This window comes from Carassius auratus, chromosome 29 (assembly GCF_003368295.1).
Source record: "Carassius auratus strain Wakin chromosome 29, ASM336829v1, whole genome shotgun sequence".
NCBI lineage: Eukaryota > Metazoa > Chordata > Actinopteri > Cypriniformes > Cyprinidae > Carassius > Carassius auratus.
In genome coordinates, this window is record NC_039271.1 from 6,914,277 (window position 1) to 6,986,365 (window position 72,089).

General features: G+C 35.0%; 1 long non-coding RNA gene across 1 annotated transcript; it reads right to left on the bottom strand.

The window, feature by feature from the left end:
- Positions 1-24,408: 24,408 nt before the first annotated feature.
- On the bottom strand, positions 24,409-58,062 carry LOC113048600 (uncharacterized). Its single transcript, XR_003276510.1, has 4 exons — positions 58,032-58,062; positions 46,075-46,143; positions 44,917-45,079; positions 24,409-24,672 (listed from the first exon to the last, which is right to left on the bottom strand). It is a non-coding gene; the product is annotated as an uncharacterized LOC113048600 (long non-coding RNA).
- Positions 58,063-72,089: the final 14,027 nt, after the last annotated feature.

Sequence of the window (72,089 nt, forward strand, 5' to 3'; positions counted from 1 at the left end):
ACACACACACACACACACACACACACACATATGTTAGGGCTGTCAAATCGACTAATCACAATCAATCACATCAATCACGTGTATATTTAAATACACATACATATGTATACATTTAAGAGTATAATATATAAATATGAATATAATATATTAATATACATAAATATACACAGTACACGTACATATATTATTTAAACAAAAAACATTCTGGATGTGATTAATCGTGATTAATTGATTTGACAGTCCTAATATATATATTAGGACTGTCAAATCAATTAATCACGATTAATCACATCCAGAATGTTTTTATATCATGTCAATATATATAATATATATTTCAATCCAGACTGCATTAAATCTGATTCTGATGTGGCAAGTAAAAAAAAAAATAATTAAAATAAAATAAACCAAATATGATGCCTAATCAGATTTGAATCATAATTACACAAATGTAACCACAAAAATATATTTTTTTATGTATTTGTTGTGTTTTTATTTCACTTAAAACTATGATAGATTATCTATGTTCAAATCCTAACCTAATCACTTATAAAACCACAAATAAAATAGAATAAAATAAAATACAAATAATAAAACAAATCAAACGCATGCATGTTGCATTTTTCACTACATTAAATTATTTTTAAATACAATTTTAATTCAAATTAAATAAACATACAAATGTCTTTATATTTTATTTTTTACATTTGTTTTTCCACTTAAAACAATGTTAAATGATTGTCTATGCCCAAACCTTAACCTTACACCTCCAACCACAAATAAAATAATAACATATATTTTTTAATGTTTATTGTATTTTTCATCACTAAAAACAATGAAAAATGTATAGGCATGTGGGAAATACACATAAACACATATACACTGAAAAATACACAAGTAAACATACACCCACACACTGAAGTGACAGGTAAGATGTGCAGCTGTATGCTCTGTTTTCTTCTGCTATGACAATGAGAAGGAGGTTGAAGGCCGAGCTGTCACACTGTTTGATGACAGTGACAGGTTCATCCCCTCTCAACTGCTCCTCGTCCTGCCTATACCTGCACTTGATTTACACCCTAGACTCCTGCAATTCCCTTCCCCTCCGGAGACCGAGCCTATTTGATTTCGTCTGGGGCAATTAAACTGAGCACTGCGGGCCTGAGAGAATGTAATATGATCAACACCGCGATACTGCCGCGATCTGCCTCTCCAGCAGATTCACCCGTAATCAAAACCCACCAGACACAGCGAATATTTGGAGGAGTTCATTTCGATTAATTAGTCATGAGTGAGATGAGAATGTATTACAAGAAACTCAAAACTTAAGTTGTGTTTGTATTTGTGCAAATTGCAGTGCAATGAGAGTTTGCTTTCTGGCAACTATGTTCACTCTGTCCCGAAAAACTCTTACAAATGTATACCGCGGTAACAACAGACTCAATCAAAATACCACTAATGCTGCTTGACAAACTGCCTTCAAAACGAGAAATGAACCATGGACTCATTATTTACACTAGTAACTCTCTTAACTAGTTTGAAACATCTCAGCATTAACCAGAACTGACACGCACACAGAAGTATCCGAAATATGATTCCGGTCCCTTTTGGGCGGCACGAGGCATTTCTTAAAAAGCAGCATGAGCAATTGAACGAATCCCAGCGGTCCTTACCGAGAGCAACGCTTATTCGCCCCAGACTGCAACGGGTTGCCTTGGAATCAAGAGCATGAAGTTACTTGCATGCATTTCCATTTAATTCAACTAAGCGACTTCCAAATTATTAAGCTCTTTTGTGGATTGAGTCACTGCAATGCGCTAATTAAAACTGTTTCAAATAAAACACACATAGGGAGGGAGCTATAGTGTATAAAATGCCTTTAGGCTATCAGTCTGAATCGACTGCAGGTGAAAAATGTGATGCCAGAAAAAAAGCTCTGCTTAATTTGAGACTATCACATGTGCTAATTTGTTTTAAATGAAAACCTTCCTCGCCATCGTGTATGTCCAATTAGTACACTGCAACTTCAGGATGAAGCTCTTCCTAACGCATTTGCCAAAGCAGACAGCTGAACATTACTCACAGGCTGTCAATTACATCCCGCTCACGTCTTTTTTAACACTCCTTCCCGTGTGCCATTACATTCTGGGAACAGGTGAGAAATTAGCTACCTCTCAACATATTTTTTATGTCTGCATTCACAGACCAAAGCCAAGTTGACAAGCTGAAAGACAGAGAAAGTGATGCAAGAACATTACAATCTGTCTTTAGTACAAAGTGAAAACCTTCAAAACGCAGATGGATCCTACATCTTTTCTGACTAAATGGTGATGGGGATTGAGAGTCGAGAATACTTGCCAAACAAACAAGTTATGCATTTCTGTTTATGTACATGTGCTAGTGTTTGGCACCTGTAAGATTTTCAGTCTCTTGTGCTCACCAATGCTGCATTTTTTTGACCAACTCACAGTAAAAAAAGTCAAATCATTACTCCAGTTTTCAGTTTTCAGTGTCACATGATCCTTCAGAAATTATTTTAATATTATTTGGTGCAACTATATATACACACACACATACAGTATATACATATATATATATATGTGTGTGTGTGTGTGTGTCTGTCTGTCTGTGTGTGTGTGTGTAAATCTGTTTTTTTTTATCTTACTGATCTCAAACTTTTGAATGGTAGTGTAAATTCACCACCCAGAGTAATAACAGTGTTGCAAACTAATTGCAAAGCTAATTTGAAATGGAAATCTATTTCTATTTTATATTAGAAATGCCTTTATTGGCCCTTTGATCACTTGAATGCATCCTTGCTGAATAAGTATAATAATAATAATACATCCATATATGACATTTTTACTGATCCCAGACTTTTGAAATCTAGTGTAAATTTGCCATCCAAAGAAATTAAATCCAGCTTTTGATGCAATCATTACAGCTTCTTAGACTATAATGAGAACAATCTAGTTTTTGGAGCAATTTAGCATCTTCGGAGCATCTTTGACAGAGATGAATGCATTTGAGAGTACAAAACTCTTCAGAGTCTGAAGATCAACTCCATTTTATTTTCATTCAATTACATATTTCAGAGTCAAACGTGATATTAATTTTATAGTTTATCCAGCAGAAATCAACTTGGAAACTGGGCGTTACATACCAAAATGAAGCCATGTGGTTGAAAAATGAGGTTTGTTGACGTCACCTGAAAAAAGAAAATCGTGAAACAAATTATAATTGACTTTTACAAGTTACATTTACAGTAATTTACAATTTCCTTTTACATAAACCTTCTCTTTAAAGATTACAAAGACAATGAATCACACACAATAAAACCAGGAATGTGCATTATAGTAACTTTGGATTTAATGTCGACTTTAAATGGTGAGAAGTTGCTATTTGACAAACAACTGTCTATTTAAAACACTTATACGCTTGAGATTTTTGCATCATTTCTTCCAAACAGGGTTTGGAATGATCATAGAGGGAGAATCCAAAGTATTCATTTTCCAAAGCTGGCACTTGTCATATAGCTCAAACAGCAGGAGAATTGAAGAAAATGTGTTTTATAGATGAGTGGGAACAATGCTCGAGAAAATGAGCATGGATAAGCCAAGCTGTATTTTCCTTTCCCCCCTCTTTTTGACAGGAGCGAATTCCCCTTACACATGAAAGACCTCGTTTATGAGAGATCAGGATACAACCGGTGTGAGATATGTAAAGCTGAGAATACCTCAGCACGAGTGGATTTCTGTCCCGCTGATGGATGAGATGATCAGAGAGAGCTGTAGGTGAGAGAGAATGACAGAGAGATGGAAAAAAGCTAAATAATCAATGCAAACAGTGCAATCTGAGCGCAAACGAGACCAGCTGGATTACTGAGCGTGCGAATGAACAGACTGTAAAAACAAGCCAATCGGGCAAGTTTTCAGAGCCATTTAATGGGTGCAATGATTTTTCAACATAAAAAAAGTTAATGAAACAAAAATGTTTGACCAGCGTGAATGGTGCATTTTTATTTCATCTGTATATTTATATACAACTTATGAAAAAAACGTATAAACGAACATATTTAAGACATACATCTAAAAACATTAAACATATGATTGATTGATTTATTTTACATTTATTTTACATTATTATGTAATTGTACAGTATATAGATTTTAATTATATATGTATTTTTTATACATTTTGGCCACAAACTTGTCAAATGAACAGTTCATTGATCATGATTTATTGTTAAGTAATGGACAGTCCAGTTGAGTACATCCAACCACAGCTTTGTTACACAAAATTAATAAATTATATAAATATATATTATAAATTATATAAATAATATAAATTATATATCCTGATCATTATTTATATTTTACTTCAGAAATGTTAACAGATGTACTGCATATGTGTTGAAAGATTTTCAGTGACAAATATTTACAATCAATAATAGTTTTTTTTTTTTGCATTACTGCTTCTAAGCTGTGCATAAAAAGAAAAGATCTGACAATTTAATGATCAAATAAATAAGCAGTGTAAAGATTTGCTCTACAGATGCTTTAGATTGTAACTCTGAATTATCCTGATTAACTGGCAGAATATGCAAATGATCTCACACATCAACACAAAAACAAGAGCCTTGCTTTCCTTTGATGAAGACTGTCAGATCTTCATATTTAAAAGAGATCGTTTCCACACTAAACTCTAATCAAATGAGACACATTTGAAGCCAAATCGAAGACTGCTGCCTTTTGATCGTAAACACTTATATCTATGGAAGAATTTCCAGTTATTACTAATTATAATATTAAATTTAACTTTTTATTAAAGATTGCTGTCTTTTATCATTTTACATCTGCTGTTGTTTTATTACAGCAATAAGCCACTTGAGTTACAGTAAACACAGTTAAATGGTGAAAAAGTTATTTTAATGACACAATACTTTAATATTTCATATGCATCAGACCACAGTGTTTTACTTTTCGTTGACGTGAACAAATGGCCGGAGAACAGTGTAGCGCAGCATCAGTGAACTTCAAGGCTTGATTTCGCTGACTCGGCTCTCTGCATCAGTAATGATGCTGTTGATTAATGCAAAAAAGCTGGACGAAGCCACCTATGAGGTCCACAATAAAGAGCGCCATTTTTCAGGACAATCCAGCATTGTTCAAAATTACATTAGAGTGAAACATTAAACTTGATTTCCTCTAACACACCCTGGTCCTCGGCAGCTGTACATCACCGGATGTTTTAATCATCAGATGCTCCCATGTATCCACTTCATCGTCAGGAGGAGGTGGAAAGCAAACACGTCAATTAAATCGTGTTCCCCGAAAACAAAAATGAATAGGAGTCAGCAGTGTTCGGAGGCAGCGCGTGTAATCCATCATGGAAACATTAATTATGAAGAAGGTTCTCTCAGGACACAGATGGTAATGAAGCGCCTGTCTACAGGCCTCTGGAATCACACGGAGACTGTTTACACCAGGGAAACCCCAGCACTGAGGACCAACTGTCATCTGCCTGCATTTACTCCACAGACACTCTCATTATACGAGGACACGGTACCGAGAGTAAAACTATCTTCTGTGACTGTGCTGACACAATAACCGCAATCTCTTGACAGTCCTGAAAACCATGCATTGTCAGTTTACTCACTTATGTCATTCCAAACCTGTACAACTTCCTTCTTTTTTGGAAAACTGGTTAAATCGGTATAAATTAAAATAAAACAAAATACTTTTTCTTTTTGTATTAATGCTTTTGAAAGAAGTCTCTTATGTGCACCAAAGCTGCACTTACAGTATGTGATCAAAAACACAGTAAAATAAATTTTAAATAAATGTCTTTACATGTGTTCTGTTTTCATATATTTTAAAATATAGTTTATTTATGCAAAGCTTAATTTTCAGTATCATTAATACAGTTTAAAGTGTCACAAGATCCTTCAGAAATCATGCTAATATGCTAATTTATTATCAATGTTGGAAACAGTTGTGCTGCTTAATATTTTTGTGAAAACCATGATTTTTCAAAAGAAAGAATGTTCAAAAGAAAATCATTTTTTTGAAAAATATATCCTTTGTAACATTATAAATGTCTTTACTGTAAATTTTTAACTGTCAATTTAATGTAATTTAAAAAAATTATAAAAATACTGACCCAGAACTTTTGAACAGTAGTTTATATATATAAATTAAAATAAAATTGAAATTAATAAATTATGTAAAGAAAATAAAAATGTACATGTTATAATAATTGTTTGATACTGAATGCATTAACTAATTGAACTTCAATGCAAAATGTAAAACTCCATGCAAAGTAACTACAGATATTAATTTCCATAAATGACAAAAAAAAGTGCTATATTTCAGCTCTTCTGAAATCAAAATCGCTTTCTGTGATAAACACTATCCTTTTCCCTGGATTCAATATACATAAATGAAAAGATCTTTTAAAAAAAAAGTATAAAATGTTCTGATAAAGTCATTTTTTATCTCAGCACAAAAGTCCCTTTTATATTATCGCTTCAAGGTTTCATTAATGCGTTGAACTCGAGGGTTGTCACGATATCACAATATACAACAAATTAAATTAAAACAATTGAATGTGGCCTTCAAGTATTTGAAGCCAAATAAACACTGTTCTCCAAAGATTAATTCAAGCAAACAGTAATAAATTAAAAAGATATACATTAAAAGCAATAAGGGGTTTCTTTTTTAGCATCCCCCCATATAGTGTACAGTATTTATGCTATCAATCTTTCAGTGTTGCAGCTTGTGCTCAAATGATTTTAAGCTCTATAATGAGTCCCATACGTTCCCAACAGGTCAGGACTTAACTAATGTGGTTAAACCAGGTTACTCTACCTCTAAGGATCAGAGCAAGTCTCTCAAGACCCAGCTGAGCACAGGAGAGCTCTGTTCTCCACAGGTCATGCTGCTCTGAGGCCATGAGAACCCTTTTGGTTTCCTTTAAAGGAACAGTTCACTTAAAAATCTAAATTTGCTTTAAATGTACTCTCCTTCAGAGAATCCAAGATGCCGATGAGTTTGTTTCTTCATCGGAACAGATTTGTAGAAATTTAGCATTACATCTTCCATACACTAGTGGATCCTCTGCAGTGAATGGGTGCCAGCAACTTAAAAAGCGAAAGTTCAAATGTATTAATGATGGATTTTATTACAAACACACAGCGTTTGGCTTCACCAGATGTTCATTGATGGACTGGACTTGTGTGAATTACTGCAATGTTTTTATCAGCTGTTTGAACTCTCATTCTGACGGCACCCATTCACTGCAGATGATCCATTGGTGAACAAGTGATGTAATTCTAAATTTCCACATTTCTGATGGCCTGAGGGCGATTAAATATTCAGCAATTTATTTATTTATTTGGTAACACTTTATAATAACTGCACACTATTAATCATTAACTAAGCATTAGTAAACAGATAATTCATAATTTATAAAGCATTAATAGACAGTATTAATCAGTTTATAAATACTGATATAAATGCTTTATTCTTGATTTAAACGCATATCTATAATGTGTAATTTCATACTTAAAAAAATTAAATACATTATAGATATGCTTTTAAATCAGGTATAAAGCATTTACATCTGTATTTATAAACTGCTTATAAATGTCTATTAATGATATATAAATGATGAATTAACTGTTTCCTAATGCTTAAATAATGATTAATAGCATGCAGTTATTATAAAGTGTTACCTATTTATTTTTTGGCTGAACTATTCATTTAAACTCGCAGGAAGCCACTAACCGAAAGCTCAGAAATAACCAAATCGCACATCCCTTGGGATTTACCAGACGCCAGCTTTAGCCTTAAAAAGCTGAGTGAAAAGCAACTGCACCTGAGTGCAACACTTAAGTAATACAATCGAGAAAAAAGAGTGTGTGACACGTAGAAATAAACAACCTGCCTCCATGCTAGAAGTTTAACGAGTGTCTGGAATACTGTAATGCACTGTGAAATGTGACTGCGGCAATATGGAAGTGTCCTTAAAAGAGACAAAAAAAAAAACTGAGTGAAATTAATATTATGTAAATGAAGAGAGGTCTCACGTGGAATGGCATTTCATTAATTTTGGTGCTTTGACATAATTGCAAGCTCTAAATGTATGATCGCTCCACAAACGCGCTCCCATGGGGAGTCTGACATTTATTGAGTTTCACCTTTGTGGCAGCGGAGGATGAAAAATGGCTCGTTCTCCAGCTAGAGAGGGGAGAAGCGTCGAAAATAGTACACATAGTAAGCTAGCGAATGGAGGAGTCACGCCGTGAGGTCACGCCACCTGAATCAGGGGAGGAGACTACGGATTGAGGGAAGGTTTAATTAGACGGCTGATGTTGATGAAGCAGGAGAGCATGCGAGACGCTTTTCTGGAAGCGTTTGATGTATCAGAGGAGATTTATTTTACCTCTCAGTATTTGGCTTAGTTAACGAGGGGAAAGTAAAGCGCTTAAGCTAGGAAACTAAAAAGTGTTGAAGAGTTCTCGATGTTCATGACTCATTTGCTAGCAGACGAGTCAGTTTTAGCTCTGGCTGTCGTCCTCTTTATCTCTGGCTTTATAAGTCACAACAAGTTTCCCTGTACGCTTGGAGATCGTTTTAATTGCTAACGTGTTCAAATGAACTCTTTAAACTCAATTTAACTGTTATTCCTGTGATTCAAAACTAAATTTTAGCATTATTAATCCAGTCTTCAGTGTCACATGATCCTTGAGAAATCATTCTAATGCTGATTTCCTAGTCAATAAACAATTATTATTATAATTATTAATGTTAAAAACACTTATGCTGCTTAAGATTTGTTTTTATTTTTATTTTTTTTATTTTTTGTTCTTATTTTTTTCAGGGTTCATTGAAAATTAAAAAGAACAGCATTTATTTGACATCTATTTTAAACAATTGAATGCACCCTTGCTGAATAAAAAATAAAATTACAAAATAAAACAAAAATATATTTTACCACTCAAGCACTCAGCTACTCAGTATTCAGTAAAAAAAAAAGGAAATGTGTGTGTGTGTGTGTGTGTGTGTGTGTATATATATATATATATATATATATATACATACACATTTTTTTTCTCTTGCCGACTCTCTGTCCATGATAACAGTCATTTTCACCAGTGAGAGAAGCCCTGGCACCCCTGCAGAGGAAGACAGATGCTCGGCACTGGTAAAGGTCACCCAGAGGGGCGGGGGTGCGGGGCACCCATGAGTATTCAGCGGTAGGAGTATCAGCGCCTATGAAAACAAACCCACCCATTACACATGAGGTCCAAAAACCAACAATAAAAATACAACCTGCCTCTTCTTTTACAGCCAGCATTGTAACTGTCAACTGTAAAAACTGTTAAGTGCCTCATGGGTCAGACTCGTGCTGGCTTACTAATGGAGGTCCCTTCCAATGAGAGAGAGAGTGAACCTCAGAAAAACAATAAACCTTAATGAACAACAAGCAGCAGCCACTTGCACACAGCTTTTAAGAGCAAAACACATCTATAAGTGTGCCAACATTCTGTTCAAGAGTTTAAGAGTAAAACAAACAACTGTTTTAAAGCTACGCCAGGTGCCACAATTACAGAATATGTTAAGACAACTAAAACCTTGTTTATCCGGGCTTATGATGGAAACCTTGTGAAAGATGTAGATGAGTTTGTTTCTTCATCAGAACAGATATGGAGAACTTTAGCATTACATCATTTGCTCACCAATGGATGCTCTGCAGTGAATGGGTGCCGTCAGAGTGCAAACAGCTGATAAATACATCACAATAATCCACATGATTCTTAACATCTCACTTAACATCTTTTGAAGTGAAAGCTGAGTGTCTGTAAGAAACAAATCCATCATTGAGGCATGCTTGAGCTGTGCTTATTTCTCTCCTGATTCAGATGATAACTTGTTCACTGGAGGAAGTGCAAACATTATGGATTATGGACTTGTATTTTGGCTAAATGTGCCTGTTTCAGGTTTAAAACCATTTACGATGGACTTTTTTCTTACACACAACTTTTTACATCACAAGTCCTATGACCTGAGGGTGAGAAAATGTCAATTTTTGTTGAATTGTTTCTTAATTTTTTGCAAAGCTGATCAAAATCAAGTGAACATCTGGCAATGGGGTAAGAAAATTAAACTTATATTAAAAGGATATTCCCCCCTTAGTTTCTGTGTAAAGCAACTTGATTCCAGAAAATACAACTTGTTATTTTGATTCTCAATAACCGTATATTGATTTAGGAATGTTTAGATTTCTCAACTCAAAATGAGACAAAAACACTGAGGAAGAAAATCATTTTTTCTGTTTTTGCAGTGAATACGGGTGGCTGAACAACTACTGTAGTTGCTTCATCAGTTTTAAGTGGATTCCTTGAATAAATAGGCCACTTCGAGGTTCATCAGATGCATTTTTTAGGGAGCATTCACTGGCAAGTTCTTGCATTCAAAAATAGCTAGATGGAGTGCACTGGATTGGGGAAAACGACTTCAAAACACACTAAAGAGAGAGAGAGAGAGATAGAGCTGCAACACAATGGTCAAAGACATCTGAATGACATCTGAACTCTCTGGCATCTCAAAACTATTTCAGGTTCAGTAAGAATACCTGCCTTTTTTGCTTCCTACATCACTGCTTGCCTCGAGTTGGTCTGCACCATCTCAGCTCAGCTCAGAAGAAGAGTCTCTATGAGAGATTCGATTTTCACACTGGTAAACACACTCCTATCCACACACACTCTGTGTAAATCACACTTAGAGCCTGCAGAGTGATATGTTTACGAGCCATTCTCTGGCATTTCCCTGGTCCAGGATCTCTCCATCTCCTGCCTGTTCCTGTACCTCTCTGCTGGAAGGATGAGTTGATGAACAGGCCCGGCATGACAGAGAAAAGAGGAAGACTCTGTGCAAGATCAAACAGAAAGTCTTCAGCCAGTGTGTGGAGAGAGCTGTTCAGGGGATTTCTCTTCCTGAAGAACCTGCAGTCCTCTAGTTGATGGACGTTCAAAAAGCCCTTTGTGTGTGAGATTAATTACGCTTGCATGCAAAGGTTTGGTGTTTCCAGGTAATTTTATGTCTTGGCCATATGTCCCAGCACTAGTGTACTGTCATAGTTTACACTGAAAAGTGTGTACTTTAACAAAGTGCACACTTTCACTAGTAGAAGTGGAGACTAGGATGCAGCCTAACACTTAGATAAAGGAGAGAGCATGACATGTGAATGGCCTCCATCATTAACATTTCTAGCGACTAATAAACTTTATGGACATCACTCGTAAATGAGCTCATAAGATGCCTTGATTTCAGACTGGCATTTAAAAATGCCAGTGTTTATGCAAACGATGCCTCAGGTGAAATGCTGACATGCCGACGTTGCTCCAGATGTAATAAATACTGTAATGGCAAGCAAAACATAAAGCACTAACATATATTATACAACAATATTATACACAAACAAATTTAAAATGCACTTAAAAGCATAAGCAAACACTGAAATTAATATCTAATTGTGATTTGACTAAAAAACCTAATCAACAGTCAAAATGGTCAATCCAGTGTTTTAGATTCAAAGAAAGAAATCGTTTATCAATACTGCATGCGAGTTTAATCCCACATGACGCCTCAGACATTGCCAAAATAAGGCGTCACAGGGATTTCAAATTGGAAACAGGTGTACTGAAAGATTCTTTTACCTATAGCGGGATGTCAGATGAGCAGCTGCTTTGTATAATTCATCCTGATTCCATATTTAATGTGGAGTGGGAGCAGATTTCACAGTTGAAGGCGTTTTCGGAGAGCATGGAGACCTGCCTCCTGTAGTGGCTCCCTAAACAGGATTAAGTCATGAGGAAGCGGATGTACCACGGCAGAATCCACAAACAGCAGCACTTCAAGGGAATCCAGTAGCTCTGCTGCTGTGTTAGGACTGTGGTCTGCTTTTGTAATCAAGGAATCATTCGCGATTTACAGTTAATTCACCCACAGCCATGATCAGGAGGTCCAATTCGCTTTTTTACAGGTAAACGTACACCATGCTGAACGGGGGTTTTATAAAGCAGCAGTTAAAACCATATCTAGTAATATCTAGTAGTTTCTGGAAGCACTTTAGTCTTGTTATGCATTGATATTTTGGGAATTAATAAATAAAATATTAAAAAATGCAAACATTTCTGTGTACAATATATTAGTAAACGTATATGTATATTTTATAATGTTAGCAAATATTAGTATAAATAAAATAAATAGGTGCATTAGCTGCATAATATTTGACTGACAGAAATAAATTAAATTAAATGCAAGAAATATACATAAGCTTTATATGTTGACATTTTTTAAATTGTGTGAAAAGTAGATTAATAACCATATTTGTGCTTTCCAATATTAGCACAAATAAAACAAAACAAAATTAAATTACAATTAAATAATTAATTAAATAAAATAAATAACCAAATTAGTATTTTATTTATTTGCCAATATTATTACAAATAAAATATGTTTTTATTTCATATTTATTTTATTTATACTAATTAATAAAATATGCACAGATGAATGGACAGTTGGGCGGACAGCATGATTGACTGAACGACTGAATGAATGAATGAATGAATGAATGAAAAAGAAAGAGGTAAAATAAATGCCCACTTATGTATAAGCCAAATCAAGCCCAGCCATGAACATTTAGGGTTAAAATCCCATTTAATTCCCATTTAATTCAGAAATACCTCCGTCAGATGCTGTTTTACATTGAGTCATTGACAGATTATGCTTCCCAGATATGATCTAAAAACCACAAAGTACCAGATTATTAGAGATGAGCCTTTATATCCCAATGTTCTGTGAATTCCTGGTGATAAACACAGAACTGCTCCAATCTTCTCTCCAATGAGAGCATATGGGACGGAAAGCCTTGATTACTGAGATCGACTCAGCGTCTGCCAATGTGTTCACCAAACCCATATTCCATCGCTAGAACACACCTTTCTGCTTTAAAAACATTTAAAAACATTCGAAGACTCAGTATGCATCAATGATAATAGAAGAAGGCAGTCACACAAACAATGATTAAAAACATTGTTCACATTTGCTACTAATAATTATTACTGAGACTCCAAACCACATGCAAATTTCAGTCATTGAAGTAAATTTGATCAGCGTAATGCTGGTATGTTATGGGAGTTCCCAGTCAATCTACTTACAATTATGTTATATTATAAATGTGTGCATTCATATAATTTCCTGCACAAGATGCAGCTCTAATGAAATGGTACCCATCTATTAATTTGATTAGAATTTAAGCACATTATGAAACACAGTTACGACAATGAAAATAGTATGCTATCACATACAAGGGAAAGAGTTTATCATGAAACTAAACTCTACAAGTCTCACGGGTCAGATGAACACTCGTCATCCACCCAAGAGTCCTCAGAAGTCTCTCTCATTTCCTGAGCAAGCGGCACCGAGCGGTTTGAGCTCAGCCCCCTGCTGACATCAGCAGATGTGTTCACGGCCGGATTCACAGAGTTCTCGCTCACTGACTTAGACTCGTATGTAGAAACTAGCGGTATATTTGGGTAATAATGAAGCTGTAGTTTTGATGTTACTTGTTTGGAAACTCAACTCGAGCAGTGACCCGTGCGTTCGCTCATGCTCTGAGTTCTATCATAATATGACCCAGAATGCAATGGGCGCTATTAAAATGAAAGCTCATTAGGGGCTCTATTTACCTAACCTCCCCATGCCACATAACGACCTCATTTAAGCAGCAGATTATCATTAAACCATCTCTTTTTTCTCTGTGTACAGGCCTATTTCATCTTTTTTTCACAAAATATCATAGTCTAGCCGCAGTCTGTTCAGAGCTGAGAGAATACAAGGGGAAAAGCCTCCATTTCTCTCCTATCAGTCGTGAAAAGCTTTTATAGATAATTACAGCTTGCATGCATTTGCTGCCGCCATACTTTTTTTTTTATAGTGCTTGTGGGTGTAAATGAGATTGAGGTGATTAAAAAAGCTGGGCGATTCACACCCAGGCAAGAGCCAAAAAGCATTTCCCCTTTTTTGCGGTCCAGTCTCGCACTCGTAACATAAACGTGATGGATGTAAGTCAAGGTCACGTATGAAAGGCCTGTTCAAAAAGCAAGAGCAGCGATATGAATGATGGGAATTGCAAGGGGGGTGCAAGAAAGTGAAAGCACTTCTGCCCAAAACCACCTGGTAGCATGTAATAAATGTCCGCGGTCAGCGGTCTACAGAGCTGAACCAGAAACAAACTCCTTCACATTGCCAGAGAGGCTGAAACTTTTCTTTCCAAGGGAGCAGAAATGCTGTGTGAAATTCACATTAGGCTTTGTAATGAAATGTCATGAAGCCAGTTCTTATTACCGCCGACACGTAACTCATCCTCTGCTGTAATAAGACTAGAGGACTCAATGATGACAGTGCTTCAGCTGAAGTAATATGCCGTCATGTCAATCAACTAAAGCTGCGATGAGCACTGAGTGGGGAATATTTAAACTAACCTGTTGTAAAGCGAGTCCGTGTTTTCTTCTTGATAATGTTTCATTAAGACCATACAGTCTAACCCTACTAGTGTAACATGATTTGGTACTTCCACCTGGAAATGCTGTGACAAATATGAAAGGACTCTTTTGATTTGCAGGGAAGTCCTGAGGGATAGTCAGAGATAAGCCGGCTTTTACTCTCCCTGAAAGATCACGGCTAAACGAAGAGCCTTAAAACCACACACCGAAGGAAGCGAGAAAAAGACTGAACACACCAGAACATCTCTCAGCTGAGAAATGTCACTTTTCAGCAGAACGGAGAGAGAGAAGCAAACAGCAAAGAGTTAAATCTCATCGCCGTGACCTCTTAGAAGTGTATCGTATCGTATTTTAGAAAGAAGTCATGATGACTGTAACAGATATGCTAATAATACACATAGGCCTATTCACTAAGATTTGTAATATATCAATATATATAAAAAATACAACTATTTTGAATTATGGCAAAGCTGAAATTTTAACATTTCTCCAAGTCCTATGTGTCTGCAAACATTACTCTGACATGAGTCAGAAAAGGCTAATACTGAATAGAAGAACGCACTTCTAACTGAAGGCTGATCTTGCAAACTGTCCTTGGCACATTTCAGTCTAAACAATGAGCCGTGTACCTCAGCGGAAACCTGCTGCAACCCTAATATGATGTTCCCATCTCTCTTTAATGAATATGCTTTGCTCAGAGTGAAAGAAACCTTCAGAGAGTGTTTTACAGCTCCCTCATGGCAACAAGCAAAATAAGTAAGAATGCTATTCAATTATCTCTCTCTGTATTCACCGAGCCAAATAGCCTTTCTCAAATTGAAGACGTTGAGAGTTGATTCAGGCAAATGTACTGAATCGCACTCAAGTATTTAGGGCTTTGAACGGTCTAGTGTACATCCTCTCGGTGCAGTGAAACTGTTATTTAGCTGGGAATGAGGACACATTGCCACAGGCGCAAAATTGCTAGCTATAATAACAAGAAGCCAAATTAAAAACACTGCATTTTCTCACCTTGCACAAAGGAGATTCGGATGATGTCCTTTTCAGTGATATTTCAGTATCACTGACACACTTTAAGAGTTTTTGTTTTAAAAAAAAAATAAAAAGTTTTATCTGTTAATATTATTTAATGGACCTATGTTAACATGAATTAATAATGAACAGTTGTGTTTCTGTTAAATAACGTCAACAAAGATTATTGTTAAGTAGATTTTTATTGTCTAGCATTATCTATTTTATTTTTATAATATATTTAATACTATATTTACATTTCAATGTTTTGGTTATTTTGTTGCTAATTTTTATTAATTTATATAGATTTTAGTTTATTTTTTAGTTAGTACTCTGTTTAAATACACATTTATTTGTGTGTGCAATATACAGTATGAGCTATTTTTTTCAGTTAATGTTTCAAGAAATTATTATTATTGATGGTTTTAGTTTTGGTTAGCGATAATAACCCTGGATTCTTTACCTTGTTTTTCTTTCTCTCTTCAAACACATTTCAGCCGATCCAAAACCCTGAAAGTGCAAAACAAACTGAAATTACACACTTCAGCTATTGTTATTGTCATTATCATTATTTCCCAGTGATCTAACATGGCAATTTTTGCATATTCTAATAAAATTTCATACTTATATATTTATATTTCATACTATAGTGACTTAACAGTGATAGAAAAGCTTATTATGTTGAATTTTGAGCTGGATTCGGGAATATAATCCTTCAACATGATTTCGAAAAACCCTCTATAACAAAATCCCGGCCCTTTTGTGCTTGTAAGTCTCCAATCCCCCTTTTTGCTGAATCGGGAACGATGATTTTTCTTCATTCCTGCTCGGCTGAGTTTAACATGGCTGAAAATGAAGCGGTGAAAGAGGAAGCAGCTCCCCTTGTCTCTAACCGGCACATCTGTCATCTCCGGTCTCTGGCTCACTTCACCCTGCTCCAACCTGGCAACCATTAACAACCCTCCATTTAGGAGGCCAACAAATGACGGAGAACAGGAGGGAGCGAGAGAGATGGATGCATGGGACGTCCCTCAACTGGAGGCCTTCGCATTCTTCCTCACCATTCCAGATCATTACTCCTCCTCCTCATCCTCCTATTCTGGCTTTGCTCAAGTCTTTCATTTGTTCCTTTATTGGACTGGGACTGTAAAAGAACATAAATATGTGCAGGCGCCACCAACATCGGATGAGAGGGACTGTGACGTCTCCCCATTTGAGGGGAGAGAGGGCAATTTATTTTTCGAGGGATGTGGATAAGCCATCCATGCATTGCTGTGGAACAACAGGAACATGATGGCCATAGATCACCTGCGGCCCACCTGCTTCTGAGGAAATGATAGGGACATTACCAGCTCCATCATATGCCCAACTGCTATTCCGTTAAAGAGAATTATGGATTATTACAGTATGTCTGTGACACACTGCAACAACCAAACAATGTAAATGGCTATAAAACATGGATAAATGACTTGATGTAGCGCTTTTCATAATGCAAAAACAACATTCTGGACTTCCTTTCCTCTAGTGAATGTACAAATGTGCTTTAGATGACATTGCCTAATGTTTGCAAATGGAGGCAACGACAATAGCCACAAATATATAACTCATTTTAAAAGAAGAATACTGTGCCAATGAAATGTTTATTTATGCACATCACACTACACTGGGGAAAAAAATTAAAATCTGAATAGAAAGAGTTTTCAGTTAGAAACTGCTAGAAAAATACACAATTAATTGCAATGAAATATTATTTTACAACTCTTTCAATTTTTTATTTTTTTTTTACAGTGTAGTTTCCTTTGGAAATACACTAATGATCAAAAATATTTGGACATCCATGGTCGCCACTGTAAAATAAATAAAGTTTTTGGAATATTTTTCCAAGATTCCGAGATTATTGGAGCATATTTTACAAGAAAATACTATTTCTAACTCAAAACTTCATGTTTATTTCAGTGTGTACCTGTTGTTTCCTGTTGCCAAATACATACTACTTTCTTTCTTTCTTTTTTTAACTCCAATACATCCAGTAGTTTATTAGTTTATAAACAAATATACTTTAATATATATATATATATATATATATATATATATATATATATATATATATAATTATTTTTGATCAAACCGTTTCATTTATGATCACTAGTCCCACTGCTTTAATTAAGAGCTTAAAGCATGCAAGCTGTGCTCTATGATGATCAATATCATTTACAAGACTGTTTTATCAATACTCCGTTTAATTTAACATTTCATATCATCTGCATTATGCAGAACCATCTGACGTGTATGATAAACCAAGTGCGAAAATCTGTTTGAAGAGGCTGTTGCTGCCTGTTGCAGATCACATCTGTTAACACGTTTTACCGGCAGATTTTGACCTTTCCAATATGGCACAAATATATTGTAGTAATCAACAGCTGCTAACATGATATCTGTGTATTCTTATCTATGGTGGTGCTCCTTTTGATGTGATATGAAGATTCATAGCTGCAGAAATGAAAGCTGAAATAGTCAAATTGCTAATTACACATTTGTGTATTATATGTGATTCAGACAAAACTAGTTTAGATTTGTGTGTTGTATGCATGGATGCATTAGCATCTTCCCAGTGCACTCACTACCTTAAAACTTTTCTTAAAATGTAGATGACATTCCTCACCATATATCTATAAGCACCCCTTTTTTCCTGCAAAGGATTTATAGTGCACATATAATCCTAAACTAATACCCAGACGCTCATTTCTAAAATACAGTTTCCACTACAGAATTAAATTGTTAATTGCAACTTTTTTCTTCCAATTGTGGCAGTTTTTCCTCACAATTCCGAGTATATATCTCACAATTCAGAATTTTTTCTCACAATTGCTAATTTACATCTCAGAATTCAAACTTTTGTTCTCAGAATTAGTTTCTATCTTACAATTCGGACTTTTTTTTGTCAAAGTTCTAATAAAAAGTCAGAATTACGAAAAGTAAGCTTAGAATTCAGAAGAAAAATGTCAGAATTGTGAGATTTAAACGCAGAATTCGGAGAAGAAACATTGAAATCGTAAGACTTAAACTCAGAATTATATGAAAAAATGTCAAAAGTACCAGATGTACTTTACTTAAAAAAAAAAATAAAAAAAAAAGATAAAGAGTCACAGTTACTTTAGATTTTTGTATTCCAAGCTTAACAGTATGTACAGTATAGTATGCAAATAGTGATGCAGCCTGAGTTCATCAGCTCTGCCGGCTATTGATTCCTGTTGTTTTTATATAGCAACAATTTCTGTTGTTTTCATATGTACTATATAGCAAACCACCTGTGAACACTGAGTTTAAATTGCATTATTGCTGTTTACTGGTCACAATAGGTTTCAGGTATCCAAACCGAGCTCACAGCATAGTATGAAATCACACACTTCTAATGGATTGGGGATGGTTCATTCTGCAAGAATCGGCCACAGATGGCGGAAACAGACTCTCTGTGCGGTCACATTGTCCACTAGCACACACGCCCTCACATCGACACAAACTCTAGTCTCCTGTTGCTCTGTAATTAGAAAATATAACAACAGCGTCGTGTCATGCCAGGTGGCCTTTCTGCAGCTCGACTTAAACCAAATGAGGAAGAGAGATAAAGGGAAAAACAGCACAGGGAAGAAATGCTTACACTGAAGGTGTGGTTGCATGCTCTTAGCTGTCGTGTACCTCCGCGGTGCTAATGGGAAGAGTCAGGGGGAAAACGTACGGAGCAGCACTGTTAATTGACCTGACACAGTCTCCTTACCAAAGCTGTTGAGACGAGCAGGCGTACGACGCTGACACGGGGAGAGGTGTGGATCATTTTCTATTTGGGCTTTTTCTTACTTTTCAAGCTTTAGTTTACAGTACTGTATGTTACAGCACGGCAAAAACATAATTTGCAGAAGAGGTAAAAAAAAGAAAAAAAAGAAAGATAAATAACCCTCATGCTCAACAAGTCATTTATTTGATAAAAAAATACAGTAAAAACTATAATATTGTGAAATATTAATTTGATTTAAAATAAGCATATTCTATTTGAATATATTGTAAAATATAATTTATTCCTGTGACGCAAAGCTGAATTTTCATCATTATTACTCCAGTCGTCAGTGTCTTATGATCCTTCAGAAATCATGCTGATTTGCTGCTCAAGAAACATTCATTGTTATAATTATTAATGTTAAAAACAGTTGTGCTGATAATATTTTCTTGGAAAGCAGAATACATATATTTTTTCTTGATTCTTTGATGAATAAAAAAAGAATGGTAGTTATTTGAATTAGAAATCTTTTGTAACATTATAAATGTCTTTATTGTCACTTTTGCTCCCTCCTGTCAGTTTTTTTGACAATATATACTGTATTATTGTGATCATATTATATATATATATATATATATATATATATATGTGTGTGTGTGTGTGTGTGTGTGTGTGTGTAAATAATAATACAATATTAAAAAATTTAAAAAAGTGTGTTTTTGTGTATGTTTGATGCCCATGCATCATTTCCATTAACATCAAATCTCATACAGCATCGACTTTGACTAACCAACAACTGTTCTTCGACAACTATTCTCACAAATGTAGTGTTACTTTCTGCATAGCCACCATCTGGATACTGTGTGTGCCTGTGGTTATTCATGCAACACTCGACATTCATACTTTTTTATTTTATTTTTTTCCTTCATCAGTGTTCTAACCTCCTGAGCACAGCAGATCCATTTGGACGTGGGAGAAAGCTGCTAATCTGATTAAAAGCTATCTGGAAGTTGAAGTTGACCACCTTGTCTGCTTGGATAACATCAGCCCGGCCTCCTAAATGCATTAGAAATGATTCCTCCATCTGAAATCCCTTCCTCCGAGCTCTGTTTAAGAATTCACAATGCAGTTATTATCAATAGATGAAATTGTCACATGTGCACACACTTTCCAGTCCTCTCACATGAACATATATTTATACAACTCAGAAATGTTAACCCATGTTTGACCTACTCCCAGTCACATTACCTTTAGTAACATTTTCATTATTAGGGGTGTAACGGTTCACAAAATTCACGGTTCGGTTCGATACGATACACTGATGTCACGGTTCGGTTCGGTTCGGTTCGATACGTTTTAGATACAGCAAAATGTAAAAACATCTCAACTTTTCAGAATGCCGCAAGCGCACCGCGGGTCATGTGACAAGAACCAACCAATCAGCTTCATCCTTTCCCGTAACAACGTTGAGAGCTCAGCCAAGATGAAGGAACAGCTGATCATAGTTGTATATGGATTGCAATTTTGAAATAAATTCAGTAGCAGAGCTACTGCAAGCGATTTTTAGAGCTGCAAATCCATTTATCCTTCGCTGAAATTTCCGCGTCTCATGGAGAGAGCACGTCATTGTTGCTTAGCAAAGACAGACGCCTCAGGAGAAAGACGCGCTTAGCGTTTTCCATGCGTTTTTAGGCACGATATGTGAACGGCCCCTAGGCACTCGCTCACTCAGCACGCGCTGAAGGCTCGTTGCAAAATGTCGAATGCCTTTAACAGACCAGAAACATAAGATCCTAAAATAACCAACAGGTCTGGTGTTTGGGTTGGATTCCCTGTAAGCTATAGTTTCTAAATGCTGCAGGGATAGTTTGCTGCGTGCATGTTTCTCCTTTTTTTCGTCTTTTCCCAGATAGTACTGACGCATATATCCCAGATATTCCCGCTGTTTTTTTTTTTTTTTTTATTCCCGCTGGTGTACCCTGTCATGTTGCAGATGCGACATACCGTTGTTTATTTATCCACCACTCTCTTGCCATCACCATTATAGCTTAAAGGGAATCCAAAGTGCACCCAAACACCAGACCTGTTGGTTATTGGAGGATCTTCTCATTTCTAGTCTGTTAAACGCATTGGCTATTTTGCAACGAGCCTTCAGCGTGTACTGAGTGAGCGAGCGCCTGCTGAGTAGCCTAACATAAACATATAAGATGGTGTTTTTTTCTTCTTCGGGAGTGTCAGGGGCGTTGCCTGTTACGTTGTTTGGGTTATTGGGCTACCTTGTTGAACGCATATCATTATATTTCTTTCTCTCTCTTTTTTTTTTTTTTTCAAATATAATTAATTACTCCAACGAACCGTTCGGTACATAATGCGTACCGCGTACCGAACCGAAAGCGTCGTACCGAACGGTTCAATACGAATACGCGTATCGTTACACCCCTATTCATTATATATATATATATAAACTAATTCAAATTATTAATAAAAACTACTAATAAAAACTAGCCTCTCACAGATACAACACTGTTTATAATTTAACATCTAAAGGCATTAGAAATTACACCTCCGTCTGGAAAGCCTTCCTCCAAGGAATGCCCAATACAGTGATTTGAAATATGCACAGGTACAGACATTTCAATCCTCTCCCATGAGCACACATTAATACAACTCAGGAACATTAACCCATGTTTGACCTACTCCCACTCCAGTAACTTCATTTAGAGAGTCACTTTTGCTTTTACATGTTAACATTTGAGACGTCAAGTGCACAAAACTGCAGACACAGTATCACATGTTCACAACAAATATTTCAGTGACCTTTTAAGGCCGGCCTAAGCAAAGGACATTGTTCCTTGCGCCACTCACAGCGGGGGAGATTAGACACAAGGCCAGATCGTCACCTTTTAGCTACACACACACACACACAGTCATTCATTCACTGACGCACCAAGCGTTTAATCAAGAGAGTGGAGCTATTTCTTTGAACATTTTCAATCAGTCACCAGCTGTTCACACACACACACACACACACACATTAATTCTTGTGGTTACAGTGACATTCTCACATTCAAAGGTTTTTAATACTTTTGGTCAGCAGGTCACGTGACTCAGCTTTGTCCACATTTGGCCGGCGTTACTTTGGGGGGTATGGTAAATAATTAATACAACATGGCAATGCACATCTTTCCAATGGAGGGCGCTGTAAATAGCAGCGCAAAATGCCATTAGGCTACGTTCACACCGCAGGGCTTAATGCTCAATTCCGATTTTTTTGCAAGGCCGTTCACATTTCCAATTAAATGCGACCTTTTGTGATATCCTGTGTGAACGTGAAATGACCCAGAAGTGACCCGCATGCGCAGAAGAGTACTCAATGGTGAAAGACGTCACTCGTTGTTAACGTTAAACATAGATGTCAACAACAGTGTAGTCAACAGCGGAGCTCTTTTTGCAATATTAAAGTTATTTCACCAACGGAGCCAGCACAATTACAATCTTCTCGTTTTAAGAAGAAAATTAAAAAGAAGCTTTTTGGCCATGGCATTTTGTGGAGCAGTGTTAGCAACGTCGGTACAGAGAAACGTGTGGGAGTCGAGTGGTGGGATACTGATGTGAGTGGCTCTTCTCGTTCCCGCCTACTTCAATGCAGAATTAAGACGTTTGTAGCGTATCAATGACGTACGGGTCAGATACATGTGGCCTGGCCGTTCAGGCGGAGCTCCGCTTATTATTACCGTATAGATTTGTGCTGCTGATACACAATGTATCGTTCTTTTTTGGCTCACATAAAACCGAACAAATGTTCAAGTAGCATTAATAGAATGTTTTGTTCTCTTTGTTCTACTTGTGTGGTCTTTAATAATGTTGGAATGCATGTTTTCTGAAATGTTGTAGTTGGACATTTTAGTAGTTGGACATCATTCACCACCAGGCTAACAGGGAAGTTTTTGTGAACTTTGTTTGAGGTGAAGAACAAACGTTGAGCAAATGTTCTTCCAGGAACACTATTAGAACGTTCATTCCAAATTGTCTGGTATTTAATAACGTTCTCTAAAAGTTAGTGTAAAACTTTATTTATACATCATTCATGGAATGTGTTTTTTCTGTCTTTTCATACCGGTAAACAGCCAGAATGAATTTACCAGTATTTTTGAAAAGATTCTGTTCACGCATGATCTCTTTACGGTAATTTACCGGCAATTTACCACTGAGGAGTGTATGTGTGAAAGGGGCTTTTACTTACTAGCCAACTAACGTTCTCAGAACTTTAGCAAACATTCTCCCAAGGTTATTCTCAAAGTTATGAACAAATTTTGTCGATTGAATGTTCGTTCAAAGTTATCTGGTCTTATTAATATTCTCAAAACAATAAATGTTTTTTTATCTAACATTCATTGAAAGTTGTCTTGCCTTTGCATACTGTATGGCTTTCAAAACATTAGCATGAAACTTTATTTATACATGGTTAATGTAACTTATTTTTTCCTTTCCAGAAAATAGTATAGTATAATATAATTTTTCAAGTGTGCATCCGTATCCGACATGCCGTGTTGGTCGAAATGACATCCGGATAAGAGATCTTGGGCATCAGGCGTGTTGTTCCTCTATCATTCATTCCATAAAGACGAATCCTTAAGACGACCAAGCACTAAAAAACAAAGCAGCCGCAATGCTAATGAGGGTTATTTTTACTCACACTTTTAATTATCAAATGCCACACAGTATGCTTTTAATGACTTTGTTTTAATAGAACTGTAAGTTAACCGCCTTGGCTACAGCCACCATGCATTTAAACCGTTGTGGGAATTGAAATAATGAAGAATCAATGGAGCAACATATTAGGCGTAGATGTTCATCAATAGGAACGCCGGCCGAGGGCCACCCGGAGAGAGATGTTAAACAACGGCGCAGGAAGTGAGGCTCGCTAATCATAAAGCAGTCACATGGCAAGAGTGCAACACATTGATGATAATTTATAACTTGATATGTTAATGTGTTAATACAATATACATATTATGTAACATTTAAATGATAATAATGATAAAAATGAGATCTCCTGACTCTCCAGAGCTGGAACGGAGAGAAGGAGGGACTGGGATTCTCTTATAAAGAGAGGTTTGCCGAGATGCACCTTCATAGAGCTCCATACATATTTCATTGGGGGAAAGAAAGGCTTTGCGGCTTATCTCGGGGAGCCATCCACCTGTGCCTATTGCTGCTATCCAAGAGCCCTTGACAGATCGTATTTGTTTGTGTCTGGGCCGTCTCATTTCACGCATACGCCACTGCAGAATTTGGATTTCCTGGTGTTGACACGACGACTGAGGAGAGGAGAGAAGAGGAGGAGAGAGCAAAGTGAAGATAATTATTTGAATTATCCTCCAAAACCTCGATTAACATGATTAATGATCAGATATCTCCAAACAAGACAAAGACACAATAATTAGCCAGCAACATGTATATATATCTAAACAATACATTTTTTTAATAACTTTTGAAATTCTGTAACACTTTATATAATAAGGTTAACTGACATGAACAATACTTTTACAGTATTTTTCTATTCTTAGTCAAGTTTGACATTTACACATTAGTAAAATCAAAAGTTGTATCTGTTAACAACAGTTAATGCACTGTGTGTGAAGTAACACGAAGAATCATTTTTATATATGTTCAAATACATATTCTGGCAAATATAAATGGTAAAAAAATAATAAAAAAATGATAAATAACTATCAAAAAAAGCCATTTTAATTTTTATATAAATTATTATATTGTTTATTATTATGTTATTTATATAAATTACATTTATTAAAGCATCATTATTATTTATTATTAAAGTTGGCATAAAATTGAAGTATTTCCAAGTTTATATTATTGTTTTTATTAATATTTTATTTATAATACAAAAAATATTGAATACAAATTTTCAATTTTGAGTTCATAGTTAATATTTTACATTTACATTTATTACAAATAATACTAATACTCATTTTTATCATTATTATCATTTAAATGTTACATAATATGTATACTGTATTAACACATCAACATTTCAAGTTATAAATTATCATCAATGTATTATGAAAAAAAATCTAAATTAACAGTGAAAATGATATATTTATAAAAAGTAGCATTGACCTAGAAGCTAAACCTTAATGTTAAAAAAAACTCTTCATAATACCTAATGCATTATCATTATGACTTGAATCTTATTGTAAAGTGTTCTAGAAATTCTATGAAATAGAAATTGATATTGTTGATGCATCATCGAGGGTATCTGCTGCTTGTGCCACCTCAGATCGGCAGCTCTTATTAAAAGTAATGGTCACACTTTATTTTAGGGTCCAATTCTCACTATTAACTAACCATTAACTATGACTTTTGCCTCAATTAACCCCTTATATGCTGCTTATTAATAGTTTATAAGGTAGTTGTTAAGTTTAGGGTATTGGGTAGGATTATGGATGTCATGCATTATATGTACTTTATAAGCACTAATAAACCGCCAATATGTTAATAATAGACATGCTAATAAGCAGATAGTTATTAGTGTGAATTGGACCCTATACTAAAGTGTTACCAAAGTAATAAATTACACTGTCAGTGTCCAGTATGTGACCCTTAAAACCTCTTGTTTCTGTTGCCTTCAAATGAAATACTGCATCTGTTATGACTAAGGCCTTTGCTACAGCTTCATAATCCATGTCCTCCAGCCATATTCCGTGTTAGACTTTCATATTGTTCAGTTTTTGCATGCAATTCAGCCACAGTTTTGGAAGGGAAACTACCCAATCTCTTCCATTTTAAAGATTCACTCCAAGAATGCATTTATTCCAAGATGTCTCCAGACAGATGAGATGAAGTGGCGCTATAAGATGTATTCACCAGCACAGCATTGCTATCATTTAGACGGCTGGTGAAATATCGCTACTACGGTGCAGCTCAGTAGCAAATGATAATTTTACAAGCTACAAGATTGGGCTATAAAAGTTGTTGCATGTCACATATTAGAGTGACTTTAAGGATGTTTGGTGGCAGATTGCCAATACGCGGCATAATAGCATTTCAAGTACTTCATCTGCAAGAAACTGCTTCATTCTCTGACATTTCCGCCCACCTGCAATTTTCCATCCATCAGTCCAAGTGCTCTTGCACAGATGAGAACAAATGCAAGCACACTCGCTCTCGAAAACAAAAACACACAAGGCCAAAAACATCTGTGTATCTAACCAAAAATATCCTTGTGCTAAGCAAATGAAACGCTGAGCCATTGCAATATATCTCACTTTGTGTATCGTCTGCCAGGAGCTTCACAGGCGGCCAGTAAAGTGAGACTTAGATCTTATTACATAATCACCAGACAAAGAATGAGGACTGCGGCTTTCATGCTTCAAAAAGACACAAATATACAACAAAAATAAGATAAAAGTAGCTCATGTGCCTCACACACTATATTTCTTCTAGTCTTTAAGTCTTCTGCAGTCAAATAATAGCTCCATGAGACTAAATAATAATAATAATAATAAATGTATTTTAGTTTGTTAGTGAATGTATGTGTGGATTTATGACGTCATAATTTAAGACAAAAACTTGTTTTTAAAACACAAACATTTTTTTAACTAACATTAATATGGCTTAATGTATTCTGTAAACATGTTTACATATATTGCATCATATAATAATTGCTGGTAATAGTGCTTTAATAGTTTTTTTTTTTCTGTACATTTCTGCCATATGTACATTATTTTCCAGTTGTTTTGCAAGAATTTGTATGGTGAAAAGAGCTATACAAATAAACTTGAATTGAATTGAACGTACAGTATATTGTTCATTGCTAGTTTATGTTAGTTAATACATTATCTGATGCTAATAAATGAGACCTTATTGTAAAGTGTTACCTTATTAACTTTACATAAATGAGTCTGTTATGTCCTCGTTTAGAAAGCAAGGTTAACGTGTTTGTGTATCAAGTGCAGATTCTCAGCCTCTCCTCTCAAGACTTGCTCACCTTCATTAAAGACAGCAATAATAGATGGGCATCTAATGGTTAGCAGCCCTTCAGGCCAGTACAAAAGGTACAAAAAGATGAAGTGATTTAGAGGAGATTCACGACAGTGCCACCTAACGCCCTCATTTGAGAGGAATCCACTTTACAATGCGGAACATAGGCAGAGAGGGATGCAATAAATAAATAAAGAAAGAAATAAAACTCACCTATTGATACTGTGCAAATGCATTTTTCACCTCCCTCAGCTGGGCTCTGACAGAAATGGATGATTTTTATTAAGAGCCCTGGCTTTCTATCTACAGTATCATATATCTCCCCTAACAGTGAAGGCCGTGAAGAATGAGAGAAAAAGAGGGACACTTTTAGGGGAATGCAGGCTGCTGCTTTAGATTCCTGTCAGGTGACAAATTCAGCGAGGCGTAGAAAGCAGCTTTTGTTTTTGCTGACGCTTTGTTTCGGGTTCTCCAGGGCCGAGCTGAAGACAAAAGTGCCATTTAGCCTCATCAGGTGTGTGGTGACATGCTAGCTCCGCTAACGGCAGAGCTTTCAGCTTCCAGAGTTTCCACAGAGTTTCAGGTGAGATGTAACGAAGAGGGTTCAGTTAAAGGGATCGTTAATCCAAGAAAAAAATAAAAAATTACCAACATTCTTCAAAATATCTTCTAAATCCTGTAAAAATACATTCATAGTAAAAAAAAAAAAAAAAAAAAAAAAAAATGATATTTTGAAGAATGTTGGTTACAAAACAGTTAATGGTAGCAATTGACTTCCATTGTTTTTTCTTTCATATTATGCAAGTCAATGGCTACCGTCAACTATTTTTTTACCAACATTCTTCAAAATATCTTTTCAATCATGCAATAAATCATACCTAGTCAAAAAGAAGATATTTTGGAGAATGCTGGATGTGAGTCAAACTGAATAGTGTTTGAGTGACGATGTTGTATGGCTGTGTTAAAGTAAATTCAGAACTACACTGTCTGCATAAAAGATAATAATAAATCATACAGTCAAAATAGTCTCTGAGATTTGAATACAATACATAATTAAGTCTGTTTCATTCAGACTGGTTTTTGAAGCGCTTTTCATTGTAAAAATGATCCCACTGTGGCTTTACAGAGAATAAAATCCTCCAGTGAGTGAACCAAAGGTGAAAAGGAAAACAAAGATTGAAAAAGAAAAAGGGAGAAAAAGCATTCAATTACCTTTTGACTAGCATTAGCAAGGAGGATGATATGCATCATAGCTGTTATGTAAAAGAAAGGCTATTGACACCTGTCTATTGCTCCATTTTTGTTGTTGTTGAAAAATCAACAACATATGAATATATCTTGCAAGTTTTATATTTGCATAAACATAAGCGCAGTCAGTGTGTCTCCAGTGCAAGTGGCAGAAAAAATTAACACCGACAGGAAAAAATGAAAGTGCAGCACAAAAGACGTGCAACATGAGGATAATTCTTAAGAAATATCAGAAATATATCATACATATGTCTAAATTATGCATATGTCTTTTTCTATTGGAGTCACAGATAGCAAAACCAATAGTAATATATAGATTAATGACGATAAAATTAGTAGTTATTAAAATTAGTAAATACATGCATCAGTAACTGATTATGCTTAATTTGTCACAAACATTTTAAATGATGTTGCATGTCAGCTCATACTGTGTGCATGTCTGTTTATGATTTAACATCATGATGATTTTTTTATTAAATTTTTTGCATTATAATGCAAATGTCAATTTGAGTCATCAGCATTTTTTTGCACGTTAACACAACCAGAAAATGTTACATCTTAGAATAGACTTTAACAAAAGCATCTAAAATGGCCCAGCAGTAATGGCTGCACATAGAGCCATTGTCACACAGCAACAATTTACTATGATGCGCATTTAGCTCCAACAGCCATCTTGTCGGCATGAGTCGCAGTGTGTGTTTTAGAGCCGTGACAGCTGCAGGTACACACACCTCTGCTGCTGCACACAGCTGGACGCTGAACGCTTTCATCTCGCTGAAAGCTGCAATAAATTGCATGCCTGGACAAAGTCTCAGAGACACTCAGAGAGGTCTGTGAATCTCAAATCCTCTTTACACACACACAACACACAACACACCCACACACACACACACAGAAACTCGGAAAAACAAAGTTTGCTCTCAGGGAAAATAAGACAGTAAACAGATATTTACAGTATTCATGCCCACTCTTTCAACTGGATGAATACAAATCTGTCTTATAAACACTAGAAATATATTTGAAATATATTGAAATTGAAAATAGATCTATTTATTCTCTTTTTTAAATTATAATAAATAAATCTATAAAACATTTTAAAATATATTAAATTAGATATATACTAAGAAATATATTTATATTTTATTAAATAATGCATTTATCATTATTAATATTGTTGAAATTATTATATATTTTGTTGTATATATATATATATATATATATATATATATATATATATATATATATATATATATATTCTCTCACACACACAGACAAAAATATTTTTAGTACATGTATATATACATATATAATATTTATTTTACAAAAATGTAATACATGTTATTAGAGTAAAAATATAAAAATCTATAATTTATACTTAAAAAAATATATAAGTATGAATTATAGATTTTTATATTTTATATTTTATTATATATATTTATAATTCAAAAAATGCAGGCTAATATGCATTTTAAAAATTATATTTATTCATACATCTTACAAAATAAATCTGAACTGGTTTCAACTCTTTAAATATATATTAATGATTTCAATATATCAATATCAATATATATATATATATATATATATATATATATCTTGGGAGACAGACGGACAGACAGATTTTTTTTACATTAATTAAGTTACAAAAATACATTTTATTGAAATACATTTTATTGAACATTTTATAAATTTTATTGAATTTATTTAATAGGTATGTGTGTGCCTTTTATCAAAAGATCGTTTATTTTACAAAAAAAATGATATTCGTATTTTATTATAAAATATATATCAAATCATGATGCATAAATGCAAATATAGATTTTGAAATGGAAACTGGTTCTGAAACCAATGAGTCATGCCAGCAGTCCTTATACACTCTGGGGTTTCACATGTGGGAAGAACATGAGGCAGACAGACTACGTTCTGTGGTAATCAATATCAGCCCCTCAATGTCAAAGCATTTGTCACCGCGGCTCAGAAAGAGGAAAACTTGCAGAGACATCTCCAAGGCAACCGGCATCACCATTACTTTCCAGTCTGTAACACCCAAGCACGACCCTCAGACATACAGCAATGACAAACAAACAGGCAATCACAAACACAGTTTTTTTAGCCTCCTTCACAGCCTGTGGCCACGGTTTGCCCTGCAGAGAGAGAGTCCCTGCCCTTCACCACCCCGCCGCTCGGCCAAACAGCCACCGGCTCCAGCAGATGAGCATTTCACTGTTTGTCAGTGCCAATATGTGCCAAATAACCCAGCCGTTTCTTCTGCAAATGTCAGGAACATGCACTCATTTCCAATGCAATGCAAAAATCATGGAAAACTGGATTTTCTTGTCCTTCTCCACATAAAAGAGTTCTGTTTACTATATAGACACCCTAAAGCAGCGGCTTTTTGGAATGATACCATGCTTTTCTTTTCAATCCGAAACCAGGTATTAACTATTCAATCAAAAGAAGCAATCAATCAATCCTGCTATTATTTCTTAAGTATTACAGGATATGATTTTACACAATTGTATACATTTAAAAGCTAAATCAAGTATTAACGTCAATATCACTGATACCAATATAAAAACTTGCAATTATAGCCATTTAAATAATATTTGAAAGTTATTATTTTTAATGTTTAATAGCAAACAAAATAAAATAATCAGATTCCTGCTTCTGTTGTTTATATAGAAAATGGTTTTACACAATTCTTACATTTAAACACTTATAGTAAATCATTGTAGCAAGCATTTACTTTAACCATTTATTGTGTATGAAACATAAATATTACAGCCTGTTTTTCAGCATTTCTGCTCAAGATCTTAAGAACAATTCCTATAATACAGTTATTATTAATCACTGTTTTTATTTCAAAGCTTCTATGCATTTATTTTCCTGCTAAATTAATATCGTTAGTTAAACACGTATTATCAGTAATTTCATGTGAGGATCAGTCACACTTTTCATACTTGAAGGATCGATCTTCAAATTAAAAAATATTGATATAAAGTGTTTTTAAAATAGAAATGTTTTTACAGATTGTACTTCAAGTGGAAAGTCTGCTTTATTCCAAAGTGTCACTTTTTGTTTTGCATTACATCAAAAACATGTTTTTAGCTTATATTAGGAAATTATAATATAAATAACTATATTAAAAGTAGCATGATAAGCTTGAAAAAGTACGATACCGTTCACCGAAATATTCTCATTGTTAAACTTTAGTACAGTGCTGTCGAATCAGTTTGTGAGAATGTAAGGATGATGATTACGGTTTACAGCTCATGCTACGATCCTTTTGCAACAAACCTGAGAGAACGAATGACGTGTTTGAGGCATTGTTGCTGTTCATCGTGTGTGTCGCTCAAGCAAATGAAAACATCTTCTCCAGGGATAACGTTATCCAAGCACGCGCACACACTACACTACGCGATTTCTGTCAAACTTAATTGTCTTATACACACGTGCTTTGAGCTTTCCAACCAAATGAAGCTCCTTCAGCTAATCTACTCCGGTTTGTGCCGAAAAACCTTCTTTTTAACTCGTGATATGGAATTAGCACTTTGAAGCAGGCTTGTTTCGAGCGGCTATTTGACTGGCCTCTCCTACAGTTGTGCTAATGAGGTGGAAATGTGTGTTTAGTTGTGCCGAAGTCGGACAAACAGCCACCAGACCAGGAGACGTCAAGCACAGGGAAGCTAATGAGGCAAACCGCCACATCACATGCTAACAGAGAGCCAGAGCAAGACCTGCATCATCCTGGAAACGTTTTCTAGCGAGGAACGCTTTGAAACGAGTGTCTGGAGCTCACAGGGGCATTTTGTCTCATTAAACATGAGCAGGTTTATCACAGATAATCAGTGTCAACGAGATGCCGAGGGTCAGTCTTCTACACACTGGAAAAATGATCTTGTTTGGTTTGCCTTGTCTGAGAGATGTGAAGGTCTCTATAGTCATACTGTAAATTTAATAGAGGAACTTCACTGTACAGTATGTTCACATGATGCGATAAAAATAAATAAATAAATCTATATTCTAATGATAAATTATAATTACAAATTTGAAAACTAGTCATATTGAACACACTTTAATGACGTAAGTGTTCATATGATTCAACGTCAGCATGAAGTCAGAAACGACGTTTGTTGCATTTTTCGTCTGGTTTCAAAAGACTTTGAATAAGAAATGACCAGGATCATCTTTAAATTAAAATAAAACATAAAATATAAAATACTTAAATAAAACAAAACAAAACTTTTGGTCAGTTTTTTTTTCTTTTCTGTAAGCTATATGGTTTTAAAAGACCCAGGATATTCTAAATTAAATTAAATTTAATTTAATTAAATTATAGAAAAAATAGCATTTAATAGAGATAATAAAAATTATTGTTTAGTTTTTAACTTAAAGCTTCAAGACTTTATTAAATTAAATTAAATTAAATTATAGAAAAAATAGCATTTAATATAGGGACTTTGATTGACAGACTCTTTTGATATGAACGCTATATCAATATCAACATGAAGTCAAAATCGACTCTTCTTCTAATAATATTCTTAATAAAAATGACGGTTGAGTTTTTAACTTAAAGCTTCAAGACTTTAAAAATTAAATTAAATTAAATTAAATTAAATATAGTTATGAATTATAATTATATAAAAAATAGCATTTAATAGAAGGACTTTGATTGACAGACACTTTTAATATGAACGCTATATCAATGTCAACATGAAGTCAAAATCGACTCCTCTTCTAATAATATTCGTATTAAAAATTATTGTTTTGAGTTTTTAACTTAAAGCTTCAAGACTTAAAAAATTAAATTAAATTAAATTAAATTAATGTAGCCTGTGTTCATACGATGTCAACATGAAGTTGTTTTGGATTTTTTTTACTCTTAAAAACATAACTTCAAATCACATGGTTTGCGAATGTTTCAGAATGAAATCTGTTTTGATTTTGTCCTCGCTTTTACACACATGCTTGCACATGCAAATGCCAGCAGTGTTTTCCATCTTTCTCCCAATATCGATTGCAGAGCAGCATCCTCAGATTAAATTGGATATGATGAATATTAAACAGGCACATGCTGAAGGGGACAGACAGACAAACACTGGTGTGGGTAGAGAGTTATTCACTTCGTATGCTGTGATTTGATAACATAACATTTGAGCTAAGTTATGAGCCCCGTGTTCACGTCGGGAATCACATTTACATTTATTTTGCTGGCAAGAAGCTTTACACCAAAGTGACCCACAAGAAATATTAAAGTAATTGTGATATAAAAGTTAATAAAAGAGGCAATGTCAAGAAATGCAGGGGTACAGACAGAGACATGGCACTTGGGTTTTAGAAATGAGAAATGATGCCCTGAGCTGTCAATCAAAGTACATGGTACAATAGCGCATGAAATTAAAAGCCTGTAAAGTCTTCCTCATCTGCAGCCAAAGTTTCAGGCTCTTTCCAAAGACTCTGCGTATGTTCCCGTCCACCACTGACAGCAAATCATTACTAAAAGCATATAATGGCAAACTTTGCCTCTCTTAAATGTCAACACAGTGTCATGTAAATTTATAAAAGAGATGAGCATGAAAGGTGCTGCCACACTGCTCTTAGTCATCAACTAATAAATATTAAAAAAAGGTTGCATGAGCTACAGAATGCTTAATTGTGTTCATGTGTGAGAGAAGATGCAGTGGAGAGGAGACAAAACAAATCATTTAGATGCTCATCCTCATTTTTAATGTGCAAAACATCAATGAGTTATGTCAAAGTTGTTCTTTTCCATTTTACAAACACGCATGATCAAATATTTAAATATTCGGCAATTCAAAAATTTGGAATCAATAAGATTTTTCAATGTTTTAAAAATCATTCTAATATGTTGATTTGATAATAATAAAACTTTCTTTCTTTCTTTCTTTGTGTTGAAATTCCGATACACCAGATATTTTAAAGATTATTCATGTCTATAATTAAAAAAATACTATTTTTAACATTTAATAGCTCCAAAACTGCAAAATAAAACGTATTATATGTGGGATTTTAGATTCTTATTTTGTATAAAATAATAAATACGTATTAACATTTTTTTTTTTTTTTTTAATATAAAAATAAAATAAGTAGTCAAAAACTTATGATCTATAGTTTTATGTGAGGATTAATCATATTTGTCATACTTTCAAGAGGATCAGTCCTCACATTAAAAAAATATTGACCTGAATTTATATACACACACACACACACACACACACACACACACGCGCGCACACACACACACACACACACAAAGGTATGAAGACAAGTTGCCTCTTGGTGCTAATAAAAGAACAGTGTTATTATTTTTAGACCTAACCTAGAAAAATGACTGCTGAATCTCAGCACATATTCAGCAGTTTGGCTAATAAATCAAATTCACCTGCTTTATTCTGATGAACTTCTAATAAGTCCACAAGGAGCCCAGTTGCTTCCTTAAATTAATCTTTTAATGGACTTTCCACCTTCTGAACTGCCCGGCTTCCTGTTGGCAAGCCCGCAACGATTGCAGGGGTCATTTTTTCACGTCCTCTAGTCAGATAAAATCAGCCGCAGAAGAAATGAGACAGGCCTTCAGGTTGCTCATTTCCACACGCACACTCACACAGATGTGTTTGATAAATTAGGCTGCTTTTCCGGGGAAGGAAAATGGAAGTCTTAATTTACAACCACCCGCTGGATCCATGCTACGTAGAAATGCAACTTGCCACACACAAGTCCCCCAAGGAGCTCGGCTGATTGGCACGCTGAATGAATTCAGTGACCTACAATAATGTGAAATTCATTTGCACAGGCAGAGCAGTTCCACATACTTCAGCTTTTCTACCCCAGATCACGATCTATTGAAGCACTGGTCCATCTAATATACAGATCACATTTGACACACAGGCCCCTGTGCTGAACAACACCGATGATATAACAATCCAAACTGACATCAAAGACTATTTCCTCTCCTGTTTCCACAACCTCATCCGTGATTGTGTGTGTGTGTGTGTGTGTGTGTGTGTGCATACTGATATCAGTGTTGACTATTCATTTCTTAATATAAATAAAGGGTAATACTATACCCAAAGACAAGGTGAAGGCTCTTAATACTAGATGGGCTCATCTATTGAGAGTCAGGGCATGGATGTGGTTTGGGATGGCGATGACACAGGAAGTTTTACGATGGTATTTTGTATTTATGCACTTGTGCACAATGCACTTTTTGATGTTAAAATGCTTAATTTCTAATGACAAGAACAAGTTCTGCTAAACCTTCCCAATGATGTTTATTTTGCACAGGCCCAGGTGCTCATCTGGTCGTCTATTGATTTCTAGAGCACAGATGGGGTCAGCGCTAGCACTCTTCAGCTAATGGCTCAAGCAGAGATGAAGGGAACAGCTCAGCCTTAAATTGACCCTGTAAACAGTGTGCCGGGCTCTCAGGAGACACTCGCTGTGGCCTTCACTCTTGTTGTGCTTTCCTTTACTCCCTCTTCAACTTTCTCTCAATCCTGATAATGCACTTAAAAGCAACATTTTTAAGGCTGCATTCTTTCTCTCTTTCTGAAACCCACTATTGCCATCAAACTAAAGCCTTGTGTGGCTGGATACTCTCTCTCTCTCTCTCTCTCTCTCTCTCTCTCTCTCTATATATATATATATATATATATATATCACTTCCCTCCCATTTGCCATCTGACTTCACTTAACTTCAAGGTCACTTCAAGGTGTTGAAGTATTGATGGTATTTCTTTTAATGAGCACATATAAATGCCATGATATTATGCTGAGTTACATTAACAAATGATACAAACTAGATAAAAACGGAAAAATGGATACAAACTGGATTTTAAAAAGTACAACTAAACAAACTTTGCATTTACATATTGCATTTTTTTTTTAAAAATATTAAGCAGCCCAACCGTTTTGAACATTGATAATAATCATAATAATAATAATAATAATAATAATGATAATAAATGTTAGTTGAGCAGCAAATAAGCATATCCGAATGATTTCTGAAGGATCATGTGACACTGAAAACTGCAGCAATGATGCTGAAAATTACGTTTGCCTCACAAGAATAAATTACTTTTAAAAAAATATATTACAATGGTAACAGTTTTGAATTATATTTCCTGAATAAATAAACAGAATTTACTGTACTTTGGATCGAATAAATGCTGTCTTGGTAATCTTTAGAATTAAAATAAAAAAATGCAAAATTTCAAATTGTAATATTATTTCACAATATCACTGCTTTTACTGTATGTCTGATCAAATATCAAATAAATTATACTAAAATACCTTTCTGTCTTAGTTGAGAAGTGTAAAAATGATCCATTTCATGTCCACTGCTTAAATGTACCTCACATCATAATTACGTCTTTCAAACTCACTAGAAGCATCAGACTCATTCAGCTCCTCACTTCTTCTTACACATCCAAGATGCACTTCCCATCACTCTCTGTGGCAGAACAAGAACAAGCATCACTTGAACGCACATCACATCACACTTCGCTCTCGAAATGCATATGCAGGGCAGTATTAGATTTGAGGGTCTTCATCAAAGACCCCTTGTGCACTAATTCTGATGAAAGGAGAATCTTGGAACATTTTCAATGTCTCTCCGTGGAAATGAACAGATGCAAACGCTCTCCGTGCATGAGGAATGAGTTACAGACCCCGGTGCGGGGTAAATTCTCTCTCCACTCGCCCTTTATCAAGCCCCTGCAGTGGGCACATTGAAGCAGATTGGGGGTGTGAGTGCACCATTCAGCTGGCACAGTTCAAACACAGGGAGAGGTCAACGAAAAACCTGGGATTTGTGCAGTGAAAGGTTTATCTGTGGGTCGGCAGAGCATTTTGACAGAACCGCAGGGAAAATATCATCTCTACCAACACCAGAGCAGACGCTCAAAATGTCTCGAGTGCTCTCTCCAGATCTGACCTTCTGGGAAGTTTTTTTTGCATTCACAAGCCACCACCACATCACATCCCTCACTAACAGCTGATGTAATGGTCTCTAAAAACACCAGCTTGCATGCGAACAGCCCCCATTTGGCAAAAGTTTCCACAGCCATATCGCATTTAAAAGTTTATAATACACCTGAAATCTCAATTCATCCCTGCAAATATTGACTCATTTTTTCATCTGCATGGCTTTAGAGGGCTTGAAATGTAGACTGTAGAAATATTAGAGATTATGCGAGTATGTCTTACAGTTATTGAAATTGTTTCAAAGTAATTTGTACATAAATTTGTTTCAGCGTGGAGCAAAAGTCTCATGAACTGCTCTCATGATACAGGAGTTTGTGCATTTTTAACACTAATGTAATCTCAAATGCAATGCAGATGCAAATGCAGTAAAAACATAAATGTACTGTAAAATAAATTAATAAAATAATAAACAATAATATATTAATAATTCATTCATTGACAGACATACCATATATATGCATTTAATGGTGCTAGAGAAAACAAGGTAGCAGTTCTAAAAACGTAAAATTAAATAAAGTGATTTTTCAGAAATATTTGACAGGTAAATGTCATTACTGAATCTTGTTTTTAAGAGAACTATCCATCTTTTTTATGCAGGAGTGTCACCTTTCAAGATAAGTCAATCTGACTTCCTATGTCATCTGTTTCCAGCTATTTTTAGCTTAATTACGAACACACTGGTTTGTATGAACACAATGCTTTTGCTGCCTTGCAAGCACTAGCGTTTCCTTCTGGAAATGCAAATCTAGTTTAAAGACTGTCATTTTAATGTCCATTTTTAGCATCATGGTCTAAACGTGCCGTTTAATAGCACTGCAGCACAAATAGCATCATAAAAGCATCTCTTAATAATGGAAGGCATGTGTCTTCAGGTGCTTGGTTGCATGTGAGTTATGCATTTATAACGTAACCTGTCAGCCATACATAACAGCAGTGCTCAGGGTGGAATTTAATTAGCCAGAAACAACAGCAAGACAGAGAGGCACTGAAGCCATGCGGTAACAACAGATTTTGATCTTTTATTTCTTCATCTGAAACTTGCATCTTGGAGCTCTGACAGAAATGTCAAAACCTGGCACGATACATAATGTGTGCATACGCCTCACCTATCTCATAATATTTCTGTTCTATCTATTGTTTATCACCATTTACAAGAAATATATATTACAAACAGGAAAATAAATAAATAAATAAATACAAATCTCACTGTTATTTATTAAGCCTTTTTGTTGACGCTCCTCAAAGACATTCCCTCAGTGGAACTTAGCATAATTAGATGAACATGAATTCCCAGATCCAATCAGCTCTAGTGTTTCCGGTTTCTTCGGCAATAATAACATGAGAGCTCACTAACAAACTAAGCGCTAACAGCCTGCTCACTTTATTTTTTATTACAGATTAAAGTTGAAATTACTCGGGCTAAATTGCTGCATTGGTAGAGTGTGAAAGTAACTGTAGCACAATCATGGTTATTTGTTTGTCCGCAAATTGGTCTGAATCACAGGATTGCTCTTTGCTAAAGGTTGAGTATGCCCTCAACAATGATTTTCGAACGCATTTTTATTCTGTGACCTTTCACCTTTGAAAAGCTGATCGGTGCTGGGAAACCAGCTGGTTAATGGTGTGTTAACTCGCTTCTCTCTTCTTCTACCACATCATTTTAAAGCCACAAGCAATTTATCTCTTTAAAGGGGGGGTGAAATGCACGTTTTCACTCAATCTCCTGTTAATCTTGAGTACCTATAGAGTAGTACTGCATCCTTCATCACTCCAAAAAGTCTTTATTTTTATTATATTTATAAGAGAAGGTAGTCTGTACCGTTTTTCCCCAGAAAAACACGAGTGGCTGGAGGCGTGACGTGTGGGCGGAGCTAAAGAATCACGAGCGCCAGTAGGCTTTTGCGTTGAGAGCGTGTGGAAGCTGTGACATTACCGTGAGGAAAAAAACATCATCCAAAACAAACCATGGCTAACAGTCAGATTCAGCCGTTTATTTATGATCCAGAATCAGATCCAGAGGCTGAAATTTAAAAAGAGAAGCAGCATCAACGACTACAGCAGCAAGTCTCTATGTGGTATGTATTGAAACTGTATATATTTGCTTAGCGGTTTTGGAAAATCCAAGTTCCACTTTATGTCGTCTTTTTTTTTTTACAAATTCGGAAAGTGCAGTTTGATGCAAACATCGCATGTTGTTTACTTGATGTGCTTATGCACTGATAGCTAAGTTAACAACACAGAGATATTTGAAGCAGTTTTACTCACCGCCTGCGGTTCCAACACACGATCGTGACCCTTTTTCATTGGGACTGCATTATCCTTAAGAAATAAATCCGGCCTCAAACTGGGCCTTGTTTGTAAAACAAGCATCTTCGAAATGCAGGGAACAAACACAAACACTTGCACATCTCCGTTGATGCTCTGTAAAAATAAACTCCATCCACTGGTCCCTTAATGCTGTTTTTTTGGTAATCTGTGCAGGGTTGTCTTGCCCTGGCAACCAAAAACACACTTCTTTTGTGACATTTCGTGACGCTCTCGCTCTGATCAGTGAAGTCTGTTGTGCTCTCAGTGCTCTGCTATATGGGAGCGCGCGCTCTTCCGGCAGAAGTGCCCTTAGGACCCATATAAGGAAATTCCGCTCCATCTAACGTCATACTTGAAAAAAACTTTCCGAAACTTGTGACAAACCGGAAGGAGTATTTTTGGAACAGAAATACTCCTTCAAACGTACAACTTAATTTTTTAAACTTTGTCCATGTTTAGCATGGGAATCCAACTCTTTAACAGTGTAAAAAACTCAGTATGCATGAAATAGCATTTCACCCCCCCTTTAAAAAAAATCATCATAGATGTTTTGCTGAACTCAACTCATAATTTAACGTCAGTGTACAGTAGTCAGCATTTGAAGTGGATAAAAAAAAAAGTTAATCAAAGTTGTCCTGACAAGAATGCATTTTGTTTTTCAGTTTTGGGATGAATTTTGATGAAAGGTTTTGATCCACTTCAAATGTTGACTACTGTATAAATAAAGAGCATTTTTTTCACATAAATGTCACTTTTGACCCTTTTAATTGTTTTATTTTAATTTAAATTTAAATTTTATTATTTTGTCCTTTTAATCATTATTTATTTATTCATTTATTTATTTATTAAATCTTATGCCTAACTTTTGGTAATATATCACGGTTTCAACAAAAATATTAAGCAGCATTATTGATAAACATAAGAAATGTTTTCTGAGAGCCAAATTAGCATAGTAGAATGATATTATTATTAATAATATATATATATATATATATATATATATATATATATATATAAAGAAACTGTATGCTTATCCCAGTGAACTAATTAATGCAATGTGTAGCAATTAATTAATGTGTTTTTTTTTTTTTTTAAATGAATTAATTTTTACATTTTGTTAAAAGACATTAATTTGATTGTAAAAATTAAATTGTAATTATATAGATAGACAGACGGACAGACAGATATTGTATGAAGTGCCGTTTTCTCAAACATAAAAACATATTTACATGTATTCAATTATTCAACATGAATAATCAATGTTACAATATCAAGAGCAATAACTGATTAACTGACTAATACTACAACATAATAATGCAATGTATAATTTATATTTTACATAATTTATTTGAGATATTTTATATTTTATATTATATTGAAGTAATTGGTAAAAGTTAAGTATTTCATTTAAAAAAAACAATTAATAAGGTAATTATAAAAACTGGTCTTACGAAATGCACTTAATATAATATATATATATATATATATATATATATATATATATATATATATATACACATACATACAATCTTAATTGTAAAATATATATAGAGACAGTTAAAAGTAGTTATGAGATAAATACATATTTGGTGGTATTCAAGGTCCCTTAAAATAAAAACAAGGTAGCAATTCTCTTTGGTATCCTTTTCCATTCCAGTCAAGCAGGAGCATCCAGAAATCCCACTGAGAGCTCTGCTGATACCATTTGTGGTGAGAAACATGCTTTCACACACAATATATAAAGTGCATTCATAGACACACACACACACACACACACACACAGGCTGCATGGCAGAGTCCAGAAATGAAAGACAAACACACACAGGATTGAACCTCAGGCAGGTCATTGTAAGCGATATGGCAGCTGCCACAACATAATTTCCAACAGTGTGTGCATGTGCGTGCTTTGACTACAAACAATGGCATTTTCCCTTCTACTGTAACTGTAATGATTGCTAATCCATTTAAGCCTTTTATCTTTGCAGCTCTGGCTGGAATATGTATGGAAGGACAAGGCAAACAGTGAGCTAAAGCCTTACGAGAAGCCTTTAATTCAGAAAACTGTTGTGGTCAGCCAGTCAGCCCTTGCTAAATTCTCCCGCTCTTGCATTTTAATTATGTTAAAAAGACACCGTAATATAAAGAAAGCCTGCAATGCAATGAAATGCAATATAATGCAATGCAATGAAATGCAATGCAAAAAAGCCCAAAAAACAGGTGCCTTAATCACAGCCAACCAGGATGTATTTGATACTTAGTATGCATAACTATGGAGTGGGATTGTAGAATAATTGTTGGTGGAGCTAAAGCATTATGTGTAACTTTAAGTTTGCGAACAAAGTTTGAAGTTGGCTTGAAAAAGCCCTGACTGAAAGTTTGAAGCAGTTCTAAAAGCTAGATGTTTTAAAGTTTAGATAGATAGGTTAAATAAAGTTGTAAAATTGCATGTTTTTATTTTTATTATTTTTCTTCATGATTATTTTAATTTCTTTTATGTAAAGCACTTTGAATTACCATTGTGTATGAAATGTGCTATATAAATAAACTTGCCTTGCCTTAAATAGATGTTGATAGCATGATTTAGCAGCCTGTTAACATGATTAGCATGTTGTTAACAAGTTTCTAGCATGATTAGCATGTTTTTAGCATGCCTTACTTGTTAGTATGTTTTAACATGATTAGCATGTTGCTAGCATGTCTCTAGCATGATTAGCCTGTGGCTAACATGTTTTAGCATGATTAGCATTTTGCTAGGATGTTGCGATTATGGTTAAAATGTTTTGCTAACGTGCTTCTAACATGATTAGCATTGCTAGCATGTTTTAGCATGATAAACATTTTATTAAAAAGTCACTAACATGTTTCTAGCATGATTATCATGTTGCTAGCATGTTTTAGCATTTCATTAAGAACTTTCTAGCATGTTTCTAGCATGATTATCATGTCGGTAGCTATATAATGTTGCTAGCATGTTTTTAGCATGATTAGCATGTTTCTGGCATGTTTTTAACATGTTGTTAGCAGGATTAGCACATTGCTAACATGTTTTGCTTACAAGTAGTTATTTTAGTTATTTTGATAGTCTGGTTTTCGAAAACTGTAAGCCAAAGCAGAAAATATAGAGAAATATACAATGAGAGTGACATTCAGCCAAGTATGGTGAACCATTCTCAAAATTTGTGCTCTGCATTTAACCCATCCACAGTGCCGAGTTTGGTGGTATTAGCTTTAAAGCTCTAGGAGGAGATGCGGACTCAATTTTGTCTCAGAAGAAGCAGTAGCAGCTTAAATATTAAATAGGTAAGTTGGCTTTTTCAAGCTTACCTAACTCTATATAATTATATTTTAACTTCTAACTTTCTAAGAGGCTTGTAAAGGCTCAAGCCACTTTGCCTCACTCATAGCCTCTTAACTGACCGATAGGCCACCTCAACAAATCCATCAACAAATAACTACTAAAAATCAATGGGCCACCAACAGGAAATCTCTAGCCCTCCAAGTAAAGCACGAGCTGAAACAGCCGCACTCAAGTACATTAATACAGTGACAAGTCCCTTCTGGAGAAGAACTACATTATAAAGCACTGTTCTCCACACTGGAAACAGAAACATTATGCTTATTAGAGGTGATGAATTATTTATGAATTTGTTAAATAACACCAACTGATTTCCGGCTAGGGTTATTCGTCTGAGAGCCAGGGATGATTCATATTTGTTTGTGTTTGACCCCACATACAACAGTTTATATAACGTATGCGACAGCAATTAATTAATGAGCATATTATATTTCACTTATATTTTAAATGTATTAATTTAATTGTAAAACATTTTTTATAATAAATATATGGTAAAATAATAATAATAATTTAATTTAAATAAGTGCAATAAATTTGTAATATATGCACAGATTGTACTGGAGGTTTCTTATTATGAAAACAGTGTAATAGTCCTCTTTAAGATATATAATATATACAATTTTGTGATAGCAATGAATCTATTAGCATATAATTACATTTAAATTAATTCATTTCATAATAGTAAAAACAACTGAACTAAAAATAAAAATAAAATAAAATATAAAATAAGTGATATATTTGACAGGTAAACTACATGACTGAATCTAATTTTCCTGTGCAAAGAAAGAAGAAAAAAAGCTATATATAAAAAAAGCAGAGCAGAGCGAGACAAAACAAACAAACAAACACTAAATAAAAACAAAACAAACCTTTATGAAATTAAATCCCAAAACACATTTAAAAAAAAAAAAGCAAAGGTCAAGTTGATTAATTGCTTAAAAATGAACATAAAAGTGTTATGTTATCAGTATATCTAGACTTTTGGTCTGTTCCAGAAACATCTATCTTGGGTGCATATATGGGTTACTATCGGTTTCATACAAACCATAAAAATACTTTTATATGCATTACTGGATTCAATTTGTTGCCTTAGCAACTACAAAACAAGTGGCCACTAAGACCCCAGCATCATGCTGTTCTGCCAAGGGTCCATTTCCACGTCAAAAGTATTCCAAACACTCGCAAGTAGACTAAAAGCTTTTCTCCACAGCGGGAGCCAGCAGACATTGACTGCGGTTTGATTAGTGGAGGTTCTGATGTGTGTGTGTGTGTGTGTGTGTGTGTGTTCCAGCTGCAAAGGCGAGATGTGGATGTAATTGCTGTAAGTGTTGGGCAGCTGGTGTGGAGGAGGCGTCTGCGATCTGCTCTCCGACATCTCTCTCTCTCGCGCTTTTTCCCTTTCCCGGTTTGCACTCTTTACATTGCACACAAACAACAATTTTGGAAGCACACAGACACACAAACCTTGACAGCATGCTCGTCAGCTGGCAAATGCATGTGAATTTCACTCTCCTCCATCTCGTTTTTACCATCTAGCCTCCTGAGATGTTCGTGGCTATATGCTAATGAAACCCTGGAACACCTGCAAACTCACTTGGCATCGTAAAAAACAGTTTTATGCTTTTGATATAATTCATAAACTCACTTTGTCACACATTTAAAGGAGGGAGCTCAGTTAGCCTCACACCTCAGGGGCGTCATCGCAGGGCCAGGAGGAGGTGAAGCCTTTCTCCTCTCTTCATTAATCATCATTAACACCGGGCGGCTCGGGCTCCACGGTCTGCCTGCCATGCTAGCACTTTTAGCATCTGGGCCAGAGACAGAGAAAGACAGAGACGAAGATGATGATAAGAGAGCTGTGAATCGTAGCCAGGTACCAAGGTACAGTTCATATAAGGTCATCAAATGTTGACTTAATTTAGTTTAGTTTACTCATTTCATGTCAATAATTAAACAATATTTTAGCAAGATTGAAATCCTAATGGAAAGTCAGCATTAAATGACAGTATTAACTATTAGTAAGATTTTGTTCTTGTAGCTCTAAGTGTAAAGCATGACGTCGGCAAACAAGGTCTTGCATTTGATTCGCAGGGAATACGTGAACTGATAAAATGAATATAATGAATTCATTGCAAGCTACTTTGGATAAAATGTGTAAATGTAGTCCAAAACAGAAGTTTTCAAACCAGGGGGCTGTATAAAAGTTGAGAGAAAAGGAGAGCAACACATGTTCAAAGATCAAAATAAATAAATTTAAACACAGCCTAAAATAAATACATTTAATTAAAATAAATATTTAAAATATATATTTCAAAAATAAATATTAAAATAAATATTACAAAGTTGACACAATATATATTAAATAATTATTTAAATAAGCATTTAATAAAAAATATGAACAAACATTTTTTTTTTAGAAATTTGAAGTAATATAAACAAAAATACATTTTGATTAAAATATGTAAAAAAAAAATATATATATATATATATATGGAAAAAAATATATGGAAAAGTTAAGAGAAAACTGTGTAACAAATGTGAAATGATAAAATAAATACATTTTAAAAACAAAAAAACGAATTGATTACAATAAATATTTAAGCTTATTTAAATTAATCAACTTGATTAGAACAAATCAATAGAATTTAAATTAAAAAATTGTTAAATATTTGACCAATTACTTCATTAAAAAAATTAAATAAATAAATAGTAAATCAAACAGTACAATTACTATATTGAGAACAAAAACTACAATATATATTCAGCATATAATATACTAACAAAAGATTATAATCTTCTACACCTGAAGCAAAAAAATTGAAGATGGGGGTTCTTCGCACGAAGACGATGATATTTGGGGGATCCACAGCATCTAAAAGATTGAAAAACCCAGGCCAAAAATATAGCCAATTGGGTTAACATTAGCATTAGTTGCATAACATAACACATAACACATAAGTTGCTTCAAAGATAGGGCAAATCATTATATTTTGCTTATAGATCATGAAGACAAGCCCTTTCCACTTCTGATAAGAGAAGGGACATGTTTTAAGAACGCAAATAGGGTTGTTTTGATTTCACATTGACTTTAATGAACCAGCAGTTGAATAGTGTAATTATTTTGCCATGCATTATTGCATTTTGTCAGTGTCTTTGTTCTCAGGAGACCCTCTCCATGCACCCTGGGGACCCCCATCTGCAATAGAGCCATCATGCCAAAATAGGCCTCACATCTGTTCAGGCCAAACGGGGGCAAGTTTAAAGCAAGACAACCCACTTTTCACTCCTAGCTGTGCATGCTTATACTCCTAAACACAATACAAGAACCAAAAAAAAACAAACAAAAAAAAACCCCCAGTGGACAGCACTGACTGAAATAGGAACACAGGTGCTGTACTTCTCAGAGAGGAAAATCATCTCAAATTTTTTATGCACATGCTTGAACAAAAGGGGTAAAGGAGGGAGGCTGTAGTTGGCGAGAAATAAGTCATTTCATTATTTAATGGCATTGTGCCGTTAAAAAGAGCACAGGAAAGCGATTGGTCAGCAGCATTTACAGTCCCACCTGTTCATCAACAGGGTTTTAAAAATCAGCAGGGACGCTGAATTATTTATCAAATGTCACAGGACCTCATTAAATCCTCAAAAGCTCACAGCACACTCCACAATGCTGAGCCCTTTGACTCCCCTCAGAGATTAAATGTAGGAGGGCAGGACGGGTTCAGACCCACTGACCCTGATTATTCCTGCGCCCCATTTGCAATCAAGTCTGTAAACAGTGTTTACATGTGTGCATGACATCCCTTTTATTAAGCCTGAGCAGTAAGAGCTCATCATAGGCTTTTGATGGAGGTTGCAATATGTCGAGCAGAGAACTTCAGTCATTCTTATGTTGCCTTAAAAAAAATATTTAGACAATTAACCTACACCTAAAAATACTTATCGAATATCAAACCAAGCAGCATCTGAATACCAATGCTGCAAAACCCAACCCAAATATAAATCCAAATACTAATCCAAATACTAAAAAGATATTATACAATGATAAATAAATAATACTTGAAATAAAAATGAAATATTTAATAAATATATAAATAAATAAAAGTTATTAAATGGATGAAAATTAAAATAATAAAACAATTTCTATATCAATAGAAATAATAAGACCAAAATATATATTAAAAGTGTACTATATCTGTTGTAATATGTAATTAATTAATTAATCCAGTTATTCTTGTGCAGCCTTAAAAAATATCTAGACTGTTAATGTACACTTAAAATGCTTGAATATCAAACTAAGTAGCGTCTGAAACTTTTGTCGCAAAATGGAAAACTTGGAAATGGAAAACCAAAATAATCAAAAAATAAACATAATTATGAAAATGTTAAATAAATAAAATGTAATATTTTAAATGAAATATAAAATTGGTAATTAATAAAATTAAATAAATAAAGGAAATCATTCAATTAATAAAAATAAAAACCTAATAAAATAAATACACAATTACATTTATCAAATAAAAGTATGAAAAACAAAAATGATTGTTTAAGGCACTGTATCCATTGTTTTACAGAACTGTTTTTGTGAAAAGTTTGGCCTGAAAAAGTGTACTTATGCTGTCATTATAAAAAAAAAAAAAGCTTCATGGTTTGACATTTTGTTATATAAATGACATTTGCACATTTTTAAGTGTGCCTTAAGTGTCCAAATACTGTTGGGGCCACTGTATAGCAAGACATATCACATTAGCATAATTCTCTCACTGTCCAATAACCTTGCAGGTTCATTTTTAGTCGGTAATTACCAGCAGCTAAATGTGCATTGCTCACCAGGGACAAAAGGGTACATCTCCATATCCAGTAGTTTGATATGTGGCTCTCCAATTCCCAGAATGCTCTGCAGAGATGTCTCTCCGTTATATTCCATGGTCAGTTTACTCAAGCTGCCTGAGGCTCTTCTTTACCACACTCACTCACACACACACACACACACACACACAGCAGCAGCAGCAAAAGCGCTCTTGTTGCTCTACAGACAAATTGTTAAGCAAACTATTGGAAATAAAACCCATTTAAAAATAATTTTATGAAGTAAAAGCTTTATTAGCTTATAAAAAAAATCTAATTTCAGGCCTGGATGAGATGTCCCTGTTAGCCGAAGAGAGCAGATGCTCCGAAACACGGATAATTTCATTTGCTATCACTCAACTGAGAATGACCCACTACCTCAGGACCGACTCAAAGCAAATTGCAACTAAATCCATTTTAGCCCAATTTTATCCCATTTTGCCTCATAATATCAGTCATGTTTGTTAAACGCTCAGCAATCCTGAGGCAAATCAACATAATGGACACCGCAGATGTTTTACAGGCATTCAGGCTCCAATATATGGTTTAAATAAGATGTACAATATTTAAGAAATACAAATACATTTATTAAATATGAAAAACAAAAACAAAAAAATCATTTAAAAGCACAAAGCTTTCATTTAAAACTCGAAAAGGTGTTCTTGTGTTCAGTGAACCAGTTAATAAAAAAAGAATGGTGTTTCCCTGTTGCTTGAGACTGTGGATTATTGCAGGTAATAATGTTTTAAATAATATTCCGTTTATTGCACAGACCGATCATTTCGCTTCATAAGACTTCAATATACTATCAGGAGCCATGAGTATTCTTTTTGTGTTGCCTGATATCCTTTTTTGACTCTTAAAGTGATGATAGCCATTGACTTGAACTATACAAATCATCAAGCATCACGGTTTCTGCTAAAATTCTACTTTTTAGATGAACATAATTTATTACTGAAGAAGAAAAGTCACCTAATGTACATGTAGATGGCCTGAGGGCGAGACAATTAACAGCAAGTTTTAATTTTTGGGTGAATTGTCCCTTTAAATGTGCTTTAACCCTTTGAGGAAAGTCAGCATTGTCTACACTGCAGTAGTTCTACAGGCACAGAATCCACTAGACTGGAGGACTGTCGAAACATTGCGCTTTTATTCGGATGTGATGAGCACTATCAAGTCCAGCAGACCCGTGGCCTCACAAGTTTACAAAGCTTAACACCCGTCCAATGAGAGACCAGTTATCCTTTTGTGCCCCTACAGATTTTTAAGCTTCTCATCCATCCTAGACGTTCCTTCCCTTTCCTTTTTTTCTGGCCTGGAGACTGTGAAAGATTTAGAGACGCGTGTAAATGAGACGGAAGCTCTTTCCCTTGTGTGCATCCCTTTTTAAAATATTGGCTTTAAAGCAGTGGAGCGTTTGGAAAATGATCTATTATGGTGCTGGGGATCATAAAAGCCAACAATGGACATCAACGATCTGCCTTCAGATCCGCTGAAGCTCAGCCTTGTGCCATTAATGGGCAGGTGTGCACGTTTGTCAAGATTTCATCATTAAATGCAAGCTTAATCAGTCATGGTCAGCCATGAAACCGCGCTTCAACAAGACCAACAAACAGAATAACAAAGTGACTGCAAATGGATGCAATCACCTGTTTCTGAGAAATAAACTCGTTCAGCATGTTAAATAATCAACCAGGCAATAAAAAGAACAGCCTTGGGTATTTTGCAGCTCAACGGGTCACTGATACTAAATCGATTAGAGAAATGAAGTGATTTCTCACCTCACTAGGGGTCACACCCTGGTCATCGCATTTTTCAATCACCAATCTCCAAGAAGTGATTCATAATCATTCACATAAACCAACCTGGCACAACCGAACTATACATCCCTGCAAAAAAAACTACAATCTATATAAAAATCTATATATATATTTTTTCATATTTAATGTATATTTAAAATATTATTTAATACACAATTTATTTAATAATAAATTATTTTAATACATGTATTATTAAATATAATTTATTATAAAAAATATAGAATATTTTTAATTTAATTATAAATTCATATCCAAAACTCACATTCCTTTCAGTACATGTAAAATAACTTTAAAGTAATTAATTTAACCATGAATTTAAAACATAATTTTTTATATAATTTATATTTAACATAATTTAATAATAATATAAATAGTTATAATTATATATATATATATATATATATATATATATATATATATATATATATATATATATATATATATATATATACATTTTTATTACAATTAATTTAACACAGATGTAGATATTTTACAATTTTGTTATAAATTCATCTGAAAATCTTACATGCCCTTCAGAAAAAAAGTATACAAAAATCATAATATTGATAAAAAATACTAAACAAATAATGAACTTAATTACTTATTTATATATAATTTATTTAAAATAAAATATTTATGATTTATATTTTACATAGTTTTTATTTGAATGTAATAGAGAATATGAAATATTTTTAATTTCATTGTAAATTTAACTCAAAATCTCCCTCAAATTCCTTGTTTGCTCAACAAGTTTAAATATGTTATGTTATATCCGTCTCATTCTGAAATATATACCACTCTATTAACCAATAAAGTGAACCAAACAAATCTATATATTAGCTGATCTAAAAGTCTAACCTGAAGTTGAGATTTTGTGCTCTCTAATAATGTATGGAATGACAAATGGTTTATTTAGTTGCACGCTTATAGCAGCGCATTATATATCTGTCACAGGCAGAAATGCATGTTGACATGCAACTTTGTACCTGTCAGTTTTCATTTTTGGTAGATCTAGAAGCTTTTGAGCTGGTTCCAAATCCATCCAAACACATATATACATATAACTTTATATGAATATATTACATTTAAAGGTACAATAACATAGAAGCAAATGAAAACATGAATTTTGTTACTTTATATACAATTAATCAATCATTCTTAATTTTCATGTTCAAAAGTAGTGCAATGGAATACAATGCAAATCTTTCAACAATTTAAACTACTCTAATATAACATGTCTTGTTTTAGAATGACAGAGCGTGGAGAGCGATGTTTATTATGAGTTCTGTATAAAGTGGTTGATGCTGACACGGCTCTGAGATGTTACACAGTATATATATATAACCTTACATAACCCTTAGAAGGACCAAAGAGTACTAATGGTGAACATTCAAACCCGCCATCATGACACACTCTTAGCCAGCTTGTGTGAATTAAACAAGGGGGAGAGAATTTAGGGGAACGCGAAGTGCACAGGCCATCTCTGTGTAGGATGAAGGCTTTTGAAGACAAATTAGATGACTAATCTGACACTTATGTGTCACTTCTGAATGTTCATCCTGCCACATCATCAGCTCTGTGCTGACAAAGTAGACTCTAATCAGTAGTGCTTTTTCTTAGGGTAGAGATATGACCAAATCTATAAACATAAGTAGCGATGAATAATATCTGAAGTAATGCAGCTTGTTGAGCAGATGTGCTGTTGGTTTTATAAGCAATCAGCATTTTCACTTGACGAATGATAAAATGAGTGGAAAAACACCATACAGTATACTTACATTCGAATGTCATAGCAACAATTTAGAACACCCTAGCAACTAAACCCTACAACCAGCCAAACTACCCAAACAAACACCCAGAACACTCAGCAACCAATCAAATTCTGTCTAGCAAGCACCCATGACACCCTAGCAACCTTTTAGAACACCCATTTGAAACCTCTTAGCAACAACACAAAAACTTTAGAAACCACCAAGAACAACCCTAGCAACCACCCAGAACACCTAAAGTACAATTACACATTAGCAATACCATATAAACAACCTGGTAATTACAAGAACACCTGAAACCACAAAGAACAACATAGCAACCACCTAAAACACACTAGAAATCACCTAACGATTACAAGAAGACTACTGTAAGCAACCACCTAGAACAACCCTAGCAACTACAAGAACACTTTAAAAACCACACAGATCATCCTAGAAACCATAAACCGGTTAACTGTCACCCCGTCTCGTATACGGGACGCCTACGTGGACTATACTATATTACAATCAAATCTAATCTAATGTTGACAAACTATACATCGTTGGAAAGGTCTTAGACTCCCAAATATATATTATACCAATATTTTTTGTTAAAAATTATGTAGGAAAAGCAATAGATTAATTTATGACAAGAGTGCACCTTCAGAAATCTCCATTACAAAAGGAGTTTTGACCTTTGTTTAAAAAAAAAAACTTCCTCGTTGCCTTTTTCTCGATCACTTTTTAGAAATCATCAGAAGTTACATGAAAACATAAAATCTCAAAATTCATCCTTCAAAACCCATTTTAAAATCACAAATCAGACATAGCATTACCATTTAAATGGCACAACAAAATCATGTTACAAAATGTTTTCAGTCATGAATTATAAAAATTGAGGTTTGTATCATGCACATTCAAGTCTATCTTCAAAAACGTGAGTGACAGTTAAGGGGCTAAACAACTACAAGAATATTTTAGAATAGGGCTGTGCAAAAAATCGAATGCGAAACGAGATGCGCATGAAAATTGCATTCGATTTTTTTGCACAGCCCTACTTTAGAAACAACCTAACAATGACAAAAACACCTGGCAACAATACTATCATTGCTGTGGCAAGATTAAATGGGTTTCTTCAGAACATTATTAAAATACACACATTCCATTACTTGAAAAAAAATAAACAGTTGTGGTAGCAACCACCCAGACCATATGACAAAACCATAGCAACCACTCAAAACAACATAGAAACCACCTAGCAACTATGAGAATACTTTAGAAACCACCTAGCAATGACAAAAACATTTTATCATCCACCCAGAACAACCAGGGCAGGTTTTCTTCAGAAAATTATAAAAAATACACATATTCCATAACAATAAAAAATGATTTAGATTATCATTTGTGCTTTTTCATGGAGTACGGCTGTATGTTGCAGAGGTGATATGGATAATTGAAGAGTCTCGGCTCTCTACCTTCCCTCAGCTCTTCTAATCTCGACAAAACCCTTCTCTTTATTAAGGGATTACACTGTTGACAGTCTATGCATACATCTTCATTTGGCTCTGTCTCCGAACAAAGGTCCACTGCTGAACTGTAATGTACCACTTGCTCCAAACGAGCACCCGTGGGCCAGAGAGAGGGGTTTTTAACGCACCACATCCATTGCAAAACTGGCGGCACGGCATGCTTTGCAGAGTCTAACCTTCTCTCCGAAGCGTGTGACACTAATTCAGCTCTGTCCACTTCAGGAAGGAGAGATAAACCCACTCTCGGCATCAGATCCACGTCACACTTGCTGAGCCGATAAACGTCTTTGTCATCCAAAGAGTATTTACATCAATTTGTACTTTTACGCTTAGTGAGCGATGTTAAATTGTTTATCCGCTGACGAGTACATTAAAATAAGGATTTCTCAGTTTCGCTGCCAAACTTGAGCACGCTTTTCATCGTGTCCTCAATATGTCAAGGCAGTAACCTGACTGCTAGTGCCACATGAGAATCAATGTTTTTAAACGAGAGAACATCTTGCACAGAAATAAATCCCGCTGGTATGTTTGCATGTTATCACATATAGTAGGAGTATTTGATGTTCCAGATGCATGTGTATTTATTCTTTATTTTTACATGTCATGTCAAGTTATCAAACCTTACAAAGGCATTACAAATGTTGTGATTGCTACGAGTATCTTGAATAGCTGATGTTTCACACAAAGGCCTCAGATATGATGGGCTTCACTACTGTTCAAAATTTTGGGTTCAGTAAAAAAATTTGAATCAATAATAATAACTAAAACTTTTATTGAGCAAGAATGCATTAAATTGATCGTAATTGAGAGTAAAGACATTTAAAATGTTACGAAAGATTTCTATTAATAAATAAATGCTGTTGTTTTGAACTTTTTATTAATAAAAGAATCTAGAAAAAATGCTTCGCGGTTTCCACAGAAATTAAGCGTATTAAAATTATTTTTGCAGTATCATGTGACACTGAAGACTGGAGTATCGATGCTAAAAAAATCATCTCTGAATTACAGGTATATAATATTTTATAATATATTAAAAAGAAAATTAATTGAAAAAGTTAAGTTTTTTTAATAAATGCAGCTCTAATGATAAGAAACTTCCAAAAACTTCAAAACCATGAAAAAAAGGGTATTAGTCCATACAGTATTTGTAAGCTTTGAGGCCACGCTCTCGTTTTCAAAGAAGTTGACAAAACTAACTTTTAGCTCATAAACGTCTTTCTCTTTCATTGAAAAGACAAAAATATTCATGAATCATCTTGTGTTAATGGGTGTGTCCAATTATTTTCGTCCAGTCAAACAGAAAGAAAATGCCCCGTCCACTAAGCGTCCCACCCAAGCCTCCTGTTTCAACAGGAAACACATTGAAGCAATGCAACACAAATAAAGAGACACATTTATTACCGTATCACAACTGCAATCAGTAGAAATATTGAGGGGAATTATTCAGCAGTCTCTTCAACTTTGACAGAGACATGTTCATAGTGTCCATGTCCAAGTCTACAGCATGTCAGTGCTCAAGTTTAATCAAGTCACCTTATATTGCACGTTATACATGACAGATGGTTTAATGCAGTCCTTATTTAGCACAAGTCAATTCAGTTCAGTACAGTAACTGTAAAGTTCTACGAGCTCAATAAAGCTATGAAGAGCGTTACAGAAGGCAATAGTGTTACTATTTAACTTGATTGATTTCAGGTAACTTCACATCACCCAGTTTATCCTCTGCCATTTTTAGCAAAGTCTTCATTCACATGCTAGCACAGGCTTTCCTGCACTAACTTCTGACTCCTCAGTTAAACACCGAGATGGATTACCCGTTGAGAAGCCACTGGTGGGGCAATTTAATTAACAAAGACGTGAGATAGAGACTTAGCGAGAACGAGTTTCAGGGCTCCCTCTTATTGAAGTGTAGCTCTGCAGATCTGAACAGTCCACTTCTGCTGACGATCCTTCTCCAATAATTATGGTCTGTTCTCCTGGTAATTGGCCACAGTGTCATTTCGCTGCATAGAAAAGAATGGTCTCTTGATACAAGACAACCTCAGCCTTTTCTCCCCTTACGACTTCAGGGTAATTTCTAAAGCAAGGCAGCACGTCGCCTCATAAATAAAAATATATATATATATTTAAAAAACCCAGAGATGGCTCAGATAAAATCATGCCGACAACATATTAAGAACACATTTACATTCAGCCATGACTCGTCTCCCACTGTGATGCAAGCCTGGCAATTAGAAGTCAAATGCTTTTGAAGTACGCCGCTGAAGTGTTCCTCTGGGTCTCTGCACTGTTATCGAAGGCTGACATCAACATTTAAGATTTTACTGAAGCACCTGTAGTGCCCTGCAGTTTAAAGTGATAGTTCACCCAGAAGTTAACATCAAAAATGGATATTTATGGTCATGGATTGACTGAATGCCTTCAAAGAAAGCAAAATGAAGGCTATTTCGCACTCCTAATGCACAGTGCACTTTGATGTAAGCTGCCTTTAATAATGCTAATCGTGTGATAGGCTACACAAAATAAGCGTCAAAATGCATTGCACACAAACACTTATCAGTTTTGAATGAATTAATCATATTTGTGTGCCATCTTTGAAGTGAAGTTCCACCAAGCTTGTTGCGATGCATTTTTGGATTGGCTTTTACATGTAGAATCTGAACAAAACAAGGGAACTTAGAAGGTAACACGACCAAGTTTTTGATTTATTTTAAGCATACATTAATGTTAGCTGTTGCTAAGCTAATAACGTGATATGAATAAGAAAATAAGTGTAAAAATGTAGCACACCGAGACTTTTCAGTATTGAATGAATCAAGTTTACTTGTATAATATATATATATATATATATATATATATATATATATATATATATATATATATATATATATATATATATATATATGTGTGTGTTATATATGTGTAGTTCAAAATATGGGTAAAACACCCATTACAACTCAATACTGAAAATTCCTTCATATCAACACATTACATTGAGTCCTATTAAAAAAAAAAAAAAAGATTTTCTTAGATTGCAAAAGGCATTCAATATTACTCATTTACACACTCTCATACCATCTTACTAAACCTGAGATACTCTAGCTTCCAGGCTGACGAGAGACCAATCACCTTCAACAAAATTATAAGTCATGTACAGCTGTGCTCTCGAACAGTATATTTGGCTGTTAAAAAAAAAAAAAGAGTAAGGCTGAATTCAGTGCTTTTATTGCTTTGTGAATAGCAATTTAAATTTAAGCACCAACCTCATTAATATTAAACACTCACCTCAGGTGCAATAAATAGATAAAATTACTAAGAGATGTAATAAATAATCTTTTATTCTTAAACTAATTCAACCATTAACCACACACCTGGCTTGTATGGCAATTTTTGCATATTTTAATGACTATATAGATAAATGAAATGAAACTACAAAGGCGTATGACATACTTATGGCTCTATGATGAATTTAAGCAAGCATAAAACATCAACAACATGTTCCCCATTTTATTTCCCCAGAGGCACCTCACTGGACCAAAATGGGGCCTACATTACCAAAACATTACCCAATAACAACAGCAGACATTCAGGTCAATGTTCAAACACTCATATTCTACCTGACCTGACAAGGCCAGAGCTCACAACTGAGACCAATTTCCCCAGCACACTCTCCAGAGCTTTAGTTCATTATTCCTAGCCCAGAGAAGACGGCGCAGTAGGGGGTGAATTCATCTGGAGATGCACGCGCCTCTCTCCAGCAGCACACTCTTCTGCAGACTTGAGATTGTAGACTCAAGGTCTTCAAAGCACATGCTAACTCGTGGTTCGCTGTTATGGCTTGAGAGCTGGTTTATTTGGTTGTGATTTTGAGGAAAGCATAATACAAGTGACAAATTAAGAGATTATTAGATGAAGAAATTAAAGGAAAAAGATCTACTGTTTGTCTACTACACTCTGAGAAAAAAAAGGTACAAAAGCTGTCATTGGGGCGGTACGTTTTAGGTTCTAATATGTACCTTTAATGTACCAAAATGGACTCTTTAGGTACAAAGGTGTGCCTTTTGGAAAGGTACTGCCCCAGGGACAACTTTTGTACCTTTTTTTCCTGAGTGTAAGAAGGACTAGTTTCCCTTCCAATCAATGGCGGCTCCAGACAATTTTGATTTTCAAGGGGGGTCTCATGAAAACCAACAAAAAATACAGTGGACATGGCTAATAACTGCATATTACTGCTACTAAACAACAAAAACACCTTTGCAATGTAAACAAATGACAGGCTACATTTGTTATTCATATCCTTCACACTGCACTTTCATGTCAAGTATATTAAGCATTTTTATTGACATTGATATTTTTACATTCATTTCCAGATAGATATTATTGAGATTACAGGCTAAAGTGGTCTTGCTGTTGTAAACAATGTTGCTATTGTAGAAAAAATATTTGCATCACATTTAAAATATAATTATATTCTAATTCATTTCTGAATTGTTATTATTTTTATAATGATAATTAAGAGAATTAAAAAATCTGAATAAGCCTTACCAGTGTTGTGATAATTATTTTTACGTGTTAAAAATAAATAAGTACTGTAATATAATAAAAGTTTAGTCAAATAACATAAAAAAGACCAGACCCCTCGATGCCTGTGAAACTTTTCTCCCTCAAACAGTGCTAGTGTTACTTCTACACTACAGGCTACATACAGCAATATAAACAACATATCTGCATGTTTTCACATCACATCGTTCTTGTAAAATAATAATAAGTAAATAAACATCAAAATCACTTCGCTGAGAATGAAACATCACTTACCAGCTGCCACGATGTTGAAAGTATCCTCTAGCAATTAAAAAATGCGCGCGTGCAGCGTGAGGAATCTTCCCGGTTGGATGAGGTAGTTGTCAGGTTAAAGGTCATCATGTTGGTCATTTTATTTACGGGCTAAATTATTATTAATAAATTCTACTAATATTATGATTGTGCGTGGGCAGGCATTCACAAAAGTTTATGTTATTTAAAAAAAAAAATTCGAGGAAATTTTGCTTTGACAAAAGGGCACTTAAGGGGCAAAGGAGCAGGTGCTCAAGTGAACCGGTTCTTTCGGACAATTCGATCTAATAAACCAGTTGGAAAAAAAATGGTTCACCGGTTCTTTTGCGCTCGATGTAATGCCGTTATTGGCGATGATTGCCCTTCATTCAAGCCTTTGGTTTACCCGCGCTTATAACATTAACACAGAATCAGTTCAGAATCAACCACCAAAAGAATCAGTTCGGTTCAGATGCGCTCTTTGTCAGTCTGCTTCACGCTGAATCACACATGCGCAGTATCATCAGCTCCTCGGTTCTTGAATCGGACGCGTCCGACAGAAACGGTTCTCGGTTCAGTGTACGAATAAATGTCGAAATAATAATTATTTATTATTGTTCTGCGTAGTTTGAAGAGAAACATTTTTGGATCTTTATCCCGAATATATATATTTTTTAATCAGGAAGAGGGTGGGGGGTCAAGCCATTTTTTGGCAGGGTCTTGAGACCCCCCAAGACCCCCCCTGGCGCCGCCTGTGCTTCCAAGGAATTCTATTGTATTTGCATTTGAAGGTTTGCGTCTTTCTCCAAGCTCTTTTAGGAGCTGCAATTATTGCAGAACATTCTTTTCACACAGTCTGTAAATGCACGTCCTGATTTTGCCAAGGTCGATGTGTTCCTAGGTCAACATATTTTGTTGACCCTGGAACAACATTTTACTCCAAAAATATATTCTTAACCATATGCCTACACCTAAACCTAACCTTAACCATGAGTAATCCCTAAAATCAGAGGAAATGATAGATGAATGACACTGATGTACAAGCACCAAACACTGATTTTAAGCATAAACTTCACAAAATCTATAAACTGGTTCTTCAAATCTGATTGGTTAATCACAATGTTGTTCCAGGGTCAACAACGATGTTGTCCCAGGAACATGTCTCACTTGGTAAAATCAGGTTAGGCGTCTGTAAATATGCCATTTCAATATGAAAAGGAAAAAATTACACGCCATGCAAAATTACACTCTAAATTAATATATATATATATATATATATATATATATATATATATATATATATATATATATATATATATATATATATATATATATATATATATACAGTATTGTTCAAAATAATAGCAGTACAATGTGACTAACCAGAATAATCAAGGTTTTTAGTATATTTTTTATTGCTACGTGGCAAACAAGTTACCAGTAGGTTCAGTAGATTGTCAGAAAACAAACAAGACCCAGCATTCATGATATGCACGCTCTTAAGGCTGTGCAATTGGGCAATTAGTTGAAAGGGGTGTGTTCAAAAAAATAGCAGTGTCTACCTTTGACTGTACAAACTCAAAACTATTTTGTACAAACATTTTTTTTTCTGGGATTTAGCAATCCTGTGAATCACTAAACTAATATTTAGTTGTATGACCACAGTTTTTTAAAACTGCTTGACATCTGTGTGGCATGGAGTCAACCAACTTGTGGCACCTCTCAGCTGTTATTCCACTCCATGATTCTTTAACAACATTCCACAATTCATTCACATTTCTTGGTTTTGCTTCAGAAACAGCATTTTTGATATCACCCCACAAGTTCTCAATTGGATTAAGGTCTGGAGATTGGGCTGGCCACTCCATAACATTAATTTTGTTGGTTTGGAACCAAGACTTTGCCCGTTTACTAGTGTGTTTTGGGTCATTGTCTTGTTGAAACAACCATTTCAAGGGCATGTCCTCTTCAGCATAGGGCAACATGACCTCTTCAAGTATTTTAACATATGCAAACTGATCCATGATCCCTGGTATGCGATAAATAGGCCCAACACCATAGTAGGAGAAACATGCCCATATCATGATGCTTGCACCTCCATGCTTCACTGTCTTCACTGTGTACTGTGGCTTGAATTCAGAGTTTGGGGGTCGTCTCACAAACTGCCTGTGGCCCTTGGACCCAAAAAGAACAATTTTACTCTCATCAGTCCACAAAAGGTTCCTCCATTTCTCTTTAGGCCAGTTGATGTGTTCTTTGGCAAATTGTAACCTCTTCTGCACATGCCTTTTTTTTAACAGAGGGACTTTGCGGGGGATTCTTGAAAATAGATTAGCTTCACACAGACGTCTTCTAACTGTCACAGTACTTACAGGTAACTCCAGACTGTCTTTGATCATCCTGGAGGTGATCATTGGCTGAGCCTTTGCCATTCTGGTTATTCTTCTATCCATTTTGATGGTTGTCTTCCGTTTTCTTCCACGTCTCTCTGGTTTTGCTCTCCATTTTAAGGCATTGGAGATCATTTTAGCTTTACAGCCTATCATTTTTTGCACCTCTTTATAGGTTTTCCCCTCTCTAATCAACTTTTTAATCAAAGTACGCTGTTCTTCTGAACAATGTCTTGAACGACGCATTTTCCTCAGCTTTCAAATGCATGTTCAACAAGTGTTGGCTTCATCCTTAAATAGGGGCCACCTGATTCACACCTGTTTCTTCACAAAATTGATGACCTCAGTGATTGAATGCCACACTGCTATTTTTTTGAACACACCCCTTTCAACTAATTCAACTAATTGCCCAATTGCACAGCCTTAAGAGCGTGCATATCATGAATGCTGGGTCTCATTTGTTTTCTGAGAATCTACTGAACCTACTGGTAACTTGTTTGCCACGTAGCAATAAAAACATATACGAAAAACCTTGATTATTCTGGTTAGTCACATTGTACTGCTATTATTTTGAACAATACTGTATATATATATATATATATATATATATATATATATATATATATATATATATATATATATATATATATATATATAACTTAAGGAATAATGGAAAAACAATTATTATATTATATTTTATTACAGGAAATTACTACTGTCAAATTATGTATAATGTAATATAATATAATAATATGAAAATACAGCAATTAAAAAAGTAGTTGCTTTGTTGCACGTTTAGGTTGTGCTTGCTAAATATAATATATATATATATATATATATATATATATATATATATATATATATATATATATATATATATATATATATATATATATATATATATATATATAAGGACAACAAATCAATCAAGTGCAGTTGCTTTTTAGCACTTTTTTTTGCTTGCTATGTATAATACATTATACAATCATTATAAATAATAAATATTATAACTAAGAAAATATATATTTTAGTTGGTTTGCTTCACTATTAGGTTGCACTTGCTGGTGATAAAAATATAAAAAGACACTAGCAAGCACCACTTAATAGCACAACAATTCAAAAAACAAAAAACAAAAACAAGTGTATTGAGGGACACAGAGAACAAGATTTTTAAAATACTTGAATTCATGCCTTGATCTGTTTGTGCTTCTAAAGCGAATGCCAATTATGTGTGGAAATTACATCCCTGCCATGTAGGAGAACAGCCTATTTGAAATTGAAATGTCAGATGAGATTGTTTAGCACAGGGCTTGATGGGAAAGGCAAGTCCTCTCATTTGAAAGAAGTCCCTGGTGCCGTGACCCGGTAAGCGTGAGGGGACGTTTCAGTCAGAGGTTTTGTGCACAAGCTCAACTCCATGCAAGATTATTAATGATATGGCACAGAAATTACAGGTCTAGGTGTAAAATGAACGGATGAAATCTTGCTCATTACTCTGAATTGAACCATACATGAATACGTAAAAGATGTGGGAACTTGCAAGAGAACCAAATTAGCGTATGTTAGAGAGAGCGACAGAGAAAAAAGCCAGAAAAAGCAATGCAGAAAATAAGAGTTTAAAAGGACTTAGGTGATAAATAGCAGCACTGTTTATTGGCTGCTTGTCAGAGATGCTTGTTTTCGCCTCCGCCAAATGAATGCAATTGTGTGTTATTGTAAGCCAGAGAGAAAGAGCAAGTGAGAGAGAAACAAGAGAATCAGCAGTATTAGTATTCTGTTGTGGTGCTGGCTGCACTTTGTCAGGAATGGCACTCTAATGGAGGATAAACGTCCTGTTTTCATGACCTGTTCTCCCTGCGCTCCTCGCTCCCCTGCAGGGAGAGACTGCCATCTTTGGGCCGGAGCACAGAGCCATATTTCTGTTTTTATCACCCTATTTTTTTCTCTATCGCTGCCACACACACACAAACCCTCCTGTGCTGCATGTAGTGCTCAAGTACGACTCTGTAGATACGCTGTAGACATTAATCTCGTGCACAGTCCTCTTAAACACACTGTCTCTACTTTAACAAGCGGGTGTATACATACAATCTAAAAGATGTTGTCACTGAGGATGGCGAATAGACTGCAAATTGTTTTCCCGCACAGTGAAACTTTGTATTACCTGTCACATGAGCGTAATATCTAACTGTAGTCTCTGCAAGTTCCCTGTGGCATGATTCAGTAAATTGCAAAATAATTCCGACTTGGTCCACTGAAAACTCTGACACCATTGACTCGATTACCTGCAACACAATTAATGCATTAGTTATTTATCAAAACATTACAATATAATATCACATTTCTAGTATTTGTTTTGTTTATTGTGTGTTTATTTGTAACAGAATGGAGATGTCACTCAACATGTTTTCACCTATTCGACTGGAACCGTATTTCGATATTTTAAAAGGTTTTTTCATGTTTGAAGATGATTTTCGGTACATATCCAGAAAGAAACATAAAATGATCTTCAGCTTTGAGTTTCTGAGAAACAGTCGCCCAAGGAAGCTTCTATCTAAACCAGGTAGAAATGCATCTCTAAATCCAATGTTCACGTAACATCATGTCTGCTAAGATGTCTCTGTCTGGAATGAATCTTGTGTTCGAAAAATGGTTGAAATAAGTGAAAAAAAACTGAATAACAATATTTTATATATATATATATATATATATATATATATATATATATATATATATATTTTATATATATATATATATATATATATATATATATATATATATATTTTATATATATATTATTTACAGTATATACTATTACAATATTTATTACTATTTCAAATTATATTATATTTTAATATTTACAATTTTCAATTTAGTTTTTTATTACATTTTAGAAATGTTGTGCTTCTATTCTTTTTTTTGGGGGGGGGGGTATGTTTCTATTTAGGCTTTTGAGGTGTTTTTTTTTTCAATTTTAGTTTTTAGTAACTTGACTACTTCAACTGAAACTTTTATTTCAATTAGTTATCAAGGCTTTGTTTAAAATTCTACTTTTTTAAATCTGAAATGTATATTTTAATCTTTTTTTAATTGGTTTGCTTTTTAAAGAAAACTTTGTTATTAGTGACACCGGTGGAACTTATTTGCTCATGCTTACATTTATGTAATTTGCAGACGCTTTTATCCAAAGCGACTTACAGTTCAATCAGGATATACAATTTTTTGAAAACGTGTGTTTCCTGGGAATGGAGCCACTGAGCCACAGGAACACAACTCACAAGTACACAATTAATGTACATCGAGAGAGATGTTGTTTTTGAGATGATGTCTTTTTTTGTGTTTCATTACAAGCTGTTTACACATTGGCAATAAATAAATGTGATTAATACATGCAAATTCCTACATGTAACCCTTTTAATAAAAACTATACAAAAAGAACGTTTTTTAGTTAACAATGACAACACTGTTTTAAAGCTGACTTGAATATTTTCTAGACCATCAATTGTGGCATTTTGGTGCATTGGAAGCCTTTCTAAAACAAGTCTCCTTTAAATGTTCCTTCGGTATCCCCTGCCGTCTTTAACTGACAAAGCATTTTTGGACATGGAGCACAAAAGTCAGTCCATCCACTCGACCAATTAAACGCTCAGTCATTGACAATTAAGCCATGATAACAGAGACCATTTGGCTAATTGTACGGCAGGACTGGTTCCAAAACCCAGAAAGCTTTTACCTGAGACAAAGCAAAGTAGACTTTGTTTAGCTTCTTTGATGTACCAGCCAGTCTTCTTCTTTTGAGAGTAATGTGAAATAGCAGACGTTCGTGATTAGTTCAAAGGCGTTTTAACATGACGGCTTGACAGGCTTTTGAGGTCTTTCGTCAAATGCAGAACAATGAGTTTTGACAATACTTTTAATAAGGAATCATTTTGTTGAGAGGAGTTAAGTCAATGCAAGACTTCAAATACACAGAAAAGTCATTAAGAGTGCATTTAAATATGCAAATGATTTTCCACTTTAAGATTTTCTTTGCCCCCACGGGTGGAAAGACTGGAGGAATTGAGTCAGTGGAGGACTGTTAACCCTAACCCTGACAAGTAAATCCTTTCATCTTATTTGGGTTAATCTTTTCTGCCTTAGTGGAGGGTGATTTGGTACATTTCTACATGCCAAAATAGAGTGTGAAAATTTTTCGTATTTGCTTGTGTGGTTTGAAACCCCCCTCCGGCTGACGGAGCACGAGGAGCCGTAAGACTGTCACTTCCCATCACTTCCTCCTCGAGCATCTGTCTCAGACATCACTCCTGTCTATTACAAACTGCCCAGAGCACGTGGAAACACACACAAATGAGCTTTCAAAATATTTTCCTCTCGGACTCAGATTTTCCCTCTCATTTTTTCATCTCTGTACATGATGTTGGATATCTACACTCTGACTTATGAAGCCAAAGTTTCAATATTGGCATATTCATAACTGCGGTCTGGATTTTTGAATCTTTGCAAACGAGTAAACCAAGTCGAATTCATTCATATTTGATATGAAACTGTGCCGTGATTTACAAACAGCAGAAAATTCAAGACAAGGAAATCAAGACTGATACTATTTTTCATAATTCATTACAGCAAGTCAATTTTGTTTTCCAAATTATTCATTTACTTATTTAGTTTTTGCATTTTAGGAAGTTAATGTAAGACATATTGTTGCTTTTGCTAGCACTTGTCCAAACCAAAAGAAGTGGGATTTTTTGCCACTTTTTGAAATGAAAAGATGAAAATTTTAAGTCTCATCACCTAGAAATGTAGTTGTTTTTTTTTCGCTATTCCAACTGTTACCTTAAAAAAATAAGTTCAGTTGGTGCCTTAAATTAGTATAATCAAAATGGCTATAATAGTCATTAAAGATGTAAATTATATTAAACTGTTTTTGTTGTTGTTGTTGTTTTTTATCAAGTTAATCAAATTAAATTTGATGAGTTAAAGAAATGTAAACATGTTGACTTTACTTATTGATCACATCATATTTTGCGGTTTACATTATGAGTTACATGTTAATGTTTATTATTTAGTGTGTGATCAACTTATGTGTTTTGCAATCCAATCAAACCCACGATTCAAATTTTACTTAAGTTCGTTTGCTGCCTTAAAGTATGTATAATCAAATTGTCTGTAAGTCACTGAGTTGAATCTCATATAACTTGAAAAAAGTAAAAGCTGGTTTACAAATGATTTTGACAAAGGTAAAAACTAGTTGATGTCTTATTGATCCTATCACTCCTCCCCCACCCAGTTAATGTGATGAATTACATGACAAATGTATACATTTTACAATCCGATCAAACCCAGATGGATCAGATTGCATCCAGCCCTACATTATTTCCCACTGAATACTTTGTTTCACATAATTTCTTTTATGAAATGTGTTGTCTTCATGAAACTGTGCAAAAATCGTCTGCAAAACCTGCTGTCCTGCTTTGAGGATATTCTGGAACTGTCAAAATATCACAGAGGACAACAGAAGATAAAATGGCCTCAGTGTCTCTCTCTCTCTCTCTCATATACACAGCCTGGCACCAACAAACTTTACTTTTTCTGTTCTTTTAGCAGTGTTCAAAGCTCTTTTATGAGATGTGAGAGACAGCTCTCCCAAGAGGAACATGGAAGCGGTGTGACCCTTCTCTCCTGCGACAAGGATATTCAAGTGAAAAGCTTAGATTGGCAAACAGCCTACTTCATCCAATGCATAAAATACCCACCTTCACCCAGCGTTAAAAATGTTTATCTTAGAGTAGAGAACATAGTGTCGTCAAGTCCTCCTCCGCTGGGAAAACATGCAAAAAGACTGAAATAATCTGAATTTGGATGTAAAAAAAAAAAACTGGCTGTAGAGTGATAAATACAAATGAGAGCTTAAGAGCTTTTTGTTTTTGCCATTATCTCCCTGAAAAATCGCAGGCCCCTGACTGCGTCGCTCAAAAATAATATCACAAGCGTTCTCCTACGACAGTTGGGTCTCGCTCACCATGGGGTCTGCTTTCATATGACTGCTGCTCCACCAAAACAAAGACAGTCTTCTTTTTCCTTCATCTTGTTTTGTGGATGGATTCTACTGCTCTCATAAGTCCAGGCTGAGCCGGTGAAAGGATCGATGGCCACAGACAGATAGATGGGCAGGCCTATTTTTGGCTTCCTCTCTGGCACCCTCTGGGCCACTTCTGCCTGAGAACATTGACTGATGTCCTGTGCAGCCGGGCAGTGGGCATTACAGAGCCCAGGAGCCGATCGGGGAGGAGAAGGTGTAAATGCTAGGAATAGACATTACGTTTCTGAACGATTGCAGAAAGAAGTCAAAATTAGAATGAAAATAGAAATACGAAACAGAGACATATGTTGAATTCGAATAAGGTGTATTAATATATATGACACAAAACATCCATGGTAAAATCACCGTAACGTCTCGGGTGGCTTATTTGGTTTGCTGTTATCAGTATTGAGATCAGCTGTTCAATATTAATGCAATTTCAAAATATAATTTGGAGATAAAATAAATATTTCTTCCACCATGCAAGTACTTTTTTTTATTAACTAACCACTTGCCATTATTAATCATATCATATATCATATCATATCATATATCAAAATGATCTATCTATCTGTATGTCTGTCACTGCCTGACTGCACATTATTTTTTTTCCAACCGTTTTTTTCACTGATAAAGGAAAACTGAAATTGCTCCAACATATAAGTACTTTTCTTAACATAGCATAAATAACTACAGTATATAAAACAACTATAGCATTATGCATTTACTTATCGTGTACTGACTGTACATAATCCCTTAAAATGAAATGAAATGAAAAATAAAATATTATTTTGACGTATTTTAATTCTACTATTTATTTAAAATGATCGATTATAATTATTTCATACTCAACTGATGCATGTCACAGATGTGCATCTATGCGGGTTTTAAACGATCAAGAAATCTGAATCAGAATTAACCATTTTATAAATAAACTGTTGACCTTTTTGTGGTGTGAAAGAGTTTTTGTTCGGCATTGAAAGCAGCTGTGCTGCTATTCTGACATTCGGATGAAACATTTGTCTCCTTGACTCATGTGCTTGACATTCGCACCCCTTGAAGTCATATTACCAGGAACATTAGCAAGGTTATAATGAGTGCCATGATGCGCTTGCAGGTACAGTACATTTTAACTCAGAAATAAACAACAGCTGTCAGTGAAAGAGCAGGCAGAGCGTGTGCTAGAGAAGGTGTGATCGTTTGCAGATCCTTCTCGCACTAACTGCGCTCAGATGGGAAACGAAGGAGGGGAGATATTTAAATTGTGATCACAGCTTAACCTGATGCCTGACCTCCAATTCAAACTGAATCTTATTTTCAGTCCATACAGTTTCATGACGCACAATGATTGGTTCAAGAGCAAACTAAATTGATGCAACAAATCTTAGCATTACAGTTTATTGGACGAGTCACTTTTGTTGAAGCAAGGAATGTGAATTTTGCTGTAACACAGATTGAGGCCCATTAGAAGAGGACGCTTGAATAAAGTCATATTTAAGTCTCTAAACAGAGAATCTAATGCCACCCACACATCCTCTTCTCATTTCAGCAACATCTCGAAGGTCACTGAAATAAAAGATACCGTTCATCATTACAGCATCGGGTGTCTTGTCGAATTAAATCTACCTTGAGACTGCAACTAGGAAGAGGGCGAAATCTGACAAGAGTGCCAGCGTTTGGACTCAGGGCGTCTCTTTCTCCTTGTCATAAGCAATTAAAACAAACATTCGGCCTTTGACGAGGGTGATGGATTGTCTCTTGATGAATCTCATGTTACTCACAAACAAGAGCCTCAAAAAAAGCCGCCCAACAAGCTGTAGTTTCATTATGAAAGAGCACGCTTCATTCATTGGGGCGGATCAGCCTCTTGCTGCTGGAAATTATGTATTTATACAATTATAAATGTGTAATAATATAATATACATTCATATAAAATGTCGTATTTTGCATAGAAAACCAAATTAAAACCAGGATAAAAACAGGAGATGGGTGTAAGACGTCCATGTTGGAGGACAAACTTTACTTGAGATCATTGTTGTTGAAAACTGATTTTGACATTAAAAATCTAAAAAATAAATGTTCTATTGTACTTGTTTTTACTTCATTCTATCATAACTATAATACTCCTAGTCGAAGTCAGTAAAACCCATGTTTAAAAACCCATTAAAGACAGCAAAATGTAGTGCACTTTTTCCTTGTGATGCAAACAGTTCATCAAATTATTTATTTTCATTCGAGAGGATGAGTTGCACAGTCACTCTACAGCTGTGGAAAGACAAGTTCTAACAGCTTCCGACATCTGCTTTTCCTGAGGAGCCTTACAGGAAGTTTAAACGTGTGTATATTCAGAGAGCTCCTGATGCACGCAGACAAACAGTAATAATGCTACCCAGCGGGAATCAGATGTTTGTGTGACAAAGAAGCTCATCTGAATGTGCCAAGATCAAATTAAGAGATCTCTGGCACACTGTGCATCCACCATACAATCGCAAAACAACTCAGACGGTCACAATGACTTGTCAATGCCACACATTTACATGTAAGGATTATTCAAATGCATAATAAATAGTCATTTGTGAGACTCGCTGTCACTCCATATGGCATCCTTACTCTTAAATTGCAGTTTTAGGCCAAGAAACTGAAAAACAAAACAATACAAAAACCATGTAAAACAAAATGAAACCTTATGTATAATACATTCAAAAAAGGGCTTATTTGTTAATTATCAAGTGCATGTAGCATGTAATGACGGGTAAATACTCTGTTATTCATTCTGTCTGCTGTGATGTTTTCCTACAGTCCTGCCATCGTCCATCAGCATCAGACAGGCCAGGCATCGCTGGGAGCCAGCCAGTGGTTTTACATCTGCATCCATCAGCCGTTACACCTGTGACACTCTCTCTCTCTCTCTCTCTCTCTCACACACACACACACATCCATTAAACTGCTGTAATACATGCTTATAAGGAGCCTTTTGGTGTGGTTTAAAGTTTTCAGAGGAAAGGAAGTTATTCTGCAGGAGATATTATGCACAACTTCTTATCTTCTCAAAGCACATCTTAATGGCCTCAGGCAGACCATAAACCTTCAAGGTGAAAAGTGTATAACATCCATTTACACTTGTGCATAATTATATAGTATTTTGAAGATAGCACAAGGTTAAATTCATTGTATGCTAAGTAAACAGATAAACAAAACCACACATAATGCGCAGCCTTATTTAAGGTGAAGTGCACCGCTTTTTCAATGCACACTCTTCAAACCAAGATAAATGTGCAGAGAGAATCATAAGTTAGTCCAGATGGAATCGGCAGACTTTGTAGTGCTTTCCGTATTGATTTTGAAGGGCAAAGGTCTGTGGAATTATTTTAAATAAATAAAATAAAAGGAGAAAAGTCTTAGATATGATTTAAAGAAGGTTATTCAGGACATTTTCATTTGAAAAGCATTATTTTCTTTTGTAATGCTTCAATTATTTTCCTAATATTTGTGGCATTGAATTGACTCCATATATCAATATGCATTATGGGATCTGATACAGTTGGGCCACACATCATCTTTCATTTGCTTACTATGAAACATGCCTGTAGCATCACTACCAATTGTGCACTGGGATTTTATTTTGATTTTTTTATGTGATGTTGTTTATTGTGGCGTTACAGCTCCACGGGAGCATTATATTGCATTCTGCAGACGTGGAGTGAGGCCGACAGTGAGCATGTGACAGACTACATTACATTTCACTGTCTGCACGAACGGACACAAAAGCACCAGATCCATTACTCTAACTCACTGTTTGCGAAGCCGATACCTGCAGTGTGTTTCTATGAAAGCCTATTAAATGCAAGCGAGAGAGAGACAGATAATGCAACAAATCAAGTGAATGAGATCATGACAATGACTTCACTCCACTTCCTTTTTGCTGATGCGCCCCGTGCCACTCTGAATGCACATTATTTGATTTAGTGAAAAATAGGCACTTAATAAAACTGTACTGTGTCTTATGGTCATAAAAAATATAAAGATACTGCGAGACAGCGCGGATGTTTAGGAGGATATCTCCAAGCACAATCGATGGACTGCGGGTCTAATTAACCTCAGGAAATCAGTGAACGACACGTCCCCTCATCTGTTAAGACAGAAAGGCCGGGCACCACAGCGTGGAGTTAATCACCTCAATGTGGCGGCAAGCGGAGACTGAATTCAGATCAATTTATCTCAGATGAGTGGAAGAGATGCTGCTTAGGTTTTCCCCTTCCTGATAAACTCGATTTTCCTTTCGCAGCTTTAACAGGTTTGCACAATACCTGAAAAACATTACTTTTTATATAGGACAAAGATAATCAGAGCCAGCAGCCTTATTTCGATGCAGGCTCACTGGAAATATGTTACTATGGTGACATTTCTGCAAAACCTGAAATAGGTTTAAGTTTTCTCCAAAACAGTTAATTGTGACTGTGGCAATGTTTTTGTACTTATCACAGCAGTTCAGAAATGAATAAGTGGTTAATGCTTCATCACTTTTGAAATGAACATATCACCAGTGCTGGACTGTAACCGATTACATTTCATCGGTATTATGTAATCAGATTACAAATATGAAGTACTTGCAATTACATTATATTATTTTATGCAGTATGTTGATAACAACTAATGTAATATTTTCTTTCTCTTTATGTTTTTATATCAATATGGCATACAATAATCCTATTTATATTTATGTAACAAATTAATTGTGTAAAAAGTAATCCAAAAAGTTAGATTATCTACAAATGTGTAATCTGATAGATTATGTTACTAACTACAAATTTTGTCATTTATTTTGCAATCATTAATGCACTGACGTTTGTAAGTAATCTACCCAGCACTGCGTATCACCTACATTAAACATTTCCATTAGCCTAACTAATATCCATGGAATCCATGGTTTATGGATATGGCTTATACAAGGCTTTGAGCTCATGAAACTTCTATATTGCATGTGCAACTCTGTACCAGGTGTGCTACTGAGCAAGTTTACTCTATCAGAAAAGCAGATTATGTGATGTGCTCATTAAAATGCATTTATCAATCATGCCCTATAGTAAACGTGCTTGGATGCCATAAAGTATTATGCAAGGAAGAGCACAAAATAAGTATTTATTAATCAATATTCTGCTTCTGTAATCATAATTGGTGTTGACAGAAACAACAGTTGTTGGTGTTATACTGCCTCTGGTGCTCTTTTCAATAGGAAGAGGCAGTGAAAAACATGTATAGGTACGTTTTTGCAGAAATGTAGGCAATTACGCATGGGTTGCCTTATTTTGACTCTTTTTAATCCATATCTCTCACAGATAATAATATTAATCATCAGAATACATGACTACTTTTGATGAAACTGCAAGCTTGTGCCAACAGCAAAAACAAGGTCTCAAATGTGATTTTAATATGATATTGTTCTAATGTGGAATACTAATACTTAAAAACAATAAATTCAGAGTTTTTTGTCATTGACCGTCTGAAAGTCTTTCTGTCGTTCAGGTAAAGTTAGCAAATGCACGGAAATCATAGAGAAGAGTCAGGGAGCCAAGATGAGTTGATTAATCTACA